Genomic DNA, 72089 nt, shown 5'->3' on the forward strand with positions numbered 1-72089 from the left:
AAACCTTTTCTCTAGTAGCCAGATTGGAAGGAGTTTGTATGCTTCTTGTATATGCAACATTCAAGGAATTCAAAGTATATCAAATGGATGTAAAGTCTGCATTCCTGAATGGAATACTAGAAGAGGAGGTGTATATAGAGCAACCAGATGGGTTTTCCCTATCAGAAGACAATGACATGGTGTATAGGCTACATAAGGCCTTGTATGGACTAAAGCAGACACCTAGAGCATGGTATGAATGCTTACACTCCCATCTTGTGAAGATTAGATTTAAGAGAACAAGTGAGGATAGTAATATCTACCTAAAGTTAGAAGGAGATCAGATTTTGATTTGTGAGGTATTTGTTAATGACATAATCTTTGGAGGAGATGACAAGATGAGTCATGATTTTGCAGATGAGATTAAAAAGGAGTTTGAGATGTCACTTATAGGGGAGATTAAGTTCTTCATTAGACTACAGATTCAACAAATGAAAGATGGAATCTTTATCACTCAGTCCAAATATGTCAAAGAGGTGTTGAAGACCTTTGGCATGGAAGACAACAAATTGGTTGGTACACTGATGGTGACCGGTTGTAAATTATCCAAAGAGGATGACTTAGGGTTAGTAAATGAGAAGGAATACCGATCAATGATTGGTAAATTACACTATGTAGTACATAGCAGACCAGACATTGCACATGCAATGGGCATTGCTGCATGGTTCTGGAAAAGCCCAAGAGAATCCCACTTGGTAGCAGTCAAGCGGATTCTGAGATATTGGAAGGGAACTATCGACTATGAATTATGGTATCCATACAGTAATGATTTCAACCTAAAAGTGTTTACAAATGTTGACTGGGCTGGTAATGTGGATGACCGGAAGAGCACAAATAGTGGTGCATTCTTTCTTGGTAGAAGACTAGTCTCATGGATGAGTAAGAAATAGAGCTGTATCTCTCAGTCTACAACAAAAGTGGAGTATGTTGGAGCATTTATGAACTGCACCCACACAATTTGGATGAAGCATGTATTCAATGGATTCAAAGTTCCTGAAACTGAACCGGTAAGTATATTTTGTGACAACACAAGTGCAATTAACATCTCCAAGAATCCGGTTTTACATTCTAGAACCAAGCACTTTGAGCTTAAATATCATTTCTTAAAGGAAAAGGTTCAAAACAAAGAAGTTGTACTGGAACATGTTTCCAGTAAGGAGCAGTTAGTAGACATATTCACCAAGCCTCTACTGAAGGCTACCTTTACCTATTTGAGAGGTGAATTAGGGGTGCTGCCCCTTCAAGAGGTGAACTAAAGGTGTGTGCTCCACATCAGTCAATACTTACATTGATATATTTTTCTTAGGATTGGTGTGTTGAAGGATGCTACTCCTTCGGGGGAGCAACATAGTTGAATATATATGCTTATGCCTTCACTTTTGCATTGTTGTCAAAGGGGGAGAAAATGTGAAGCGGAGAAGATATCTACAATATTGGGGGAGAAGATGTGAAGCTCAGAGATATCTTTGTATATTGTCATCAATGCCAAAGGGGGAGATTGCTGGCATATGTGCAGAGTATGTTGACATGATGATATTGTATGTTGTCATTGATGTCAATATGATGAAGAGTGAACTGGTATATTGAAGTAAGCACTTGCAAGAGAATCAGTATATGTACAAAAGTGAAGTGGTATGGTTGTCCAAGTGAACTGGTATGATGAAATATGAACCAGTATATGTAACAAAGTAAAGCGGTATGTTTGTCCAAGTGAACCGGTATGTTGAAATGTGAACCAGTATATGAAATTTTTTGTATCAAGGTTTTATATGGTATGACTACCGATTGGTAGTCTTAGCTTCAGGGTTTCTGGTTGAAATTTTCTATGCCTATGTGATTCAATTGATGACATTGTGTGTTGTGCTAGCATTGTAATGAAGAATAGATTGTGTTGCCACATCAGCCCTGTGCACGTCAAGGATCTTGCATGAAGGAGATTGATCCTATCTACTTCGGGAATGTGTAAAGTCTCTGTAAATGGTGGATAATGCATGATGGGTTATCAGCCTCCAAGATGCGGTGAAGAACAAATGATGGAGAATGTCTTGAGATCTGTTCAAGACCATTGTATTCAAAGCAAAGTGTTCAATGGTCAGGATTGAACCGACTGAATTGTTCAACCTAAATGTTTAGGGTTTAGGGTTTATGCTACCGACCTATCTGTTTCCTATAAAGTCAATGTTGTTTTTCATGTTGAAGTTGTTGGCAAATGTTGTGTGTGTATCTAAGTGCAAAGACACATGATTCTTGGCAGACTAGATATGAGAATTGATACCTGCAGAGTGTGAGTGCAGAAGGAAGAAACTGAAGCAGATCTGCATTGGCATTGAGTGTTGTTACCAGATCATTGTAATACCTGTTGACCTCTAACCACTTCAACAATTGGAAAATCCCTTAATAGGGTAGCTTTAACTGGCTTGCTATAAATCCTTTAACAGGGTGACTCAAAATCGTTGAGCTCTAAAAATCCTCTAACAAGGTAACCTTTAACCGGGTATGTTAGCTATCTCTTAACCAAGTGATCCTTAGTAGGATCAGTTCCTAACAAAACCTATTGTAAAGTCTTTAACCGGACTAGGCTCCTAACATAGCGGACTTCAAAAGGGTTCAAAGAATAGCTTGTGGGTATTCATCCCCACCGTGGTTTTTCCCAGTTGGGTTTCCACGTGAAAAATATGTGTGTTATGTGCGATGCTTTTAATATGATGCTTTTTTATTGTCTGTTAAGCAGTAAAGCATGTTGAATCAGTAAGTCTTTACATTTCAGTTGAATATTTACTAGTGTATGCATATAGGGGAAGTGGAAATAAGATGTTAGATTGTGTGAAAAGCTAAGTTACCGGTTTATGTCTTTCACTGTGCTAAACTGGTAGTAATCTGGTTTAGACAGATGTTATTGCTTTCCAGTAAAAGTGCAGGGTTGTCCGTCTAACCGGTTCAAGCAAAAGTGTTTTTCTCAGTACTGACTCCCCCCCCCCTTCTCAGTACCGGTTTGGTACTAACTGTTCATCATTGATTCATCAAATTCACTATTTACTGTTGCAACACTGTTAATTCTGCTCATGAAGGAAATGTAACCTGGTTTTCTTCCTTCACAGTGCAAAACAGCTTCATAACAACATAATAAACCTTCAACTAGGAATATTGACAATTAAAACTCATTAGAAATTGACTGAGACCATTAACTTGCTTGCTTCTAACCGAGTTTCCACCATGCACTCGCCTAGAGCTAGGTCCCATTCATCTTTTTCACCACGAATGACAACAAAAACTTAAAATATAATATGTACAAAGGTCTAACTTGGTCTCCAAGGTTCATTTTTGCTTGGTTACCCAAGGAGACCAAGTGTTTCAACCCATTTTTGTCAAAACCCAGTTCTGGGTAGTGAATTGGCAAAACTAAAAGATTTTATTTGATAAACCAAAACACAATAAAAATCCTAACACAAAGAATGAAAAACCTTCATACAACCATGACACAAACTCCAATGAAAGTACAGTATGAAAATAGTGCTCTGTACTAACTATTACAATAGATTAAGCTTAAAAAGCATGAAAATAGTCATATTTCATTAACTTCCTCTTGCTACTACCAAGACAACCCATTTACAATGTTTTAAGTGTCCTTATATAGGCACACTCAAACCATTCCAACCATTATGGCATCCATAACTACCTTGTAGAGTGATTTTGCAACTTTTCTCACTTTTTGTCAAAATGTTGCTTGACAACATTAGCAATTTTTGACTCTTAGTGCATTTTTGTCCTACAAGACAAATATATTCCACCTAACCATTTGAGATGGTGCAAAACCAATAAATACACCTACTCCAATTACTTTCTAGGATTTTTACAAGGTTTTAAACACATTTTCACTATAATGCCATTTTTGGCTTACAAGGCACTATGAGCCAAAACTAGAAAGAAAACTTGAGAAAAATTATCTAAACAACTCTAAGATAAACCTAAACCATAATGAAACCTAAACCACAAACTTGGACTCTTACAATAGTCCTTTATTCAATTCATGATCCCAAACAAACCAAAATTGTGAAGGTGCTCCTGCACTAGTCAACCTCCGCATATAGAATTTCCAGATGAGTCAATCATGCACCTTACTAAACAATCATGAAAGATGTTCTTTGATGGGTCTTTCACTCAACATGGTTCTGGTGCTGGAATACTTTTTATTACTCCTCAAAAATATTCAATTCTGAAAGCTTACAAGATTCCCTTTCCTTGTACAAACAACATTGCAGAATATGAAGCTTTGGTAAATGGGATCAAGTTGGCCATCGAGTGGAAGATTGTTGAATTACACATCTATGAAGATTATCAACTCATCATCAACCAAATAAATGACCTATATTAGACAAGAGATGAGAAACTGATGCCTTATAAGAGAATGGTGTATGATCTCAAGAAATACTTTACCTTTGTATCATTTTAGCAAATCCTCAAAACAACAAATAGAGCAGCGGATGTAATGGTCACTTTGGCATCTATACCACAGCTACAGGAGTCTAATTTTTGGTTTGAATTCCTGGTGGAAGAGTTACATTATCCTACCTATGATTCCCCCAAGTCCTAGATGGTCTGTTCTATTATTGGACATGACTCATCTCATAATAGCCACATTTACTCTTACCTGTGTGAGCAAGTTGTCCTTGCTAATCTTTCTCGAAATGAAAAAAGGAACCTAATCTGAAATGTGTCACGGTATGTCATCATTGCTAACGACCTATTCAAGCAAGGTTTAGATAATACTTTGCTTAGATGTCTAGAAACTGAGGAGTTCCAACATGCATTATCCGAGGTTCATGAAGGTGTTTGTGGATCCCATTTGAACGGTCTAAATTTAGCACGAAAACTACTAAGGGATGGCTACTACTGGCCAGACATGGAGAAAGAAGCTATAAAATTTGCTAAAACCTATGAAAAGTGCCAACTACATGGGCACCTTATCCATGCTCCAGTAAGGGATCTCATACCCTTTGTGACACACTAGCCCTTCCAATAGTGGGCGTTTGATCTAATTGGCCAAATATACCTGTATCATCTAACAGACACAAATTTATTATCGCTGCCACTGAGTACTTCACTAAGTGGGTAGAAGCGATTACTCTCATCAAAGCAACCAGCAAACAAGTAGCTCTATTTATTCTTAATTATATCATCTATAGGTATGGTATACCTTCATCCATTATAACTGAAAATGGAGGACGGTTCAAGAACAAATGTCTAGACGAACTCTATGAGAAATTCAAAATAAAACAACACCGGTCATCAGTATATTACCCTTAAGGTAATGGGCAAGCAGAGGCACAAAAAAAAAACCTATTGACTATCTTGCACAGAACAATGAACAAATCTGGGAAGGATTGGCATCTGCAGCTCAATCCTGCATTGTGGGCTTATAGAACAAGTATCAAAACACCTACTAGGGCTACACCTTTTTCTCTGGTGTATGGGTCCGAAGCAGTATTACCTATTGAGGTGGAAATACCATCTCTAAGAGTTTCTTTGCAAGGTCTTGTTACTGATGAAGAATATAGAATATCTAGATTACAAGAGCTCGAATTGTTGGATGAGCATCGACAAGTGGCGTTTGATCATCTCAAAGTGTATCAAAAGAGAATGTCTAGAGGATATAACAAGAAGGTTTGACCCTGAGAATTTCAGGTTGGTGACCTAGTTCTAAGAGAAAATCCTAAAAATACATAGTTTTGAGATAACAAAGGGAAGTTCGAACCCAACTGGCTAGGTCCCTATGTCATTACTGCAACTTTTGGCTCTGGTGCCTATCAACTCTCAACATCGAAAGGAGAACAACTCTGCGAACCGACCAACACCATCCATCTGAAGAAATTATTCACTTAAATATTCTCTGCTCCAGCAGCCTATACAACTAAAAAGGCTCGAAAAAAATCCATAAAAATCAGAAAAAGTTCTGAAAAAATCCTAAAAATAAAAAAAAGTCCTAAAGAAATCATAAAAATCAGAAAAAGTCCTGAAGAAATTCAAAAAAACAAAAACAAAAGAAAGAGCAAAAAAAAAAAAGGAAAAAGAGAGAAAATGCCTTGGTGAAAACCTAGTAAACAGGCACCTTGGTAAAAAAAATAAAACATGAATCTTTGCCAAGCAGGTGAAAACCTAGTAAATAGGTGCCTCTTATACTCAAGTGCTCCATCTATCAACACAATGTTGGCATTCCTACTTTCTTGCATATTTGTTTTCGCTTGTGCATATTTCAGTCACTTTTGTGACATCCTGATTCGTTGGAACCCTCATGGCTTGAAACCGATCAATGTCCTAGTCTTAGGTAATTGACAAGAGCACATTACATGTCCTAAGTAGTATCAACCAAGTCAACCTTACGTCAGTGAAACCTGGTCGTCCACTCTGAGTTAGTCTCTTGTCTCCTGACTACTAAAGAGTTTTTATCACTAAGTAAACAAGCAAAAACATTACTGAAAACAATCACTAAACTCTTTGAGATATGCATGGAAATTTTCTTTGTGTGCTATCTTTTATATTGTTTTTCGATTATTATCCCTCTGAGTAACTCGAGGATGTCTATTGTGACTAAGAGGAATAAGGATTGGGGGCATAATATTTTCTTTGTTTTTTGCTTGTAGGAATGATCCCAATGATCTGGATGTTAGGTCCCGGAGATAACTGAGAGGGGGGGGTGAATCAGTTGTCTAATAAATTCAAATCAAAAACCATTTAACCAACTTAATGCTTAATACTGGTAAACTAGTTAAGTATGTCGGTAGACAGTGTTAATAGTAAATTGCTATATCGGTAAAGATTAATGCATGAAACACAAACATAAAGTCATCCACAACACATAACACCAATATTTGTACATGGAAACCCTATAAGGGGAAAAACCATGGTGGGAAACCTTACCCACAATCAGATGATACTACTGTAGATAGTAAGTGTACATAAATGGGGTCTGCACATGCAAAAAGGCCAACAGCCTAGAGCTCATTGCTCAATCACAAAATGGGAGTCACACTGACTACAGTTGGATGGTTAAATCCAATAAGAATGTACTGTGCAAAATAACATCTTCATATGCTGGATTAAGTACCGGTGTAATGTTGATATGCTTCTACAAAAACCTAGCTTCACCTTCAAATGATGTCTTTGTGTATACCTTTTCTTAATCTCGCATATAACTTCTCACAATCCTTTTTCTCACATTCCTCATTCGATCTTACAAATAAGATCTTACATTTATACCATAACCTAAGACCAATTTTAATAGGTCAACTCTACAAGATATTACAATAAAAACATTTTACAAACAATATAATATCCGATGCAATAACCAATTGAACATGTTAGCTGAATGCATTTACAACAACAATAAATCATCTCCATAGCGTGCCATGCTGATCTGGAAAACATAAATCTGCCGGTGTAACCCTAGGTAACCCTGGACCTATTTGTCGATAAAAGAAAATATGTAAATATGAATATACCAATGATTAATTATTCAAAACAAAGTGTCCACATGATGTCTTCGACATTGCCAAGTGTCTTCCATATCATTCCAAGTGTTGGTGATCATTATATCCTGCCAGTGAACATTATATCCTATCGGTGAACCATATACCAGTAACTATGCAATAGTTACTTGCTTGCCGATGAATGCTGCTAGATCTCCAAAGTGCTAGTGTTTTAGTAGGTGTTGACATAAATGATAAAACCATACCAAAATACCAACAATCTCCCCCTTTGGCATTGATGGCAACACAAGATGGAAAAACCATCAAAGTGCCAAAACAAAAATGCCAAATACCAAAAACCAACAATCTCTCCTAAACAACAATCTCTCCCCCTGGGAGCAACATGTGTTTATCCAAGGATTTACAGTACCAATCTCTCTTTAAAAGATAATGTGTTTTTCCATAGATATCTCTCCCCCTTTGACATCAAATGCCAAAGTTATAATAAAACCAAGTTCATATACAAAATACCAATCAATTCAATATACCAACTACTCCCCCTAAGAAGTAGTGTCCTCATCAAAGACCGGAGTAAAGGATTTGTCTTTCAATTCTGCCAATTGATGACAATCATCAACTATCTAAGTCTCTACCGGTGAAAGTATGACTCCAAGGTGATCTTTGAGATATTCAAAGGTCTCTTTAGGCAAAGGTTTTGTGAAAATATCTACAAAGTGTTCTTTAGTATTCACATAAACCAGTTTTATCTCTTTTTCTTCAACTTTTTCCCTTAGAAAATTCAGTTTGATAGAAACATGTTTTGTTTTAGAATGTAATACCGGATTCTTAGATATATCAATTGCTGTAGTGTTATCACAATATATAGTAATAGGTTCCTTGCATTTTACCTTTATGTCATTCAACATTTGCTTAAGCCATAGTACCTGTGTACAGTTAGTTGTTGCTGCAACATATTCTGATTCTGCTGTTGATAAAGATGTACAACTCTGTTTCTTACTCAACCAAGAAACTAATCTCTTTCCAAGAAAGAATGCTCCTCTAGTGGTGCTTTTCCTATCATCCACATCTCTTGCCCAATTTGCATCTGTGTATGCACATAGATCAAAATTTTCATCTCTAGGATACCATAATCCAAGATTTGCAGTGCCTTGTAAGTACCAAAAAATCCTTTTTACTGTTGATTCATGATTTTTCTTAGGATTACTTTGAAATCTTGGAACAATACATACTGCATTCATAATATCAGGCTTGGTTTGTGTCAAATACAGTAAACCTCCTATCATAGATTTGTATCTAGTTGGATTAACAGCTGTAGATTCATCCCTTTGAGATAATTTGTCATTTGTAGTCATAGGTGTGCTTACCGGTTTATAGTTCTCCATCCCAAATTTCTTTAGTAACTCTTTCAGGTACTTGGATTGACTCAAAAATATACCTTTGTCAGTCTGTGAAATCTGCAATCCTAAAAAGAATTTTATTTCTCCAATCATAGACATTTCAAATTCTTGTTGCATTTCAATAGAAAATTCTTTACATAATCCATCTTCTCCTCCAAAGATTATATCATCAACGAATACTTCTATAATCAAGATGTCATCATTAGTTATTTTGTAATATAAATTGCTGTCTGCATTTCCTTTAGTAAAACCAATCTTTAAAAGATACTTATCCAACCTTGCATACCAAGCTCTTGGGGCTTGTTTCAATCCATACAGAGCTTTTCTTAACCTACAAACCATATCATTGTCATCTGTCAAAGAAAATCCATCAGGTTTTTCAATATAGACTTCCTCTTCAAGATCTCCATTCAAGAATGCACATTTAATATCCATTTGATCAACTTTGTAGTTCTTGTGAGCTGCAAAGGCCAAGAATAATTTGACTGCCTCAATTCTAGCTACTGGTGCGAACGTTTCATTGTAATCCACTCCTTTTTGAGAATATCCCTTACACACTAGTCTTGCTTTATTTCTGACAACCTTACCATCTTCATTAAGTTTGTTTCTAAATACCCATTTGGTTCCAATTACATTTTATCTTTAGGTTGGGGAACTAATGTCCAAGTATTATTTTTCTCAATTTGTTCTAATTCTTCTTCCATAGCTTTAATCCAAAATTTATCTTCACATGCCTCATTAACAGATGATGGTTCAATTTGAGAAATAAGACATACCTCTTCATTTGCCAATCTTTCTCTTGTCATAACTCCTTTAAATTTATTTCCAATTATCTAATCTTCAGAATGATTCAATCTTACATAATAGGGTGTCTTAGTTTGTTGTTGTTCTTCAATTATTGTGGAATCCTCTTATGGTACCAGGGTAACTGGATCTTCATTCTGTACCAGTGGATTTAGTGTAGGTTCATTTGTCACAACTTCTGTTGCCGATTCAGAGTCTATATACCTTGAAGTTCCTTTGAATTGTTCATTAATCTTTACATTTGTACTCTCAACAATTTTTTGCAATCTCTTGTTAAAACATCTATATGCCTTGCTTTTAGATGAATAACCAAGAAATATTCCTTCATCACTTCTAGGATCAAATTTGCCAATATACTCATCTCTTCTAATATAACATTTACTTCCAAAAATTCTGAAATACTTAAGAGTAGGAGTATTACCAAACCATAGTTCATGAGGGGTCTTACCAGTTTCACCTTTGATGTGAACTTTGTTGAATGTATAGATGGCTGTGCTGACTGCTTCTCTTCGATACACATGTGGTAAATTTTCTTTAGATAACATACTTCTTGCTACATCCAAGATAGTTCTATTTTTCCTTTCAACAACTCCATTCTGCTGTGGTGTCCGAGGTGTGAATAGCTATCTTCTGATTCCATTCACTTCACAGAATGTATTAAAGTCCTTAGATGTGAATTCTCCTCCTTTATCTGATCTTAAACATTTGATTTTCTTACTATTTTCATTTTCAACCATTGTTTTGAACAGTTTGAACTTTCCAAGTGTTTCTGATTTTTCTCTGAGAAAAGTAACCCAACACATTCTAGAATAATCATCAATAATTAGCATGAAATATCTATCACCTTGTAAGATTTTAGTTCTAGCTAGACCACATAAATCAGTGTGAATCAAATCAAGAGCATTATTGGATTTTTCTAGAATACTTTTGAAACTAGTTCTAACTTGTTTTCCAAATTGACATTCCTTACAAATTGTATTATGAGGTTTCACAATTTTAGGTAGATCTCTAACTACCTTAGAAGTACTGATCTTCACCATGCAATCAAAGTTTACATGACATAGTCTCTTATGCCATAACCAACTTTCATCTATATGTGCAATCAAGCATGCCTTTTCACTGTTATTCAAATGAAAGATATTACCTCTAGTCTTAAATTGTAACTGAAATCCCTTCTCAACCAATTGACCAACACTTAAAAGATTATGCTTTAATCCTTTAACATAGTAGACATTGTCAGTGTTATGCTTACCATCAAGAGATCTTGTACCCTTACCTTTGATTGAACAGGCTTTGTCATCTCCAAATCTTACTAAACCTCCATTGTATTCTTGAAAGTTCAAGAATTTACCTTTGTCTCCTATCATATGATGTGAGCATCCTGAGTCAATGATCCATTCATCCTTTACTTCAACTTTAGCTGCTAGGGCTTGTTCTACTAGTTGAGCAGTAGGTGCCGGTTGATCTTCTGTTATAGCAACAAAAACCCATCCATTGTCTGCTGGATCCTCATCAGAATAATTAGTCACACCTTCATCAGCAATGTAACAAGATTTGTCTTTGTTCTTCTTAAATTTGTATCTCTGATATTGAGGATTAGGCTTGTATGTTCTTCTATCTTCTTCTCTTAGTCTAGCATGTCTATCAGGGCATCTTGAAGCCATATAACCAATCTTATTGTAGTTAAAACATTTAAAGGGTTCTTTACCTTCATACTTACTTCCAACTGGACCTTTTGGCATTTTCCTTGCAAATAGTGCTTCAAGTTCTTCAAGCTCTTCATTATCCTTCCTAGTTTCTTCAAGTTCTCTTACATAAAAGGCTTTCCAATCTGATTTGTCAAATGATGGAGCAGATGATGTTGATGCTTTAAAGGCCAAATCTGTCTTTATAGTAGCAACAAGACCAAATTCCTCAATTTCAGAAGCTGAAAGTTTTCCAATCAATGTATCCCTAGTTACTGATGTATTAGGCATTGTTCTCAACTCATTTATAGTAGTAACCTTCCTTTTATATGCTGGTGGCAAACCTCTTAAGATTTTTGAAACAATTTCATCCTCACTCAAGGTTCCTCCACAACATTTTATACGCAAAACAATTTCATTTACTCTTTCCATAAAAGCAGAAATCCTTTCATCTTCTTCCATTTTCAAATGTTCATACCTGACTTGGAAGCTTTCAAGTTTTACAATCTTGACTATGGAATCTCCTTCATTCAGTGTTTCCAAATGATCCCAAATAGCTTTAGCAGTAGGCCTATCTGATAATCCCATGATTTGTTGATCTAATAAAGTACTCAAAAGTGCTTCTCTTGCTTTGCAATCATTCTCCTCATGTTTAGCTAAGGTAGTTGGAGTAGTCTGACCAACTACAGCAGCAGTGTAGCCATTCTTTGTAACTTCCTAGATGTCTTTACCAATACAATTCAGATGTGTCTCCATCCTGATCTTCTATATCCCATAGTTGGTTCCATCAAGTTTAGGACTGTCCTTCCTGAAATAATTAGTAGTCATTGGATCTCCTCAAGTTGTTAAACTTCTGCAAAAGAGGACTAAGCTTTGATACCAATTGTTAGGTCCCGGAGACAACTAAGAGGGGGGGGTAAATTAGTTGTCTAATAAATTCAAATCAAAAACCATTTAACCAACTTAATGCTTAATACTGGTAAACTAGTTAAGTATGCCAGTAGACAATGTTAATAGTAAATTGCTATACTGGTAATGATTAATGCATGAAACACAAACATAAAGTCATCCACAACATATAACACCAATATTTGTACGTGGAAACCCTGTAAGGGGAAAAACCATGGTGGGAAACCTTACCCACAATCAGATGATACTACTGCAGATAGTAAGTGTACATAAATGGGGTCTGCAGATGCAGAAAGACCAACAGCCTAGAGCTCACTACTCAATCACAAAATGGGAGTCACACTGACTATAGTTGGATGGTTAAATCCAATAAGAATGTACTGCACAAAATAACATCTTCATATGCTGGATTCAATATCGGTGTAATGCTGATGTACTTCTACAAAAACCTAGCTTCACCTTCAAATGATGTCTTCATGTATACCTCTGCTTAATCTCGCATATACCTTCTCACAATCCTTTTTCTCACATTCCTCATTCGATCTTACAAATAAGATCTTACATTTATACCATAACCTAAGACCAATTTTAATAGGTCAGCTCTACAAGATATTACAATAAAAACATTTTACAAACAATATAATATCCGATGCAATAACCAATTGAACATGTCAGCTTAATGCATTTACAACAATAATAAATCATCTCCATAGCATGCCATGCTGATCTGGAAAAGATAAACCTGCCGGTATAACCCTAGGTAACCCTGGACCTATTTGTCGGTAAAAGCAAATAGGTAAATATGAATATACCAATGATTAATTCTTCAAAACAAAGTGTCCACATGATGGACTGCAATAGTTACTTGCTTGCTGGTGAATGCTGCTAGATCTCCAAAGTGCTAGTGTTTTAGTAGGTGTTGACATCAATGACAAAACCATACCAAAATACCAACACTGGAAACATCTAAATTTGTTGGGTGTCTATGATAAGAGCCTTCACATCAAGGTGAAATTGCCTCACATACCTCGACTTCGTTTATTTGAATGCCACAGGGAGGTTCCCATCATTTCTTTGTCTGTTTTGAGGGAATTTTTTTATTGTATAGTCTAGGTCCATGCATAACCTATCCAAGGATATGAACGAAAAAAAGGGTCATTATGGACAAGATAATTAATATTGCACATGAAAAGCAAGGAACTCTAATTTGCTTGTTGTGGTTGTAAAACACTCAATGATGAAAATTAAACTTTTCAAATCCAGTGACTAGGTTTAGGTCGCATTTTGCATCTCATTTTGCATTTCATTCTGCATCTCGTGAATTTAGAGTGATTTCGGTATGGTAACAATGATTTCCTTATTTTCTGCATGAGTGCTAGAAGCTTCATCATTTCTTAGCTAAGTGGTCTCTTTTTATCATTTCTCCGATTGAGTACTTATGTTTTGAGATTTTAGCTAGATACATAAGCATCTTATATAGATTCATACATGTCACTTTCATTATTTGCATTCATCTTATTGCATCAAAAAATGAAAAATTTTCATTACTCATTACTCATTCACATTCATTTATTTACATATGAAAAAGAAACAAAAATAGACATCCATAATCATTTGCATTACATACATTCATACTAAATCAGAAATGCATACATGTAGAATAAAGCATATAGAAAGCATCTTAAAAATTGAATCAACACAAGTATAATGAAGTCAAATTGGATCTTGTATATATATCGTATCAAGTCTAAGAGTACAAAATGATGTCCAATGACATGTACAAACTCCCATCGGAGCAAGAATCCTATGGCTACAAAAAATGGGTGTATCTACAAAAAATATCCGAGCTACCAAAATAATATCTAGCTTTGGGCCTCTCCCTCATCGCCTGGTGGAGGAGGTGGAGCTTGATGACCGGGATCCTGACGAGGTGCCTGAGCTCCCTCTGAACATGCCATATACTGCGAGTAGGGTATAACCTGTTGCGCAACTCGAACTGCGACACTATATCACTAGTACATTTGGAGTTGATTTTCGACGGTCGTTTGTCAGATTTGCGACTAATTTTCATCGGAGTACCGACAAAATCAACCGTCGAAAACTTAGCGTTGGATTGGTTGACAATGCCATGCCCATCGGAAATACAACAATCCAATGGACTTTGTCGATGGTCAAATAAGTCATCGGAATCAGTAGATTTCATCACAAAGCTGATGGTGATTTGGAACTTCGCACCGACGGTGATGCTGTTTATCTGACACTTGTGTCGTGGGTCCATTCGGAGACATCGACGACCATCCGGCTATGAAGTGTCATTGTACGTACAACATCCTTGTCGGATGTTTGTGTGGTTTGTGTCAAAAGTGCGACAACTCCAAAAAATTTCATCAATGAGAACGTTGTATGTTTGTCGATTATATCGTCGGTTGAAAGCTTGGTATTCGTCGTAATTCTGACGATGATAATTTTTATCAAAAAATAATAATTATTATCCAGTCATTGATATGTACAGTGAATGATATTCTATCCCCACCACCTACTAGTAGGGGCATAGGTTTGAGGCTAATATGAGGTGCATGGTTTCAAGCTAATATGATCAGGTGCACCATTGTTGAGATGGTCCAACTCCCTAGTCTCAATCTATGACTAAGCTCATGCCATATCTAAATCAAAAACATCTCAAATACATCGTCGGTGGAAAGCTGCAAAATGCCATTTTCATACATAAGCAAGACATACACAATTGGGCACAATCACCAAGAGAACAGTAAAAAGTGTGTTTGAGATCACTGTCCTAATTGTGGTGTGGTCACGAAGAGATCACCATAAATTTGTCAACCTCTTTGTGACCACACCACAATTAGGACAATGATCTCAAACACACTTTGTTCTCTTGGTGATTGTGCCCAATTGTGTATGTCTTACTTATGTATGAAAATGGCATTTTGCATCTTTCCACCGATGATGTATTTGAGATGTCTTTGATTTAGATATGGCATGAGCTTAGTTGTAGAGTGAGACTAGGGAGTTGGACCATCTCAACCATGGTGCGCCTGCATATGTATATAGTTTTGTGTATTCATTAAAGATTTTCATTTAATTTTGAGCATTTTGGTTAGCAAATCAGGGGTGCACTTTACATTCTTGTTGTTATCCAATTCACTTACTTTAGCTCTATTTCTTTCTTTAGATTTGGGGTCTAGAGCTCCTCCCTAAGCAGAGATTGTTGGTTTTGTCTCCCCTGCTTTGGTTGGAGAGTTTCTTGCTATCTTTGGTAGTTAGACCACATAGTTCAGCTTTTCTTAGATTCATTAAGCTTTTTATTTGTTGTGTAGTGTCTTTCTTGATATGCTTGATTAGGATAGTGTTTAATCTTTGATTTGCTAACCCTAATGGCTAACATTTGTTTCTTGTGATTCTCTTTGTGTGTGTAGCAATCAAATAGGTTTCTCTAACTATCCTTGTTTTTGCAGAGCATCATATACATATACATATTATGTATATATCTATATATCTACATATACATATATGACCAAATCCTATATATCATTTGGTTTGATTTTATTATTGGTTGTTTTCACATATGATATTATTATAATACCTAATGTTATGTCCCTATTTATTTTTGTTATCCAATTTTCATTTATATGTCAATTGCATTTAATAGGGTTTTTTTTATTGTTAGCATCTTCATGCTTTGAGTCTAAATTTTAATATGCTGAAGCTTATTCCAGTCTTTTCTAAGGTCCTAGGTCCTTGTTGTTTTGGAAATCTCATTAAAAGGCTCCAAAAGGTTTCAAATGTACCTTATAAATGAAAAGAAGGGCCATATTCTTATGATTATATTGTAAAACCTTTAGAAAAGAAGTACATTCATGTGACTTCATGAAAGAAATATTTTTTTCCAAAAGAAAATACTTTGGAGGGAAGGTCATTCAATTCTTCAAATGCATGTTCTACATGTGACCAATGATTAACTTGAGTCTAAAGGAGTCAAAATCGGGTTTGACATAGCTGGGCTTGGGTTTTGATGCAAATACCCTATTAGGGAGAGGGACTAGTAGTTGTGAGGGGTAACTTTGTCAACATGTAGCCATCATGTGGAATATCATAAGACCTCCAATTTTTCTAGAAATGTAAAATAGACATTTAACTATCTAAAAATTAAGGTTTGAAGGCATGACTTTGTTACCAATTTTTTGACTTCAAGAGATAAAAAATAGAATTATTATATACCTCATGTCTTATCATGAATTTAGGAAAGTTTAGAGAAAGGATTTATTGAATACCTTGAAGGTGTCTATAAGGTTGAGCTTATTTAAAAGGATGAGATTTCACAATGCAAGGTTTGGAGGGAAAATAATTCACTTAAAAAGGCATTTTAATTCAAAAGATGTAAAGACAAATAAAATTCTTTATTTATTTACAAAAGTTTTCTAAAGGCCTCCTTCCATGTGGTTACCAAGAAAATCAATTTCATGCATAGCTTGGAGGGAAATAGAAAGCTAAAAGTATAAGATTTCATGTGATTTTAGGGTTTGCATTCTGTTTCAAATGAAAAGAACCATTTATAGCCAGTTTTAAGAAGTTATGCTAGGGTTATGTTGGGTCTCAAATCAACAGATTGGATAGGTTCTAAGGAAATGCCAACTCCTATGATCAAACCCTCCAATTGACTTGGCCAACTTATAGAGTGAACCTATTTGGTTACTAACTCTCTCACTTTAGGCTCTGTAGGACCTAGGTGGGTATACCTACTCACTAGTTGTTCCTTCAACTAATGCTTTTTATAGAAGATTTAGTGTCTTGATCTAACTTCCCCCTATCTCAGAATGGCATCAGTTCCTAGAATGGAGATATAGTAGATGAGTTCAAGATTGTTGTTGTAGAAGCTATTCGATCTTGATGCTTGAAATTTATATATACACTATTGCTAATTTACCCTAGAATTCCTACTCAACTACTCCTATTATTCTTTATGTGAAAGTATGAATTGATGGGTTGTGTTTTATCGATGACCAATGCCTTTCTTTGTTGTTTGGGCTATAGAGTCTTTATATTTCTTTAGGACTTATTGTGTAAACTTATGAGACAATTTTTAAACCCACCCCCTCTCGATGAGTCTGTCAATTACTGTTTCTTATGAGCTCTACTTCGATGTCTTTATTGTAAATTGCTTGAATGAATTTAACTCTAACCTTAAGAGACCATCCAAGGAAGAAATACGAGGAACAATTACAATTCGCAAGTAAATATTTTATTCAAATCTACAATATGAAACACAAAGTTTTACAAGAGGAGCACAAGTAACCTTATATCCTTTAGATAATATCACAAGCAACTACCTGCAAAAAAATGCAGTAATCCGCAACACATATGTAAAGGAAAAACAATTGATTATATTATATATATTCACCAAAATAGTACAGTGGTAAGCCTGAGGTTTTTAATCTACTCCTTTCCTTTAAATTTGCTCCATATTACAAAAGCTCCCTCCTTTATATGAGAGTATACATGATCACCAAGCGTCGTGGCTTTTCAACATATAACCGTCAACTAACACTTTTGTTTCAAACATTACTTCGACTAGGTATTTTCTCCCTTCAACAAAATGTTGTATTCAGTCACTGTGGATGTCTCCTCATCGATACCTATCTGATATCCATCGGGTTTTTATGTCGAAGAAACCTTGGGCTTCGGTGACCTCCTTTATTTTTCCACCAAAATACCTCTTCCATCGATATCACTATGCCCCATCGATAATGGATCTATTGTCTCACCAAAGTCTTTCTTTATCCTCTCTTGTCGTCTTCCACCAATAAAGTTATATCAGTGAAACAACGCATATCGAAGACATGCCTTTTATCCTCCTCGAAACTTATTTCCTCATCAATATATATTTGATGTCCATCGAGTTTCATGTCGAAGAAACCTTGGGCTTCGGTAACTTCCTTTATCCTTCCATCAAAACACTTTTTCTATCGAGATCACTACACTCCTTCGATGAATGGGTCTATTGTTTCATCGAGGCCATCTTTCTTTTGATGATTTGCTTCCACTATCATCTTTCATCGATGAGCTCATTAGTAATCTTCCTTGATAAAGTTGCATCGATAAAACCACACATATCGGTAACATGCCTTTTAGCGATGTAGCTTCCTACTGTTTGATTTATATCATTCTTTCAATAAGAATGCTTCTTTTGGTAAGTTTCCTTCATGTTGCGCTGATGGTCTTATTTCCTCGAAAGCCTTTTCCCGTCGATGAAAACTGTCTCTGCTTTCTTCGATATCCTCTTTCAGTGGAATCATTTCTTTCGATGAGTCCCTTTTAGAGTTCATTAGTGTTACCTTTCCTTCGATACCCTTTTTATATCGATGAGACATCGTTGGGTCTCATCGATACTATTTGAATTTTGGATATTTTGATAGAATGCTATTAGGCTTGTTCGATAACTTATGGGTTATTACGGTATCAATGAAAATGATGATTTCTTCCAAAGATAGATGGCTTCTATGATTTAATCTCTCAAATCAAGATATTTTACTTAATTCAGACTTGATGCTCAACAGGTTCCACAAGCTACACCTTCAGTTTATGTCCTAGTACATCACCACAAGGAGGAAGGTTTATAAGAAAAGGACTGCATGCAACAGTTAAAGGGTTACTTCAAAGTTTGAATGAGAGGTTTGCCTCTTTGATGAAGGAGTTTCATAAAAATATGAAGAGAATCTGTAAGGACATTTACAAAGCACCTCATGCCAACACCATGCAAACCACATGCAGAGTTTAGGCGTGATAGAAGTTAGCATCAAAGCTTTTGGAGAGAAATTGTCATAGTCATAACAGTAGATATCCACATTTGGAGGTAGGGTTTTCAAAACCCTATTTTAGAATTTTTAGTATCTTATTGTTTAAATCATGCATTGGATATGCCTACAGTAATGATTTAAGAAAAAGTTGGGTTAAAGGAGAAATCTGATTATCTATAAAAAATAATATAGTTTCAGCATTGTGTTATGACAACATCTATAAGTTTGTCAATGCTTTCTTGCTCACCATAAGGGTTCCACATATTATTTAAAAGGGTTGATTGTCTTGCTAGATTTTCTTTTTCCTTGAAGTGAGAAGATCCCTAGGTCTCTTTTGTTCCCTAGGATAGCTTAGAAAGTACAGTCATGCAAAAGTCATTTAGTGAAATCATCGAGAGTTTTTAATCCCAAAACAAATCTCAATCATAAATAGAAAAGGTGCAATAGTAGGATTGACACAAACCAAATAAAGATCAAGTATGGGAAGCAGCGAGCAAGGTATTTTACATATAGGGTAATAAAAGTAATGAATAGTGGCCCAAAATTATTCAAAAGGTCAAGAAATAGAGCAAGCTTGAGAGTCAAATTCAAAAGACAAAGACATCATATGATCATTGAGTAGTGATCTGAAATGCAAATTATAGCAAGGTATTTTGACTATAAGATAGAAACCATCCTAGGAATCTCCAATATATCAAAAGTTGAGAAAGTAGCAAGCTTACTGTACAAAGACAGTGATCATAATAAAGTTGCAGTCAAGTTCAAAGCATTGATTTGTGGGAACAAAGGGTTTCATATGGGGATAGAGAAGTCTCATGAAATATCATGATAGTTATAATCATAATCTAAAGAGTAGTCAAATCTTCAAGATAGATTGGTGATAGTGCAGTCATTCATTAATTGTTTTGGACATTTCAAGCTATGTTTTCCTAATAGATGGTCAAGTATAGAACAACAACACTCAGAAAATACAGTCTAGAGAGATTGCAGCCTACAGTAAAGCTAGTAGGTAGTCATACCTAGTACCATATAAAATGACAGTAATCAAGTCTACTGAGTGAAAAAGAGCAAGGTATAAGTTTCTAAAAGGTCTTTTCAAACCTTAACAACAAATAACACGTTATTGTTGCAGCATTGTCAAAACTTGACAAGAACAACACCTTATAACCTCAACAGGCATAGCAGTCGTAGGGCAACTCATGCCAAATGTGCAACTCAGTGCAATAAATAATCTTAGTTTGTAGCCCTATAGCATCATAATGCAGTCCTTGACCAAGTATGCATACAAGAAACATCTAGTTCTATTAAGGCACAAGCATCAAAGTCAGAGGTTATGACAACTAGTCAAAACAATCAAGTACAAAAAGGTTAGTCTCAGTCACTAGAACACAATTTGCAACATGCATTAGGAGTTTTCCTCCTTACAAATAGTGCAACATTAAAAAGGTATTATCAAAGCTACAACCACAATTCAAATAGGAAGCTTACAAAGATAGGACAAAGCTAGGTACAATCATAAGTCAAGGCAAATACATGGTTGAAACACAATCCAAAATAGTGAAGAAGTGCAACAAATGACATGAGAAGTCTAAAGAAGTATTATAGCAATCATGAGTCAAGGATTAATGAAGAGATTTTTTGCATCCATGATACAATCCTTAAAAGCATCCATGATACAATCTCAAACACACTTTTTACCATTCTCTTGGTGATTGTGCCCAATTGTGTATGTCTTGCTTATGTATGAAAATGGCATTTTGCAGCTTTCCACTGATGATGTTTTTGAGATGTCTTTGATTTAGATATGGCATGAGCTTAGTCGTAGAGTGAGACTAGGGAGTTGGACCATCTCAACCATGGTGCGCCTGCATATGTATATAGTTTTGTGTATTCATTAAAGATTTTCATTTAATTTTAATCAACTAAAGAGAAATATTCATGACTTACAAGTAATAAAAAAACTTACAAGGATGAGGCATATTCATTACTTACAAGTAATAAAAAAACTTACAAGGATGAGGCATATTCATAACTTTTGCAGTCCTACCTTGGATATCAACACTAGAAGCAACTCATATTGTTCGTGTACATACAAGACAATATGAGAGTTCACTATACCCAACAACTTGTGGTGTTGTTATTCGTGTTGGATCTGTTGGACCCTGCAACTAAGATTCAATATACATTATTCAATAAGATTAACTGTGCAACATAATGAAATATTGAAAAGTGTGTTATCTTGTTGAGTTTTTTTTGGTTTTGAGAATAATTTAATATTCTCTACTTAACAAGGCCAACCACGTGAAGGTGGAAGCTCATTTGGCCCCTCCCCCCCCCTAACATCACTCTAAATTCCTCGTTAACATCTTATAACATTCATTCATTCATTCTTTCTACCATTAATAAAATATAGCATTCATTCATTAATATCACATAACGCTCATTAACACATAACATTGATTAACATTAATTAACATGCAACATTCATCAATATTAATTAACACATATCATCCATAACCATTAATTAGCACATAATTACATTCACTAACATATAAAAATTAGTCATTATCAAATAAATTAGATTACAATCATTTCTTTCTTTGTTTTTCTTTGAAGCTATGAAAAGACTAAGTGGAACATCGGTTTCTTCATCATTTCCCCCCTCTGTAGATGTTCTGCCAACTGCTCATGATCTCGATGTATGCCTAGTCCTATACTAAGGACGAGGACACTAAAGCGAAGGGGGGTCCTCTGCAATAACAAAGAAATGGGTTAAATTCAAAAAAAATAAATTATTGTTACAAGTATTTCATTAATTTAGAGAACATAATTGTTGTGCTCTTTACCTGATGGGGCCACATCATTTTGTGTAGCCTCAACGTCAACATGTTGAACACCCTCTAGATAATCTAGAGTTGAAATACTAAAGGTTACATTAATGCTGAACACCAATTACAATTATATTTGTTTAAAGCAATAACAATGGTCCTCTTTACCTGAGTGGGGAACATCATGTTCTTGATGTTGTGTACCCAGATCATGCTCCACTTGCTCACCACCGACTATAGCGAATAATGGGAATATAGCAAAGAACCTTGTGAGGAACCCTTTTTGTTATTTGATCTGTTTGATATCTACTGATATGACATTCAGAGCATTTAGTTTGAAATTCATGTTGTTTGTAATATATAATATGATCATTGGGACAAGCATCTATTGCTTGATACTCCATTCCAATATCTTTCATAACGGCAGATAATTCTCAGTATGAGCGAGATAGAATTTTGATGGTGGTAACAAAAACTCACCTATCAATCTACAACAAAAAAATATAATTTGTTATAATAAAGAATATTAATGGTACAAAACGATTCAAAATTTATTGTGACATATATGACATACCTTAACATACATGACATTGTTATGTTGGATAAACCATTCATAACCTTCAAGTTCACCAACAACAATACATCGGAGAGAAGAGTTGCTGCAAGCCTTCGTAAAGGGCCTCAGATGCCTTCTCAAGTAGAGGGACATCATGAACAACATCAAGGTCATCTTCATCATCATGATCAGCTGTGTGAGTACTAAATTAGTCATAGATCAATGTATTTGTACCATCATCTTCAATTGTGTTTTCTGGCTCATGATCGTCATCTTCCATGGGATCATTATCTTCAGCTTCGATATTCACACCTCCATGTTTGTCCACTTTGAAAACCATATTCTTAGGGTTGTGTTGATCCATACCATGTGCTCTAAGGTGCTCAACCTATATAAAATTGATAAACATAAATAAACCATGATCATGATCTCATCATCATGTGATTTATTATGTATATAAATTGTCAAAATGATATAATGAAAAACTTACCAATGGATGATAATCATGTCCACCTTCAATGTGACCATGTAGCCTACAATGTTTCTTCGTTGTTTTGATTAGAAGTCTTCTAGTCTTTAAACCCTTATAAATTTTGCATGGACAATAACATTTTCCATCACCTTTTCTTTTCAAGTTAGACCACAATCTAGCAATTGTCTCCTTATTTTGTTGTTCGTTGATATTGTCTGACATGGTCTTTCTTCACAGGCAAGAAAATAGAAATTATCATCATTGAACAAAGTATATTATTGAATTTAGATTTCTAGTTTGCTTATGGTACATCACACAACATGGAAAATAAGAAATACTCAATAAATAACAGGATTCATTGATCTAGTATTATCACAATCTGCACTTGGCCTTCAATATTTTCTCCTCCTAACACTGTTTATCCATTACCTATCAAGTACAGAACTCTAAAACATGTGGCTATTAAAATACATAAGACATCATTATAGCATCTTATAATCATCTGTTATAAAACCAAAGCACTTGGGAGTGATTCTTTTATTTGTCATAGTCCAGGAAAACAGTGTCTACTGGAGCCTTGAGTAACTGACTAGAAAGATTTTTAATTCCTTTTCTTTTTCCTTCTGATATTTTCACTGTCACTTCCATCCTCTGAGTTAGATGCCCTCGCCCTTTTTTTTCTTCTCATTTTTTCATACTCATTGTCATGCTTTGAATTATTTTTCTTTCTTGGTGACTCCTTACTGCTCTCACTGTCAGTTTCACTCTCAAAATCTGAGTCTGATGTATTAGAATCTGACGAACCTAATGAACTAGAAGAATCATCATTAGAGGTAGATTCATCTAACTCAAGAATAGACTTTTTCTGCTGCATTACAAGCCTTGGCATATTCTTCAAATACTCACGTAAACTCTTGGTGATACCACCAAGACCAATAGAAGTAAAGAAATTGATAGAAAATCGTGAATTTTTGGGATTGTCCTTTGGAGAAATTGAATCAAAAGACTCTTGCATTGTTGGATCGTTCAACGTTTCATTAAGAAACAATATACCAAGCTGCTTTGCCAGCTCCTACAAGAGAATCTTTATAAAAATACGAGAAGAGGAAGTAGTATCTTCCTCTGTCAGATGCATATAAGAAAGACAATTCCATGGAAGTGCATCTATGCCAAGTAAGTGGGCAAAAAACTTTGCAACATTACGCAATTTATTTGTTTCCAGTCCATGTATCATAGAATACTATTGTACAAAACACTTATCAAAAAATTCCTCATAAAATTTATTGATCATACAGAATCTTTGCCCAAGAAGACCATAATAATGAACGTATGTTCTCTCTTGACCAGGTTCAAGCTTGATCTTTAGTAGCTTATGACCAGCTTCCTCAAAATCAACACTTGACATGATTGTCAAATAAATTGTATGTCTTAAATTGACCAAGTTTGTCTCTGTCTCATCCTGTATTCTTAGTGCTTCCTCACCTTCCTCTTCATCATCATCATTGTCATCATCATCATCTAAATCATCACCTGAATCATTCTCCCCTTCTGCTTCATCTGAAGAAGCATCTCCAAGGATATCTTTCTTTAGTTTTTTATAGGTTGCCTCATGCTCTAAGAAATCAGGATTTGGCTTGAAAACATCCAAACCAGCTTCTTGATCAAGTTCATCTTCTAGGAAAACTTCATGTGTTAACTGATCTAGACGCACAACTTGATGACCCTCAAACTTAGCTTTGCGAATTGAAAAAAGGCCTTCAATTAAAAACTGTACTCGTTTGTCAATTTCCCCCTCATGGAGAATACCTCTAAATCTTTCAAAAATCCCATAGAGACCTTTGGGTGAAAGGTCTTGCAACAAAGTACCACATTCTTTCACAAACCCAATAGCAACCTCTACATTGTCCTCTATGGGATTCTCTAGTAAAAGGGTGAGAAGTTCCAAGGCAATGATCTCATGTGCAACTTGTTGATTCACTAAATGAGCTATGAATTTGGCTGCTGCTATCAACATGTGCTTGTCATTGCGTTTGTATGCCCTCTTAAGTTGCAAAATAATTCTTCGCAAAAGCAGATTGCCAACTTCAGGAAATTTTGTATTTACCACAACAACCAACACAACAAAAACATCTATAAATCCAGGGGATTCCATTTGATATTTCATACAAGACCTACAAAATAGACCCCTCCCATAGATGAGATTCTCTAAAAACAACTCTAGAATGATGTTCTTGATGTTAGATGCATTTACCTTGTTTACTAACCCATTGATACTCTTCTGAAGGGCATCCCATGTCATGCACTAGTATTCCACACTACTCTTGTCTTCCACATCTTTCATCATTTGAGCCAGTTTAAATGGGGGAATGTAAAAACCCCCACTTCTTCCAACATCCTTTTGAGCTCCTCTTACAACACCTTCGCCATTCCCATTCTGAGATGGAGTAGACACAACACCAGAAGTTTTCACTTCCACTGCCTCTCTATCCCTCTTGTTTCTAGAAGCCCCTTTACCACTTAATTTGTGCTTATTTCTATACATAAACTCATCAGGAAGCATGAGTTTTTGCATATAAGCTTGCCAAAATATTTTACAGTTATTTTTCATAAGGATTCCCTCAGGAGCTGGCAGATCCTGCTTCCATACTTTAATTCTATTTTCTCAAAGGACAATCTTAAAAATCCATGCATTGCAAACAACCTTTTACACCTTTGTTGGTTGTGGTGGCATCACAAAGAGTTTACATTAATAAATGAAGAACATGCCAATGCTTTTAATGCAGAAGTAGAAGTCTATCTCTTATTCAATATCTCTAGTGAAACCCCCATGATCTTTTGTTGGAGTAGAATTTGTTATATTCTAGAAAGGGTCTTGTCCTTTGTTGATGGGATATTCATCTACCTCAAGAAATAACTGTTCTTTTCTCCAACAAGAAGTGGAACTAAATGAAGATCTAGCACCATGAAATGAATCCTCAAAAGGATTACTATAGTTAGTTTTGGTAGATAATGATATGGGTAAAATACTAATGTGGCTTTAGGAAACATTATGTACTAGCTTAGTATACTCTAACAACTTTGGTGCGACATGCTACATCCAATTAAGTCTCCATCGGTATCTCTATTGTGTTTATGGATTGGGATTCAATGTACTCTTTTTATACACATATTTTACTTTCAACTGAGGAGGTTTGTATGTACTTACTTGTCTTTCGATTGTATCCCTATTTCAAGAATTTCTTCTATCAACAAATCATTTGTTGTAAGTTGTACAAGTGGAATCTTGAACATGCCTTTCATGCTAGCCTTGTTGATACGTTCAACACCATCTTGTGCAACAAATCTTTAGAACTCCACTATTTCATTGAAGAGTGAGTAGTAGGGACAATCTAGGACACTTACAAAGGTTTTGCATGAGAGATAAATAGACCTAAATATTATGGCTTAATAATGATCAATAGGTAAACAGATAAGAAACTCTCAATATCAAAATGACTTTCTCAATTGCCTTTACTAGAAATGGATAGATCTGCTAATAATGGCTTTATGACTGTATGTCAACTTTAGACTCAATCCAAGAAGAGCTAGAACTAATATGCGATATCTAGATTTATGATGTCTATAATATAACAATCCCGTAATTATGTTTCCACGCATGTATACCACAACACAAACATCATGCTAGTGTTCAACCATAGCAATTGATATCCTAATTATAGAATGTGAAATATGCAAATAACTATGAATAAAGATTAAGAAAAACAAACAAAGATGCTTATTGCAAACATAAATGACTAATGGACAAGAATTGAATTCATTGTAGATAGTTTTGAATATCAAATTCACTTATTTGTGTGCATTTAGTAACTCATGTACTTGTGGCCAACCATTTATCTCTTTCATAAATTAAAAACTTATTAATAACATTAAATGGCTGAGTAATTATGTTTTAGTTGAAATTAAAAATAAAATATTTTATTTCAGGACAGCTCACACTATTCCCTATCATATTTTAGACTCTCAGTTTTGTTAGTAGTGGTTTGATGTCTTTGGAGCTAATCATTGCATTTCTTTAGTTACATTTGCCAATGTACTCCTAGCTTGTGCCAAAATGGGAGCTTTGGAACAAGGTATGGACATCCATCAAAGCATAAAAGATAGAGGAATTTTGTCAGATGTAGTTGCAACTGCTCTGTTAGCATGTATGCAAAATGTGGAAGCATAGACAAGGCATGAGAACTGTTTGACGGATTGCCTCAAATAAATGTGGTTTCCTGGACTACAATGATTGTTGGATATGCACAAAATGGATTTGTTGAGAAGGCTTTAGAAACTTTCAAGCAAATGCAATCAGCAGGTGTAAAGCCAAATTCCATGACCATTGCTACTATCCTCCTTGCCTATGCCAAAATGGGAGATTTGGAATAGGGTATGGACATTCATTGAAGCATAAAGGATAGAGGAATTTTGTTAGATGTTGTAGTTGCAACTGCCCTGGTAGACATGTATGCAAAATGTGGAAGCATAGACAAGGCACGTGAACTGTTTGATATAATGCCTGAAAGAAATGTTGTCTCATGGATTGCAACGATTGCTGGATATGTATAAAATGGATTTGTCGAAAAGGATTTAGGCACTTTCAAGCAAATGAAATTGGAAGGCATAAAGCCAAATTCCACAACCTTTGCCAGCATCCTCCCTGCCTGTGCAAAAATGGGAGCTTTGGAACAGGGTATGGATATCCATCAAAGCATAACGAATAGAGGAATTTTGTTAGGTGTTGTACTTGCAAATGCCCTACTTGACATGAATGCAAAATGTAGAAACATGGACAAGGCTCGTGAATTGTTTGATACGATGCCACAAAGAGATGTGATCTCATGTGAACAATCAACACATGCATTTATGGGAGGAAGGGATTGCTGCTACAAAATTGAACGCTCACTCCTCAATCATAGTTCTATGGTTTTACGAGATTAAACTAGGGCAATTAACAACCACATGTATATTTTTGGCAACATGAAATTAAAAACTAGGGCAATTTGAATCTACCTCCTGTGCGGGATTGCAAGCAATGCCACAAATGCCTTCGACGTGGGTTTGATTTTCTTGGGGGTTGAAGTCACCATGAATGCCTACGCAGGATTGCAATGCACAAATGAATTCCCCTCTTCTTTTTTTAAGTAATGGCCATTGTCGTCGGAATTACGATGAACTCGAGCACTTTTTTGAAAAAAGAAAATCCTCATTGCTAATGCCTTCTTCGTCGAAACCAAATGAAAAATTACCGTCGGAATTATGACAAATGCAGGCATTTTAAAAAAAATAAAAAAATTTGGCCACAATATACCTTCTCCGTCAGAAACCTCAGTCAAAAATCTAGTACAAATGTATTAGTGTATGCTGCAAAATAGTAGGCTGCCCTACTAGTCTGGTGAAGGACCTCCTATCACAAGGGCTCTATCTATGCTCTCATCTCTGAGATCTAGCAATCGCACTCAACCCTAAGATCGGCAAGCTGTCATTCTCGCTCCGCCAGCTAAGTTTGAGCCATTGTCAACTGTAACTGCAGCTCCGCTAAACATGCCCTCATCGACCGTCCAACTTCCATCCCCTTCTCTCTCACAGGCTCTCCACCCCATCTCCACCTCCAACTCCACCCTGCTCATCTCTCTGCTAATGGACCTATCTCAGAACTGCTCGCTCCTCCTCAGCTCCTCCCAATCTCACACCTATCCCCCCAAGTGATCCACCCTCACCCCTCTGTTGTCCCACATCAGCTGGAACCTTGCTACTACTAGCACTAGGATCACCACCTGTCCACCTCGGAGCCTTAGCTCTCTGTCCCTGTCTCTGACCCTACCTCTTACCCTGTCCTTGTCCCTACGCGGGGGCATGATCCTCAACCTCCTCAATGCGAGGAGCCTTCTCAACTAGATCCGTCAAATGAGGGAATGGATGCTACTGAAAATAATCTCTATACTGGGGCAATACCCCCGCATCTGCAATATCACTTAGGTAATCCCATCCTAGTCTCTGGAGACCAGTCAACTCCTACATGGCCAAGGCATAGGACAACCTTGGGGACCATCCCTTCCTCTCCTCATCAGCATATCGGGCATATGTTGTAAACTCTTGTGATACCCCCTCAGGCCGGCCATACTGCCTCATCACCCATGATACTACAAATCGCTCCACTATCATCTGTGATCTGCCAATAAGAGGGTGAGTAACAAAAAGGTCCCTGCGTACCAGCCTCTAGTCATCCCATGGCTCTAAGCCCCTATAAGGCCTCCATACCACGGCTATCAGGTCATCCAACTACCACCGCCAAAAATCTATCTTGCCCAGATGGGGTTGTGTAGCATAACCGAAATACCTATATACAACTGACTGCCCAGGCTCTCTGCTATCGTCAACAATAGGTCGACAAACTGGGAGGTGCTCCCAAGCCCAAACTTGTAAGATCAACACACTAGCGGCCATGCTCCTTCCATCCTTGTAGACTATCTCATGCATCTCGTAATACATATGGGCCAAAATGCAAGAACCCTAGCCAAGCCTTTGGGGGGTCTCCATCAATCTCTCCAGCATCTGGCCCCATCCACACTAAAATCCTTGTTGACCTCTATCTGGCATCAAGAAAGAGCCGATAAAACCTGCTAGGATGCAAGACAAAGGAAACTCATCACTGTACCTGCTCATCATGATATCCCAAATGATGGAACGTGTCAGGATATAAGGATCCCTAAAGACATGTCTCACTTCCTGTAAACCGGGAAGGTGTCCTGAATCATAATCCACCTTATCCCCAACATAAGGGATACAGAGGATCCTATATACATCCTCGAGAGTGATAGTCATCTCCCCAACTGGTAAGTGAAAGGTGTTATCCTCATAATGGAATCTCTCTACCAATGTTGTGAGCATACCGTGATTCACACGGATATCAGGTAATCTCAACAAATGTGTCAAGCCGCACAAGTCAATATGAGCCTGCTCAACCTCTGATAGCTGCCGAACTAAAGCCATGGTAGTGGATAAACACACCTGAAGAGAACATGAGGTAATCAAACCTGCAAAATCAAACAATGGAGTATCAGAATACGTTCCAACTAAGCCTACAAGAGGAGTAAAACATCACGCACATCCAACTACGCCAATTGCAAAATCAAAATTTCAAGTTTAGACCTTAAAAAATGCTCACTATTTTCCAAATGACACAACATAGAAGATCAAAAACTTGTATGAGTTAGGATTGAGCCCCGTACGACAAAAGACTCCTAAACAACAAAATATTGGACCCCAGAGGACAAAATGGTCTTTCAAGAAGGTTGTCGTACGACAAAAGGGTGGCCCTAGAATGACAAATCTAATGGTCTGAAATGACAAAATAAAATTTAGCAATTTGTCGTATGAGACAGGGATCATGTCTCGCATGACAAAACGAGAAAACCTGACTCAACATGCCAAAAAACTTGAAAAATCAACAAAAAAATTCAAATTTGGAATGAATAACAGGCTTAAGATAGATCACTTACTGGTGGCTCATAGTGTCATGGTCGATTATGTCATCTCTGGTGCTCGAATCGATGCTCACGAGTAGGGACCACCATTTTTCTCACAGAAAGCTTTTTGGATTTTCAAACTTTGGAGGGTTAAAATGAATTGAAAATGACCCTTTTGACCCATATATAGCCAAAAACCTATTTTTTCAACTTGCTCTGATGGTCATGAAAATTGTACACTTATCTAATTTGCCCGTTCTGACTCCATTTTCAGGATCGAAATCAATATTTGAGGTCATTTTGCTAGTAAATTTCACAAATTTTGGACCACTTAGCGCTTTTCCTCAAAGGCTCATTCTCAAATCAACTTTGCGCTCAATTTCTTATCAATCAACGCAAAATTTTCAAAAAATTCCCTTGAATCAATTTGTTCTCAAAACAACTTATCATCACTCAAAAATTGCCTATAATCATGTACCCTCGCTATTTTTCGATTTCGCTCCCGAGGGGGCATACTCGTGACCTTATGACCTCACATTCTTTAATGTCGATAAAATTTTCAAATCTTCATCGAAAGTCAAGCAAGAAATCTTTTTCAACTAAAGAAAATCAATCAAATAAGACCTCATCGCTAGGGGCATCTCAACTTCATCGCTTTATATCAAGTTGAGATTTCTTGATCATCTGAATCAAATCAATCTCTAGGGGCATATCAGTTTCATTGCTTCAAATCAAGTTGATATTTATCTTCATCTGAATCAATCTCTTAATGTTAATCAGTTTCATCGCTTTTCATCAAGCTGACTATTCATTTAAACTAAATCAAGGATTTAAAGAGTTTCTTTGATCATGTTCAATCTAAGCAGGTGTTCAGTTTCATCACTTTGGATTAAGCTGGACAGTTTATCTTCACTCATCGTGTCTTGATCAATCAAGTTCAAGATTGATTTTTATCATCACTCACTGTATCTAAGTTCAATCAAGTTCTAGATCAGTAAGATCCACTTCTTGATCAATCAAGTTCAAGTTCGGTATCTTTTGATTTCTATCGTTCCTAAGTTCAATCAAGTTCGGGAATGGTATCACTTTAATCAAACTTCATTTAGCTTTGTTGCTTCAAAACAAGCTAAACACCTTGCTTTCATCTAGTTCGTGATCAATCAAGTTCAGAACTGGTATCTCCTAGACATCAAATTCTCTTTGAACCAACGCGTTGCTCACACATTAATTCAAAGAGGGGCAAATGTAATACCCTAAAAATGGTCATCTAAACCATGGGCCCCTAATCTCGACAACATCACCAAGGTCCTAACCAAAGGCAATTAAATAAATCTTGAGCACACAATTAATTCTTTAAATGTCATATGGCAAATCAATCACTCAATATTAATTAAATATTTATTTAATTAATTGATAATTCCAAGTAAATCATTTTTAAATAATTATCTTCTTTATTTTAATTGAATATCCTAGCATATTTAATTAATTAAATCAATTTGCCATTAATCTTAAAAAAAGGAAATAAATAAAAAAAGGAATTAATTGACTAAAAAAGAATTAAAATTTGAGAAAAGAAATCAATTGGAGATAATCTTGAAAAACAAATTAAAAATTGATAAATAATCTTAGAGAAAGCAATTAAAACAATTAAATATTAAAATTGAATGAAATAGCGAATAAATCAGTTTTTTCTGGTTTTATCTTAATTTTAGTTCAATTTCTTTTAAAATTGAGAAAAGCATCCAATCACATCAATTCACCTGGATTGTGCTTCCTCTTGGAAAATCTTGACCTTTCATCATCATTTGATCTCATCTGTTGGTTTCTTTCTGAATTTTCTATAAATTCAGGCTCTCATCTCTCATTCAAAAAATCCTGGAAAATCCTGGAGAATATATTGTTATCATGTTGTTTTTGCTCTGAGTTCAATAATATTTGTGCATTGATATTTTGCATATTAGTTATTGCATACATATTTAGATCATTTATCTCATTTATTTCTTAAATCATGTTAGATTAAATCTTGCATCTATCTAGCTTAATATCATGCTCATATAGATTTAAAAATCCTTCGTTTAGGTGTTGTCTAGTCACTGGATAGCTTAGCAATCTGAGAGCAATCTAAACTCGCATCTACTAGAAGGCAATGGGTCGATTTTTTATGGTTTTATTATTCATGTTTATATCTGTCTAACCATGCATGTAATGACTTAATTGAAGTGTTGTGTATTATAGATACAGGTCCACTTTTCACACACACATTTGCCAGTAAGGAAGTAATTCAACTTCTCACCATCAACTGAGGATAAATTGGCATGTTTTCAATATGTTGCCATACCCCCAAGGAATTTTCTTCAGTTAGATGAAGAACCTCTTGTCGGTGGAGTGATACTGTGTTTTGTAGGTGGAGTATTCCCATCAACATTCTGATCTGACTTTCTAATCCATTGCTTTGAGAATTCTTGCTTTACCTCTTCAACTTTTTCTTTACCTTTCAAGCTGGGTCCTTTGTTGTTTGCTGGTGATGTCTTACTTCTACAAAATTTTGCAATATGTCCAATCTTGTTGCAAGCATAGCAAGTTACATTATTTTTCTGAATAGCTTTCCCATAGCCTATGTCAGTATGTGTTTTGCATTGATTAGATAAGTGTCCAAATCTTTCACAAACATAACATCTTACATTCATTCTACAATTTTTTGAATTATGACCAACTTTGTTGCATTTAGAACATTGACCGGTGGGTGTATTAGTGTTATGATAATTTCTAGATCTACACTGATTTTCTCTATGACCATACTTGTTATAGTTAAAGAATTTCCCATTAAATTTGTAAGCATTAGGTTGTTTTACCAGTTTGCTGTGATCATGATTGTTTGCAGTACTAGAGCTTTCACCAACTTCAAATCCCAGGCCATTTGTATCACCATTAGGTTTTTGATTCTTCAGTATGTCATCAAGTTCTTCTGAACTTTTCTTGAATTTCTCCTTGTGTTGATTTGCATTAGCCAATTCATTTTCCAAGAAATCTTTCCGTCTCATGAGTTCAGTTTTGTCATTTTGTGTATGCATCAAATCTATCTTCAACATATCATTCTCATGACTGAGTCTTGTGTTTTCATTTCCAGCATCATGTAGTCTTCTAACCAAGTCATCTTCATTCTTCTTTCGATTTTTAGTCTCTTTACAAAATCTCATAGTTATATCTTGCATCTCATTCTTCATTGTACTGTTTTCTTGTCTCAGATTGTTTACCAGATCATTAAGAGTTTCCTTTTCATCATCATCATTATGTATCTTTTCACAAAGTTCTCTTCTTTTGTTTCTTGCAATAGTGAGATTCTCTGGAAGTCCTTGAATGATATCTTGTGCAGCCTTCATATCATCTTCAAGTTTGATATTCTTCACTTTTTCTACATCATAGTTTGAAAGAGTTGTTTCCAATCGCTTTCTCAAGTTTTCCATCTCTACCGGTGTCAGAATATTCCTCAAGTTGTTAGGCTTTTAAAAATAGAGGACCAGGCACTGATACCAATTGTTAGGATTCCCAAAAATACTGAGAGGGGGGGTGAATCAACATCTGACCGGTTAATGAATTTTCTGAGCTTATTATATGAAAAGAATTCCAAAACTGTGTACCGGTAAACCAAAATTAATGTAGCAAATAAGAACAATAAGAACAACATGAAAGACACACCATAACACAATATCTTAACGAGGAAACCTAGTGTGGGAAAAACCTCGGTGGGATTCGTGACCCACATTATTCGCTTACTGGCCAATAAGAGAATACTACCTGTTACAATAGGGGCCTACACATGCAGGAAGGCCAAGTGCCTAGAGCTCACTGCTTAGTTACAAAAGAAGTCTCACTGACTTACAAAATGGATTATACAAATCCAATGTCATGTACTACTTTAGATCAGCATCGTCTATGCCAGGTTCAGTACCAGTTTAAGCTTTGTAATAATCATAAACCCTTCTCCAAAATATGCCTTACAATTCACACATTAGGTCTGCAATAATCTAACTATACACACTTCCTAAATGATCTACAAGATCTCATACTTATATGAGTCTTATTACAATCTGCCATGTCAGCTTACAAAAAGATTTTACAATTAAATGCAAAATATAATGAAACAAAATTTCTGTCCGCCATGGTGCCGGTAATCAATCTTTTTGGTGCCGGTGAACTGTATGCCGATGTAGAGTCTGTTGGTGCCGGTGCCTGCTGGTATCATATGATTGTAAGGTTGCCATCAATGAAAATACCTTCAATCACCTACAATTTGTCGTTGGAGTGTGCATTTGCCAACATGAAGTATGCTGCAAATATGTTCTTGAGATATATTTGAGAGATATGTTGTCATTTATGTCAACATATTTCTCGGTCTGTGACAATAATACACTAAAGTTTAGTGAGTTAGTTTGTTCAGCATGATGAAGATTAGAGTTTGCAGATTAAAGGGTTTGTAGAGGATTGTCTTTAGTTGATTTAGTTCAAGTTTTAGAGGTTGACATGAAGATTTGATTGAGTTATGGGTATCTGAGTTGTGGTTGGTTTTTTAGTTGTTCAATGGTGATAAAGTATCAATATTTTGATCTATGAATTTGGAGGGTATGTTTTGGAATGTTGGTATGTATCCTCAATTCAAGTGGTTCATAGTTTAGAGGTCCACAAGTGATTTTTCAAGGATGATAGTCATTGCAGTTAGTGTTTCTAAGGTTTGGTATGAAGATACTAGTGATTCTAGTAATTTGTGTTGATGTGGATGTTGCTATGGTAATTCATGATGCTTGTGGATGTTTTTGGATCGTGTGCCTTTTGTGTTGGTGGTCCGCATAGATCATTGAGATTGTAATTGATGTTTTTCTTCGGTATGTTAGTGTTCTTCATGTTCTTGGCCGACGGGATGCTTGTAGCATGTTGCAGATGATCAAGGCATAATTCCTGGTGGTGTAACATGTTCAAGGTGAAAGATTTGGGTCTATTCTATATCTTGACCAAAATTTTTTGGTCTGCATGATATATTGTGTTGAGTGTGGTTGTCTTTTTGTATTTAGGTGATGAATGTTGAGACGATCTTATTGATTTCTCCAAGGTTGATGTCATGTATAAATAATTGTAATATATTTGTAAATGAGCATGGTAGAAATTGTGAGTGAGTGAATGAGTATGTATGTGTGCTGAATGTATACATCTTTTGAAGGAAGTGAAGAAGTGTGAAGAAGAAATTTTTTTTGTGCTTCAATGGGTTGAGAGATATTTGAGAGATGTGTTGTCATTGATGTCAACATATTTATCTGTCTGTGACAATGATGCACTAAAGTTCCATGAGTTAGTTTGTTCAACATGATGAAGATTAGAGTTTGCAGATTAAAGGGTTTGTATAGGATTGCCTTTAGTTGATTTAGTTCAAGTTTTAGAGGTTGACATGAAGATTTGATTGAGTTATGGGCATCTGAGTTGTGGCTGGATTTTTAGTTGTTCAATGGTGACAAAGTGTCAGTATTTTGATCTGCATTGCTGCGCATTGTAATATCTTGATCTGTGGAATTGGAGGGTATGTTTTGGAATGTTGGTGTGTATCTTCAATTCAAGTGGTTCATAGTTTAGAGGTCCACAAGTGATTTTTCAAGGATGATAATCATTGCAATTAGTGTTTCTAAGGCTTGGTATGAAGATGCTAGTGATTGTAGTGATTTGTGTTGGTGTGGATGTTGATATGGTAATTCATGATGCTTGTGGATGTTTTTGGATCGTGTCACTTTTGTGTTGGTGGTCTGCATAAATTGTTGAGCTTGTAATTGATGTTTTTCTTTGTTATGTTAGTGTTCTTTATGTTCTTGGTCAATGGGATGCTTGTAGCATGTTGCAGATGATCAAGACATAATTCTTGGTGGTATAACATGTTCGAGGTGAAAGATTTGGGTCTATGCTATGTCTTGACTGAAATTTCTTGGTTTGCATGACATATTGTGTTGAGTGTGGTTGTATTTTTGTATTTAGGTGATGAGTGTTGAGATGACCTTGTTGATTTCTCCAAGGTTGATGTCATGTATAAATAATTGTAATATCTTTGTAAATGAGCATGGTCGAAATTGTGAGTGAGTGGATGAGTATGTATGTGTGTTGAATGTATACATCTTTTGAAGGAAGAGAAGTGTAAAGAAGAAATTTGTTTTGTGCTTCAATGGGACTAAACTAGGCATTAAGGAGATGTTATTTCTTAGTTCATGATTTCTATATGTGATCTGAGATAGTTTGTATAGGTAGTGAGTCTTTCCTGAGAAGTAAGCCTTTTTTGTTTTGAGCAGTGACCTCTAGGCAGTGTGCCTAAATGCATGTGCATTCCCCATTGTAATACTTTTAATAGAGTATATCTATTTTGTGGGTTCATCCCCACCATGGTTTTTCCCTTGACCGGGTTTTCCATGTAAAAAATATTTGTGATATGTGTGTTTATGATGTGTTGCTGATTTATGCTTTCATGTTTAATTATCGGATCTAAGAATAAGTTTAAATTGTGTGTTTTTCAGACAATTAATTCAACCCCCCCTTCTTAGTTGTTTGCCCTATTTCATCAATTGGTATCAAAGCAGGTTCCTTCGAAGAAGCTTAACTGCTATAGGTGATCCAGGATGGTGACTTACTAGAAGGACAGTTTGAAATTTGATGGTACCAACTACTCTCTTTGGAAGAATCGCATGGAGTGTCATCTGAGATGCATTTGTGAACCTTATTGGGATAGTACTAAAGACAAGTATACTATTCTTGCAAATGGACCTTCAATTCTAGATGAGATCAAAACTATTAAATATAATATTAGGGCTAAGGAAGCATTGTTGAGTGCTCTAACTAATTCTAAGATGACAAATGTTATGTAATTCAACATTTCTCATGAGATCTGGAAGAGGTTGGAAACCTTGTAATAAGGAGATAGTTATGTGAAGATTGGTAAGTTGTAGAGCCTAAAAGGAAAGTATGAGATGTTGAGGATGGGCGAAGATGAGAACATCACTTCTTTCATGCAAAAGGTGAATGAACTTGTGTGCAATATTAGAAGTGTCGGTGGAAAGTTGGATGAATCAGAGATTGTTGCTAAAGTGCTCAGATCTTTACTTGCATCCTACAAACATAAAGTTTTGGCTATTGAGGAGATCAGAACTATGACAGATGTAACCAGGGACATGTTGATTGGTAAGCTTTCAGCCATTGAGTTGAGCGAGTTTGGTGATTTTCTTTCTAAGGTAGAATCTACATTCAAAGATACTATTTCTAGAAAGGATAAGAAGAGATAAGATCCAAGAGAAATTTCTCCAAGGTGGATGTCCAGATATAAGAAGGAGAGGAAGAAAATTGAAGAAGAAGAGTGATAAATTGAGGAGCTTGAAGCCCTTATTGCCAAGATATTACACAAATGAGCCTATAAGTATGAAGGAAAATTGCCTCTTAAATGTGTTTCTTGCAATAGGATAGGTCATTTTTCCTCAAGGAGTCTGGAAAGAGTTCCTAAGAAACCTTACAAGCCTAGATATTAGAAGAGATGTTATTATGCTACCAATGAAGGTGTGTCAGATGATGAATTTGATAAAGGAGGTACAAGTGATAATGAATGGGTGTTTATTGCTATCAAGGAAGATGATCCAATACCTACTGACTCTACTAGCTACATGAATGTGGAAAGAGCTTTGGCTGCACAAGTTGAAGAGAGATATGAATGGGTGATTGACAATAGATGCTCTCACCATATGACAAGTGATAAGAGTAAGTTTGTGAGTTTGGAAAAGTATGAAGGTGGAGTTGTAAAGTATGGTGATGATAAAGCTGGTATAATCCATGATAGAGGATCCATTTCTTTTGTTGGTAAGAACAACATTGATGATGTCTTGTATGTGGAAGGACTAAAGAATAAGCTTTTGAGTGTTGGACAAATGGTTGACAAGAGATATGATCTTCAATTCAAGAATGGCAAGTGTAGAATCTTGGGTAGCTCCAAAATTGAGATTGCATCAGGTACAAAGACTAAAGGTAATATATTTCACTTAAATAGTGCTAGTAAAAGACACTTGATTGCTTAGGTTGATAAAAAATTAGTTGAGGCATAAAAGATTGTGTCTTGTAAATTTTGATAACATTGTTAAAATAAGTTTTACTCAGGCTATGGGAGATCTTCCTATTAGAACCAAGAACACTAAGAGGGGTGGATGAATCAGTGTTCTGCCAGATATAATATTTTTAACCTTATTAACAAATCCATTATTAATCGGTATGCATAAAAGAAAGTAACAACAAGTAATATTAATGCAACCAAATGAATCAACACCATAACACAAATATTTATACGTGGAAAACCTCAAGGAGGAAAAACCACAGTGGGATTGGAGACCCACAATATCTATCCACTGGCCAACTGAATAAATATTACAAGAGGGGCTTGCACATGCAAGAAGGCACACTGCCTAGAGCACACTGCTCATCACAAAAAGAGCCTCACTGACTAGAAATCCAAGGTATTGGATTACAAACAAAAACTGAACTCAGAATGTGCATTTGCTATGTTGGATGAGTTCTGATTTAAGCACTATTTGTACCGATTATACTGTAACCTCCCTTACCAATAACTTAGATCGCTTCCCAAAGCTCTAGACAAATAATCAAGATCGATTACAAATCTTTGCATTCACATTCTATTGATCAAGATATCACTCACATACCATCATATAACCTATCACATCTCTTATCTATCATATCCACAAAATGACCTAACATGGACTGACTTATATACCCATTTACATGAATAAACAAATATGTCTTATGTTGACTTACAACCATATTTCAAATGATAAGACACATGTTGGCCCAAATAAAATATAAACATGAAATAATATGACCGTTGTCGCTTCCATGCTTGCCAGATCAATCACCTATGTCAGCCTTAGAATACCAGTTCCAAGTTTGTTAGTTACATGCCTGTCAGTTTCCTAAATGTCAGTTACCTTAACTGCCAGATCTCCCATGAAGTGTGTTGCCATCAATGACAACACCTATAACTCGGATGAGTGTGAATTTCCAACACTTCCTAGGTTGATGAAACCTACTAACCCTATGTGCAAGGAATGTCAGTTAGGGAAACAAACAAGAGTTACTTTGAAAAGAAGCATTTTTCAAATGAATTATTAGATCTTGTGCATACTGATTTGTGTGGTCCTTCTAGAGTTAGAATCTTGTAAGGAGACATATATTTCATGTTGTTGATTGATGATTATTTTAGAATGATGTGGGTTACCTTCTTGTGTGAAAATTATGAAGCTCTAGAGAAATTAAAGATTTTTAAGGCTATGATTGAGACTAAGACAGGTTTGAAGTTGAAATGTCTGAGATTTGATAGAGGTGGTGAATTCAATTCTGGTGAGTTTAATGCATTTTGTGAAGGACATTGGATAAGAAGAGATTTGTTTTCTCCGAGAACCCCTCAACAAAATGGAGTTGTGGAAAGAAAGAACAAAAGCATTCAATAAACTGCCAGGACAATGATGTTGGAAGGAAATGTTCTACATGTCTATTGGAGAGAAGCTATTAGTACTACTGTTTACACTCTTAATTGGGTGCATATCATAAGTGATACCAGTAAGACTCCTTAGGAATTATGGTTTGGTCATGCTCCTATTGTTAAATATTTCATAATTTTTAAAAGTAAATGTTACATCAAGAAGGATGAAGATCTAGTAAAGTTTGATGCTAGATGTAATGAAGGAATATTTCTTGGTTATTCTACCAAAAGAAAGGCCTACCGATGTTATAATAAGAAACCGAGGGAGATAGTTGAGAGTGAAAATATCAGGGTTGATGAAAGAAATGATAGTACAAACAAATGGAGGCAACCTCAAACTCAAAATCAAGTTTATATCATTCTGGTGAATCCAGTGACTCAAGGAGAAGGAACTAGCATAAGTGATAAAGAAAGAAAACAAGAGACTAAAATTCAAGAAAATCCCAAGACTTCCAAGTATGTAAGATTGAATCATTTTGAAAATCACATCATAGGAGATAGGAATAAAGGTGTTCAAACAAGAAGGATAATTGTTGAAGATCAAGTTGAGTATTATCTCATTTCAAAGATTGAACCTAAGGATGTGAATGAAGCATGTAAAGATGAACATTGGGTAAAAGCAATGGAAGAAGAGTTCATGTAGATTGAAAATAATAATACATGGATTCTTGTTCCCAAACCTAAGAAAAAAAATGTAATTGGAACCAAATGGGTCTTCTGAAACAAATTGAATGAGAAAGTTGAAGTTGTTAGAAACAAAGAAAGACTTGTTTATAAAGGATATTTACAAATGGAAGGAATTTATTTTGAAGAAACTTTTACCCATGTGGCAAAAGTTGAAACTATAAGATTGTTTCTTGCTTTTGCTGCTTACATAGAGCAATCAGATGGATTTTACTTGTCTGATTAAGGAGATATGGTTTATCGATTGATGAAAGATTTGTATGGGTTGGAGAAAGCCCCGAGAGCATGGTATGCTAGATTGGATAAGTATTTGTTGAAGCTTGGATTTAACAAAGGTACTGCTAATAGTAATCTATATTTCAAAATTGATCATGATAACATTCTAACTATTGAAGTTTTTGTTGATGACATTATCTTTGGAGGGAATGATAGTTTGTGCAAAGAGTTTGCTAATGAAATGCATAATGAATTTGAAATGTCTATGATTGGAGAGATGAAATTATTTTTTGATTTACAAATCACACAATCAGAAAAAGGAATCTTCATATCTCAATCCAAGTATGTAAAAGAGTTATTGAAGAAGTTTGGTTTGGGAATCAAAGCTAGTTGGAACTACTATGGTGACTAGATGTAAGTTGACTAAAGATGATGATTCTCCTAAGACAAATCAAACTAGATACATATCTATGATTGGTATATTTCTCTATTTGATTTAGACCAGATATGATATCATGAATGTCATTTGTCTTGTTGTTAAATTTCAAGTTGATCCTAAGGAATCTCTTGTTGTAGCTGTATACGGTGAAAAATGACGATGATAAACTTATTCTAAAACCACAAAGATCCAACCACAATGAAAAACCTAGTTCTACAACCAAACATCCACCATACACCAATAGAGATACCTAAGAACATGCATATCCACAAAATCAAACAATATTACCTTTCACATGCCAAGTAGGGTTTCAATCTCCATTGTCTCATATCTCCATTGATCTTGTTTGATATATTTTCTCTTAGATTTTATGTGTTCACAAGAGCTCGACAAAGGATGGATTGTGGTTGAAGTAGCTAGATTGCAAGAAGGCTTGATTACATAAGCATTGATTAGGGTTGATAATGAAGGAAATATCCTCTAATATAGAAGACACTTTAGAAAAATGGAGGGATAAGATTAAAGGGTGAAATAAATAAATGGTCGGCTAGGATTAAAGGGTTGGTAGAAGAAATAATAAAATAGTGAAAGGAGTAGGGAAGAGAGGATTAAGAGATAAGTGGCATGTGTCATAGAAGAAAAGACTAATGAATTAATTAAATAAATAAAGATTTATTTAGTTAATAGAAGAAGTGGGGCCAATTAAATAAATAAAAGTATTTATTTAATTTAGGAGAAAGATAATTTAAATAAATAAAAAATATTTATTTAAATGAGAAAAGGGCTAGAAGAGGCTAAATGAATTAATTAAATAAAATAAATATTAATTCAATTAATACAAGACTTAAGATAAAATAATTAAATAAATAGAGAATATTTATTTAATTAAAAAGGAGAATTTTAGGTGTCTATATTTTGCCCCTCTTTGAGACAATGTAGCCTATTGTGTTGGCTCAAAGAAGATAAACTGATACAAAGTTTCCTCAAGATGGGAATGATATTCCCCCTCAAGAGATTGGATGAAAAAATGTGCAAACAATCTCTCGATAAGAGAGAAAGGCTAGAAATACTAACAAGGAAGGGAATGACTCGAGAAGAAAAGACTAACGTGAGAGAATAGGGCAAAGTAGCGTATATGTACATGCCACACAGAAAAACATCCTCATTTGCATCCACAACATCTAGAAGATCATTTTGGAATCCAAGAACACTGAGAGGGGGGGGGTGAATCAGTGTTCTGTCGGTAAGATAAATTTTAACCTCATTAACAAAGTGTTTGAGTAACTAGTAACCATAAAAGAATATGACAACACGTATAAATAATTACACCACAAGAACATACACCATAACATAGAGATTTATACGTGGAAAACTTCAAAGAGGAAAAACCACAGTGGGATTGGTGACCCACAATATATATCCACTGGTCAAATGAATAAATATTATAATAGGGGCCTACACATGCAGGAAGGCCAATAGCCTAGAGCACACTGCTCATCACAAAAGGAGCCTCACTGACTACAAACACCAAATACTGGTTTACAAACAAAATTATGAACTCAGAGAATGCATTTGCTATGTTGGATGAGTTTCGATTCAAGAACTATCTATACTGGTTTCCATTGTGTCCTCCTTTATTGATAACTTGCTCTACAACCCAAACCTTTAAACCAATAACCAAGACCAACTACAAAATATTATATTTGGATATAGTCGATCAATATTGTTCGCACAATATCACTATATCTCACATCATATGCATATCTCTAAATATCATATACAAAATATCTTAACCAGACTGACTTAAATACCCTTCCCAAACATAAATATAAATGCCTTATGTCAACTTACAATGATATTACAATTTATTTAAATGTCAGCCTAGACAAAAATAAATACATTAAACTTCATGACTGATGCCGCCGATTGCTACCGTGTAGACCTGTCTAATCAATCTTCTATGTTGGCCTCATATACCGGTTCCTATTTTGCCGATTTCCCTGTGTGTCAGTTGTCGAATCATGAATATTAGTATGTATCGGTTGAATATCCAACCCAAAATGATATGTGTTTCCATCAATGACAACACAACTAAACAAGATGAGTGTCAATTGCCAACAATCTCTCACTTTTACATTGATGGCAACACTCATGTGAAAAATGAATTGCTAAAGTGTTGTCCCAGTTCCTCCCAAAGCTGACCCTACTCCCCCTGAGCTATACATTACTTCTTATGTCCCTTGACATTTTCACAACAAACACTGCCTCTTTGACATCAATGAAAAAGACGGTGCAAAAGAATGAAATCAAAATGTGTTTACCGAATCTAGATGTACTTGAATATATCTGGGCAAGCACCCTTCAAAAATCCTAAGTATCCCAACTAGTTTTCAAAGTTCCCAAAATAGATACAAACCCATTAAGAATGTATGCATATAGTTATTCTTCTATTAGATCCGTCAGCGTAGGTTTATTCATCAGTTCTAGACTTTCTTGCTTATGAAGTAATAAAGAGTTCATCTGGGGACTTACAAATCCTCTCAATTCTCTAGCTCATTGGATTAATTTGTCCATATCTTTCTCCAAGGTTGATATCTCAGATTATATAACCAAAATTTGACCATCAATGGCACTGGTCAATGACTGAGTACCATCAAAATTGTTAGTCAAATGTTCCAATTGGGCCTTTTTTGCTTTTGTTTTCACCTCCAAGTCAACTATAAGTTTGTTGGTGTTAGTACAAGACCTATGTATACAACTACAATGATTAAGAGCCTCATCAATCTTTGTAAGTTTCTCTATCATCTTGACCTTGTCTGATATGATCATATTATCACAGGTGACTTTCCTAGCTACATTGTATCTCTCTATCAATTGTCGATTTGATATTTGTTGAAGAGTTTGAAACTCTTTTGCAATATGTTTAATTAAACTCTTAAGCTTACCAGAGGGGCTGGCTACTAGACTAGTGTATCCTGGAACTAGCTGCTGCAAAATCAGAATGGTCTGCTCAAAAACTTGCTTGTCTTATGATCCTTCCTTCCTCAACTTCTGAGCTGCAACAAAAATTAATTCAAAACTGGTTTATCTACAAATAATTTTACCCATGCCTCGTGGGTCTGTGAGATTTTTCCATGATCAAGAGCTCAATGAAAAGTAAAATAAAGACAAAATATAGGATAAGAATAAACTGTATTCTCATCAAAAGATAAATGATCAATTGTTCCATTTTCATACAATTTAGATGAGCCTACTTATATAGGCAAGGCTTATGGATATGTGAGCACACTGTTGGTATTTTGGTATAGTTTTGTCATTGATGTCAATACCTAGTAAAACACTAGCACTTTGGAGATCCAGTAGCATTCATTGGCAAGCAAGTAACTATTGCATAGTTACTGGTATATAGTTCACTGACAGGATATAATGATCATTGACATTTGAAATGATATGGAAGACACTTGGTAATATTGAAGACATCATGTGGACATCTTATCTTAATGAATAAATCATTGGTATATTCATATTTGCATATTTTCTTTTACCAGCAAATAGGTCCAAGGTTACCTAGGGTTACACCGATAGGTTTATCTTTTCCAGATCAGTATGGCATGCTATGGAAATGATTAATTATTGTTGTAAATGCATTAAGCTAACATGTTCAATCGGTTATTGCATCGGATATTATATTATTTGTAAAATGTTTTATTGTAATATCTTGTAGAGATGACCTACAAAAATTGGTCTTAGGTTATGGTATACATGTAAGATCTTATTTGTAAGATCAAGTGTGGAATGCGAAAAAGAATTGTGTGAAGATATATGCAAGATTAAGCAGTGCAATACACGCAGACATCATTTGAAGGTGAAGTTAGGTTTTTGTGAAAGCATATCAGCATTACACTAGTACTGAATCTAGCATATGAAGATGCTATTTTGTGCAGTACATTGTTATTGGATTTAACCATCCAACTGTAGTCAGTGTGACTCCCATTTTGTGATTGAGCAGTGAGCTCTAGGTTGTTGGCCTTTTTGCATGTGCAGACCCCATTTATGTACACTTACTATCTGCAGTAGTATCATCTGAATGTGGGTAAGCTTTCCCACCGTGGTTTTTCCCCTTACAGGGTTTCCACATATAAATATTGGTGTCATGTGTTGTGGATGACCTTGTGTTTATGTTTCATGCATTAATCTTTACCGGTATAGAAATTAACTGTTAAAACTGTCTACCGGCATACTTAACTAGTTTACCGGTATTAAGCATTAAGTTGGTTAAGTTGTTTTTGGTTTGAATTTAATAGATGACGGATTGACCCCCCCCCCCCCCTCTCAGTTGTCTCTGGGACCTAACAATTGCTATCAGAGCCTAGTCCTCTTTTGCAGATGTTTAACAACTTGAGGAGATCCAATGTATACTAATTATTTCAGAAAGGAGAGTCCTAAACTTGATGGAACCAACTATGGCATATGGAAGATCAGAATGGAGACACATCTAAATTGCATTGGTAAAGACGTCTGGGAAGTTACAAAGAAAGGTTACACTACTATTGTACCTGGTTAGCCCAGTCCAACTACCTTGGCTAAAGATGAGGAAAATGATTGCAAAGCAAGAGAAGCACTTTTGAGTGCATTATTAGACCAACAAATCATGGGATTATCAGATAGGTCTACTGCTAAAGCTATTTGGGATCATTTGAAAACACTGAATGAAGGAGATTCCACAGTCAAAATTGCAAAACTTGAAAGCTTCCGGGTCAGGTATGAACATCTGAAAATGGAAGAAGATGAAAGGATTTCTTCTTTTATGGAAAGAGTAAATGAAATTGGGTATTAAATGTTGTGGAGGAACCTTAAGTGAGGATGAAATTGTTTAAAAAATCTTAAGAGGATTGCCACCGACATATAAAATGAAGGTTACTGCTAGAAATGAGTTAAGAACAATTCCTAATACATTAGTAACTAGGGATACAGTGATTGGAAAACTTTCAGCTTTTGAAATTGAAGAATTTGGTCTTGTTGCTACTATAAAGACAGATTTAGCCTTTAAAGCATCAACATCATCTGCTCCATCATTTGACAAATCTGATTGGAAAGCCTTTTATGCAAGAGAACTTGAAGCACTATTTGCAAGGAAAATGCCTAAAGGTCCAATTGGAAGTAAGTATGAAGTTAAAGAACCCTTTAAATTTTTTAACTGCAATAAGATTGATCATATGGCTTTGAGATGCCCTGATAGACATGCTAGACTAAGAGAAGAAGCTAGAAGGACATACAAGCCTAATCCTGAATATCAGAGATACATATTTAAGAAGAACACAGACAAATCTTGTTACATTTTTGATGAAGGTGTAACTGATGAATCTGATGAAGAGCCGATAGACAATGGATGGGTTTTTGTCGCTATAACAGAAGATTAACCGACACCTACTATTCAACCGGTAGAAAAACCCCTAGTAGCTAAAGTTGAAGTAAAAGATGAATGGATCATTGACTCAGGATGCTCACATCATATGACAAGAGACAAAGGTAAATTCTTGAACTTTCAAGAATACAATGGAGGTTTAGTAAGATTTGGAGATGACAAAGCCTATTCAATCAAAGGTAAGGGTACAATATCTCTTGATGGTAAGCATAACACTGACAATGTTTACTATGTTGAAGGATTAAAGCATAATCTTTTAAGTGTTGGTCAATTAGTTGAGAAAGTATTTTAGTTACAATTTAAAAATGGAAAATACAAAATCATGAATACAACTGGTTTGGAAATTGCAATCGGTAATCAAACTAGAGGTAATATCATTCATTTGAATAACAGTGAAAAGACATGCTTGATTGCACATATAGATGAAAGTTGGTTATGGCATAAGAGACTCTGTCATGTAAAATTTGATTGCATGGTAAAGATCAGTACTACTAAGGCAATTAGAGATCTACCTAAAATTATCAAACCTCAGAATACAATATGTAAGGAATGTCAATTTGGAAAACAAGTTAGAGCTAGTTTCAAAAGTATTCCAGAAAAATTAAATAATGCTCTTGATTTGATTCACACAGATTTATGTGGTCCAAATAGAACTAAAAGCTTACAAGGTGATAGATATTTCATGCTAATCATTGATGACTATTCTAGAATGTGTTGGGTTACTTTTCTCAAAGAAAAATCAGAAGCACTTGGAAAGTTCAAACTATTCAAAGCAATGGTTGAAAATGAAACCGGTAAAAAAATCAAATGCTTAAGATTAGATCAAGGAGAAGAATTCACATCTAAGGACTTTAATACATTCTATGAGGTGAATGGAATCAGAAGACATCTATCAGTACCTCAGACACCACATCAGAATGGAGTTGTTGAAAGGAAAAACATAACTATCTTGGATGCAACAAGAAGTATGTTATCAAAAGAAAATTTACCACATGTTTATTGCAGAGAAGCAGTCAGCACAGCAGTCTATAATTTCAACAAATTTCACATCAAAAGTGAAACCAGTAAGACCCCTCATGAACTATGGTTTGGTAATACTCCTACTCTTAAATATTTCAGAATTTTTGGAAGTAAATGTTATATTAGAAGAGATGAGTATATTGGAAAATTTGATCCTAGAAGTGATGAAGGAATATTTCTTGGTTATTCATTTAAGAGCAAGGCATATAGATGTTTTAACAAGAGATTGCAGAAAATTGTTGAGAGTACAAATGTAAAAATTGATGAACAATTCAGAGGAACTTCAAGGTATGTAGATTCTGAACCGGCAACAGAAATTGTGACAAATGAACCTACACCAAATCCATCGGTATAGAATGAAGATCTAGTTACCTCAGTACCATCTGAGGATTCCACAATAATTGAAGAACAACAACAAACAAAGACACCCCGATATGTAAGATTCAATCATTCTGAAGATCAGATAATTGGAAATAAATTTAAAGGAGTTATGACAAGAGGAAGATTGGCAAATGAAGAGGTATGTCTTATTTCTCAAATAGAACCATCATCTATTAATGAGGAATGTGAAGATAAATTTTGGATTAAAGCTATGGAAGAAGAATTAGAAAAAATTGAGAAAAATAACACTTGGACATTAGTTCCCCGGCCTAAAGATAAAAATATAATTGGAACCAAATGGGTATTCAGAAACAAACTTAATGAAGATAGTAAGGTTGTCAGAAATAAAGAAAGACTAGTATGTAAGGGATATTCTCAGAAAGAAGGAGTTGATTACAATTAAACCTTTGCACCGGTAGCTAGAATTGAGGTAGTCAGATTATTCTTGGCTTTTGCAGCACACAAGAACTACAAAGTTTATCAAATGGATATTAAATGTGAATTTCTGAATGGAGATCTTGAAGAGGACGTATGCATTGAACAACCTGATGGATTTTCTTTGATAGATGACAATGATATGGTTTGCAGGTTAAGGAAAGCTCTGTATGGATTAAAACAAGCTCCAAGAGCTTGGTATGCAAGATTGGATAAGTATCTTCTAAAGATTGGTTTTGCTAAAGGAAATGTAGACAACAATTTATATTATAAAATAACTAATGATGACATCTTGATTAGAGAAGTATTCATTGATGATATAATCTTTGGAGGAGAAGATGGATTATGTAAAGAATTTTCTATTAAAATGCAGCAAAAATTTGAAATGTCTATGATTTGAGAAATAAAATTCTTTTTAGAATTGCAGATTTCACAGACTGGTAAAGGTATATTCTTGAATCAATCCAAATACTTGAAAGAGTTACTAAAGAAATTTGGGATGGAGAACTCTAAACTGGTAAGCACACCTATGACTACAAATGACAAATTATCTGAAAGGGATGAATCTACACTTGTTAATCAAACTAGATACAAATCTATGATAGGAGGTCTATTGTATTTAACACAAACTAGACCTGATATTATGAATGCAGTATGTATTGTTTCTAGATTTCAAAGTAATCCTAGAGAAAATCATGAATCAACAGTAAAAAGGATTTTCCGGTATTTACAAAGCACTATAAATCTTGGATTATGGTATCCTAGAGATGAAAACTTTGAATTATGTGCATACACAGATGCAAATTGGGCAGGAGATGTGGATGATAGAAAAAGCACCACCGGCGGAGCATTCTTTCTTGGAAATAGACTAGTTTCTTGGCTGAGTAATAAATAGAGTTGTACATCTTTATCAACAACAGAATTAGAATATGTTGCAGCAGCAACTAACTATACGCAGGTACTATGGCTTAAGCAAATGTTGAAAGACATAAAGGTAAAATGAAAGGAACCTATTATCATATATTGTGATAACACTGTAGCAATTGATATATCTAAGAATCCAATACTACATTCTAAAACAGAATATGTTTCTATCAAACTGAATTTTCTAAGGGAAAAAGTTGAAGAAAAGGAGATAAAACTAGTTTATGTGAATACTAAAGAATAGCTTGCAGATATTTTCACAAAACCTTTGCCTAAGGAGACTTTTGAATATCTCAGAGATCAATTTGGAGTCATACCACCATCGGTAGAGACTTATATAGTTGATGATTGTCATCAACTGGCAAAATTAAAAGACAAATCGTTTACTCCAATCTTTTATGAGGAAGCTACTTCTCAGGGGGAGTAGTTGGTATACTGAATTGATTGGTATTTTGTATATGAACTTGATTTTATTATAACTTTGGTATTTGATGTCAAAGGGGGAGAGATATATGGAAAAACACATTATATTTTGGAGAGATTGGTATGGAAACTTTGGATAACACAAGTTGCTCCCAGGGGAGAGATTGTTGTTTAGGAGAGACTATTACTCTTTGTATTCTGGTTATGATCTTTTTGGAGATTGTTGGTTTTTGGCATTTCTGTTTTGGCACTTTGATGGTTTTTCCATCTTGTGTTGCCATCAATGCCAAAGGGGGAGATTGTTGGTATTTTGGTATAGTTTTGTCATTGATGTCAACACCTACTAAAACACTAGCACTTTGGAGATTCAACAGCATTCACCGACAAGCAACTATTGCACAGTTACTGGTATATGGTTCACTGACAGGATATAATGATCACCGACATTTGAAATGATATGGAGGACACTTGGTAATATCAAAGACATCGTGTGGACATCTTATCTTAATGAATAAATCATTGGTATATTCATATTTGCATATTTGCTTTTACTGGCAAATAGGTCCAGGGTTACCTAGGGTTACACTGGCAGTTTATCTTTTCCAGATCAGTATGGCATGCTATGGAAATGATTAATTATTGTTGTAAATGCGTTAAGCCGACATGTTCAATCGGTTATTGCATCGGATATTATATTATTTGTAAAATGTTTTATTGTAATATCTTGTAGAGCTGACCTACGAAAATTGGTCTTAGGTTATGGTATACAGGTAAGATCTTATTTGTAAGATCAAGTGTGGAATGCGAAAAATAATTGTGTGAAGATATATGCAAGATTAAGCAGTGCAATACGTGGAGACATCATTTGAAGGTGAAGTTAGGTTTTCGTGAAAGCATATCAGCATTACACCGGTACTGAATCTAGCATATGAAGATGCTATTTTGTGCAGTACATTCTTATTGGATTTAACCATCCAACTGTAGTCAGTGTGACTCCCATTTTGTGATTGAGCAGTGAGCTCTAGGTTGTTGGCCTTTTTGCATGTGCAGACCCCATTTATGTACACTTACTATCTGCAGTAGTATCATCTTATTGTGGGTAAGGTTTCCCACCATGGTTTTTCCCCTTACAGGGTTTCCACGTACAAATATTGGTGTCATGTGTTGTGGATGATCTTGTGTTTATGTTTCATGCATTAATCTTTACCAGTATAGCAATTAACTGTTAAAACTATCTACTAGCATACTTAACTGGTTTACCGGTATTAAGCATTAAGTTGGTTAAGTTGTTTTTGGTTTGAATTTAATAGACAACTGATTCACTCCCCCCCCCCCCCCCCCCCGCTCTCAGTTGTCTCCGGGACCTAACACACACAAACATGACATGTGGCTCAATAAGAAACTAGGGTAGGTAGGAAATAGGTGTGGGTAGGTAGGAGAAACAATATAATAGTCCACACGAGGTGGATCACCCACTGAATGTGGAGTGTAAAAACAAGATCAACACCATAAAAAGTGGAAAATTCTCCTACACACACTATCCCAATGTGGCATAAACACCCAAGTGTCTCATACCCAAACTACTATGAAATGCATTTCCTAAGTAAACTTAAGTAAGTGTAATAATATCCAAGATCAATAATTATTTACATCAACACCCCCCCTTAAGTGCAACTTAGGGAAATGCACTTAAGTCTACAATGCAACTAAGCAATGCAAGATGGGTCCTGGCTACTAGACCATTTTAGGTACCCATGTACAAATGCATGAAAACCAATGCAATGAAATCTCTCACAAAGTGGAGATAGAGAGAAAACCCCAATGGGAAAAAACCCTCCCCCAAAAGAGAGATGAAAACTAGATACAAAGAACTCTCATAGAAGTATGTGAAGGACAAAACCCCATGTGAGGAAAAAGTCCCCCCCATATGAGAGAAGAGAAGCTAGGAAGCCCCCCCCCAATGTGGAATCTGTACCAATGATAGAAGCTCGATGTATGAAGAAACTGCTCCATGAACGTCGAACAACATTCCTCCCCTTGGGAAGAAACAAAACTAAAGGTGTATCCACGAAGTCTCCCCAATCATGAAGGGAAGATGTATGAAAAAAACTCATGATGAAAGGAATCTTTGAAAACTACTCAAGTGTCCCCATGTCGATGCTGAAAGACACCCCCTCCAAAGGTGGTAAACTGTACCACACTGCTGAAAAAGGCACTCCAAGATCTAGTGGAGATGGATGTAGAACATGTCCCAAAGACTCACATGTCTCCTCAAAAAAAAAAGAGACCTCCCTCAACTATTGTACATAAGTATCCACAATCATGTCAACCTCGAAAGAATGATGATGTAGAGAATGAACAAGGGGGTTAGAGTGTTCCCTCGCAACAATCGAAGAAGGATCACCTTCATCAAAGAGAAGATGAATGTTATCAATGATGTCTCCCAAATCTGCAATGTAGGATTCCATAAATAAATCTACAATGTCTGTCAAGTAATCATACCATGAATCTGAAGCTGGAAGACAATGAATATCCTGCTGCACTGAATAACATGAAGGCAAAACTATTACACTATCCGCATCATCAGGTGCAATAGGTGATGTGATATCAATATGAGGAGATGAAATACAAGACTTAAGAACGGGTTCACATGTGAGATCCCCATGTTCAAGTGCCCAAAGTTCTCCTCAAAATCTGAACCATCACAAGAAGTGTGATCATCATGTGTAGAATCATCAAATGTGAAATCATCATCATCAACAAAATCTGAAAAGGAGTATAACTCAGATGCATGATCAACCACCCCAGTCGCAATGATAGCTCTAGTCTCCAAGTCTCTAATGAAAACTGACTCAAGTGTGAACTCCACAACTCTCTTAGTTGTGCCATGTGTGATTTGATAGATAGAAAGGAGATTGTTTGTCAAGTGGGGTACACACAACACATTATTGAAGGAGTTATCCCCAATGTCAATAGATCCTTTCCCAATCACATCCATGTATGTATGATTGCCCATCAATATCCGCAACATGGTGCAACACTCAAATGTAGAGAACATAGACTGCGAAGATGCCATATGATGAGAAGCCCCTGAATCTAGAAGCCATCTCTTTGAATCATGACTGATAGTAGCACATAGAGCTTTTCCTTTTCTTGTCCCAAAAGAGTGAGTCTTCCCACTTGTAGAAGCCATGAATGCTTGCCCCTTTCCTTTTGAATGTGAGGAAATGGAAGTTGATGAATCATCCTTCTTGTAGACATTAGGCAAATCAATGTTATGTTTTTTGATGATATGTGTGAGCTCATCAATCTTCTTAGAATGGCAACGACACTCTCATGACCAAACTTTTTACAATAGGCACAAGTAGGTCTCTCCCTCTTTGGTGAGTTATCCCTCTTGGAAGAGGATGAATCTCCTTGTTGTGGAGAAGATGATGCTTTGTCCTTAGGCTTTGATTGCCATTTCTTCTTGTTTGAGTTGTCCTTTCCTTGATTTCCTTTGTTCCCTTGATTTGCCACTAATGGTTGAGACTTAGAAGCCTTAAGAATGCCCATGCTTATCAACTTAGTTTGTTCCATCATCAACAGTTCAATGAAATTATCAAATGTAGGCATTGTGTAGCTTGAACCCATTGTCATCCTATGGGTTTGGAAACTAGAAACAAATGTTGCATATTCTTGTGGAAGCTTGCCTATCAAGTTGAATATCATTTGAGTATCCTTTTAATCAATGCCACAATCTTTGAGTTGTGCCCTCAACTCATTTGCCTTAGTGACATAATCTTGTATAGTATCAAAGTTCTTGGGATCTAACATGGTGAGATCACTATCAATTTGATATCCCCTAATCTTATCAACTTGACTATACAAGTCTTGAAACTTTTGCCAAGCATCCTTGATTAGAGTACACTTCTCAATATGAAAAATGAGATCCTTTGATACATACTTTCTTAAGGTACCAATTACCATGATATTTTTAGTGAGCCAATCCAAGTGACCAACTGGATCAACCTTAGGATCAGCGGGAGCAACAATAGTTCCATCAATGTAATGAGTTAGTCCTTTTTCCATAAGTTTACTCCATGCATCAATTTTCCAAGTAGCATAATTATAAGGAGTTAAGAGAGGAAACTTAGAAGAACCCATAGTAGAAAAAATTAAGGAACACAAGAGTACAAAAGCATAAGAGACACCCCCCCAAATTCACTCAATCATAGTACCCCCCCCCCCCCCCAAAAAAAAAAAAAATGATGATTTTGACACTTTATAGTGCGTGTACAATAGGTCACTTGCAAACAATGGCAAGGTGGAATTCTGATTTTATTTTACAACTGCCCCAATAGGCTAAGAACTTCAAAGCAAAAGATCAAAAAGATAGATCTATGCAATACAAATGTCAAATTGGCCAAATAAGATCATATGATGAAAGTATAATTTCTACCCACAATTGCTACAAATGGATAGCATATTCTGAGAGTAGACAAAAAATAATGCACTTTCAAAAAAAATAGAACTTGAAAAGGAGTTTGTATGAGCCCAAACGGAGACCTGGAAGTTGCAGAAACAGGGATTGGACAGATACAGTCACCAAAAAATAAGAATTATGAAACATTTGTCCATCAAAATCAGAAAATAATTCCACCATGTGAAAGTACACGAAATTATAGCCCATTTCAAAAAAAATTGCACCAAAAAAGGAGTGAAAATGAGCAAGATATGGCCATTTGAAGTTGAACTGCAAAATCAAAAAGCTCAATGAGAGAGGCCTGCAAATTTTTTGAAAAACTGATGATGTCAGCGGACTGCGGGGTTAAATTTGACAGCCATATGACCATCGCCCAAACTTCACGGCTGAATGGGTGTTGACGTGGCGATGACTGTGCAAGTGATTTGGCAGGTGATGTGGCAGCCAACTAGGCTGTTGACGTGGCGCTGACTGGGCGCTGCTGACTGGGCAGAAGGTATGAATCCCAAAAATAATTTCCAAATTTTTATTTTTATTTTTTCAAAAAAAATTTCAAACTGGAAAAATAATTTTCAGAAAAAAAAAAAAAAATTGAAAAAAAAATCCTAAAATTCCGTACCGTACCGCCCAAATTGGGCAGAAAATTTCCTCCACACCCAAAAATTCATTTTCACCAAAATAGGTCAAATTTATACTCGATTTTTATGGAAATGGCCTCCTGGACACAATGGTGAGGTTGAAAACACTCTAAGATGCCTCCAAAAAATGCAATCCCTCAGATCTGAAAATTGAAGTCTTCCACAATGTCTCCAAAAACCAATCAATGAAGCCCCAATGGCTCTGATACCATGTGAGATTTTGCCAAGATCAAGAGCTCAATGAAAGTACAATAGAGACAAAATATAGGATAAGAATAAACTGTATTCTCATCAATAGATAAATGATCAATTGTTCCATTTTCATACAATATAGATGAGCCTGCTTATATAGGCAAGGCTTATGAATATGTGAGCACACAAACATGACATGTGGCTCAATAAGAAACAAGGGTAGGTAGGAAATAGGTGTGGGTAGGTAGGAGAAAAAATATAATAGTCCACATGAGGTGGATCACCACTGAATGTGGAGTGTAACAACAAGATCAACAACATAAAAGGTGGAAATTCTCCTACACACACTATCCCAATGTGGCACAAACACTCAAGTGTCTCATACCCAAACTACTATGAAATGCATTTCCTAAGTAAACTTAAGTAAGTGTAATAATATCCAAGATGAATAATTATTTACACCAACAGGGTCTCCTTAACTATTTCATTTTCTCTACCTACCATGAGACTCGCATGTCGATGTCTACTCTGAAAAAATTGTTCTATTAGCATATTCAAGACAGTGCTACAACTCCTCATTAGTTATAGCACCACAAATAGTTAATAACTCCTGCAACTTTATATTTTGATCCTCTTCAACTGTAGATAATCTCCTAGCATCTAGATTATTGTAAAAATCTCCTGGTATTTGATTTTCAATCTCAAGTAATACCTTATATATATCTAAATATAACAAAACTGCTTCCTCAATCTCCATTTGATCCTTATCATCCATATGTTCATAATAATGTTGGATATTACTCAAAATTCAATCTTTAGTTATTGATCTATCCATTCAACAACTAAGAGAGGAGGAATGACCTTAATACTATTACCGGATTCCAGAGTTATATCTATATCTGATTTCTTCTTCTTTTCAGGAGTAGAAGTAGATTCTTTAACCGATTTCCTCTTCTCTGTTGGTTTCCTCTCCTTCAAAATTTTCTTTGGGGCTGCAGGAGGAGTGACCTTCACTTTCTATATCTTTCCTTCCATAGGCTTCTTCCTCTGTATCATGATGTATGTCTAGGGAATATTTGGAGGCACAACATCAGTATGAGAACCAGATTCAATAGGGGCAATATAAGTTTTCGGTTTCTTCCTCTGTAGTATACCCTTGTCAATCTTTGCTACCAGTGGAGTCAGAACTACTGTCGAAGATGACCCTTCTACTAGTCCAATGATCTGCTTGATTTCAGAGGACATATTATCCACAACTTCCCCAACCTTCTTGATTTATCCTTCCCTCTTCTTCTGACTGAAACCTATTTGAACTTTGGATTCCTTTTGCTTTGTTGTCCTGAAGGTTTTTTGAGTTTCATCAACTGGGGCATCAATAAGAGTCTTGGCATATAAGTCCAAGATCTCAGCATCAACCCCATAACCCATCTCAGTGATCCATATCTTCCATGGTTGCACTACTTCCATCAATGTTTCATCCTTCTTAACCATAAAGAATATTTATGTAGAGTACTTATCAATAATATGTTTAGGCACTCTCTTTTCTTCATAGCCTTTGGAAATGATTTGAAACAACCCCATAGAATGGAGTCTCTCTCCTTATCATGTCCTAAACTTCTTATAGCATCCTTTATTTTCTTTCCTACCAACATACTAAATGCCCATTGAGTTTTACCGAATCCTGGTAACTCATTCAAAAAGAAAAGCATCAAGCAAACAACAAGATTGCCATATCGGAAAACATCTTTCTTCTTACCCTTAATCTTCCCTAGGTTTAAAATAAGCTCTTCACACATCCATTGATAGAGATCATACCTATCATTTTATTTGACGATCAGATGCGCACAATAAATGCATGAACTGGAAACAAAGTTCAATCAATTTGATTGGGTTACCTCGTAACCGATGTGTTGGCATATGTGCAGAGCATGATGACATGATGATATTGTATGTTGTCATTGATGTCAATATGTTGAAGTATGAACTGGTATGTTGTGGTAAGCAAACTGGCAAGAGAACTGCTATGATGATGTAAACCAGTATTTGTGAAAAAGTGAAGCGGTATGTTGGAATGAGAACCGGTAAATGGAAGTTTTGTATCGAGGTTTCATTTGGCATGACTATCGATTGGTATTCTGAGCTTCAGGGTTTCCAGTTGATGCATTCCAAGATTGTGCGATTCAACCAATGACATCTTGTGATCAGTTAGAATTGTAATGAAGACCAGATAAGTGTTGCCACATCAGCCTTATGCGCATGAAGGATTTCCTTGAGGATCTTGCATGGAGATTTATCTTATCTACTTCGGGAATGTGCAAAGTCTCTATAAATGGTGGAGAGAACGTGATGAGTTATCAGCTTCCTAAAGTGGCAAAGAATGAACGTTGGAGAATGTCTTGAGATCTGTTCAAGACTATTGTGTTTGATGCAGTGTGATTAATGGTCAGGATTGAATCGTCTAGATTGTAAAACCTAAATGTTTAGGGTTTAGGGTTTATGCTACCGACCTATCTATTTCCTATAAGGTCGATGATTTTTTTCATTTTGATGTTGCTAGCAAATGGTGTATGTGTATCCCAGTGAGTGATATTTGATTCTTGCCAGATCGGAGAAGTGTGTTGATACTTGCAAAGTGTGATTGCAGAAGAAAAGGAGCTAAAGTGGATCCGCCTTGGCATTGAGTGTTGTTATCAGATCAGTGTATTACTTGTTGACTTCTAACCATTTCAGCAGTTGGAAAATCCCTTAACCGGGTAGCTTTACTAGGCTTTTGTGTAAATCCTTTAACAGGGTGACTCAATTCAATGAGTTCTTCAAATCCTCTTGCGAGGTAACCTTTAAACAGGGTATTTAGCCATCCCTTAATTGGGTGATCCCTAGCAGGATTGGTTCCTAGCAGAAGCTATTGTAATAGTCTTTAACCAGACTAGGATCCTAACAGAGTGGACTTCAAAAGAGTTCAAGAACAACTTGTAGGTATTCATCCCCACCGTGGTTTTTCCCAGTTGGGTTTCCACGTGAAAAATCAATGTGTCATGTGTGATGTCTTTCATGTGATGGTTTAGTGTTTTATGTGAAACTGGTAAAATATGTTTAACTACCAGCCATTATATTTTTGTTGATAGATTACACGTTTATGCATAAGGGTGAAGTGGAAATGAGATATTAGATTGTATGGAAAGCTAAGGGTTATCGGTTTATGTCTTTGACATTCCCACTGTGTTTTACAGGTAGTAATCTGTTTTAGACTGGTGTTATTGCTTGCTAGTCAAAGTTTAGTGTTTGCAGTCAAACCGGTTCAGGAAAAGTGTTTTTGCCTATACTGATTCCCCCCCCCTCTCAGTACTGGTTTGGTACTAACTGTTCATCATTTGTTCATCAATTGGTATTAGAGAATCCTCTAGGTCCTCTATGTTGTAAGCTTAACCGCTTGAGGAAAAGATCCTACTCTAATGATGAAGAGGGAAGGTCCAAAGTTCAACAAATACAACTTTAAAATATGGAAGGAAAGAATGAAGATATACATCAGAAGCATGGGTGCTCAACACTGGAGCTATGTTGAAAATGCTTATCTTATCCCTACCAGTACTCTCACTGATGATCAAAGGAGAGAGATTCAAGAGAATGGGCAAGTCATGGAAGCCCTAATCAGTAGTCTATCTAACATTGAGTTTATTGATGTTCAGGATAAAGACAACCCCAAAGAAGTATGGAATGCTCCTGAGAATATCTATGGCGGCGACGAGCATGTGCAACAAGCTAAGGAAGAGAGCCTTAGGGCAAATTTTGAAGACACATGGATGGTTGAAGGAGAGACCATTCAACAATATGGAATAAGAATCAAAATTGTTGTTGGAGACATCAAGAGTGCAGATGGTATAATAGATGATTCCACTTTCGTTAGCAAAGTCTTGAGATCCTTATTACCGGTCTATGCAATAAGGGTTGCTGCTATTCAGGAGTTGAGGTCTATAGAAAAGACAAAGGTATCCCTAGACTCCATCATTGTTAAGTTGATAGCTTATCAGCTAAATAATTATGATGGTAGTATTCAGAAGACTGAATCAACCTTTAGAGCATCTGCAGCATCATCTAGAAAGGGAAAAGAGGCTAGTACCAGTGGTGAACCAAGTCAAAGCAGAGAAATGGATGATGAGGAGATCCTAATGGAATTTGAAGCTCTTCTTGCCAAGAGACTTCCTAAGGGAATTGGTAAATACATAGGTAAGCTCCCTTTTAAATGCTTTTCTTGTAATAGGATAGGACACATTGTTGTAAACTATCCTAATGGTGATAATAAGGACAAACTGGAGAAGTTAAAGAAGTTCAAAGGAGGAAACATGATAAACTACTTTGTAGCAGTTGATGAAGGTGTCACTGATTAGGAATCAGAAGATGAAGAAAGTGAAGACATTGTGTTTGTAGCAGTTAAGGAAGATGTGTCAGACAAGAAGGCTCTTGTCTCCCGCTTTGATAATTCCAATGAGTGGATCATTGATAGTGGATGGTCTCACCATATGATTGGTGACCAGAGTAAGTTTCTATCTCTGGAAGAGTATGATGGTGGTGTGGTTCATTTTGGTAATGATGCACCATGTATGGTAAAAGGTAGAGGTTTCATCTCTCTGAATGGAAATAGCAGTGCTGATAATGTGTACTGGGTAGAAGGTCTCAAACACAACCTTTTGAGTGTTGCCCAACTGAATGATAATGGACTCACTCTGGAATTCAGAGATGGAGTGTGTAAAATAAAAGGTAAGAGTGGTGAACTGATGGCCATTGGTATGCAGACCAAAGGTAACCTATTTTAGCTGAATGCAAATATCAATACATGTCTAATGGCTAAGTTTGATGATAGTTGGATATGGCATAGGAGACTCTGCCATGTAAACTTTGATAATATTGTGAAGGCCAATAAGATTAAGGTAGTTAGAGGATTGCCTATGCTGAGCAAACCAAAGAATCCTTTGTGTAGACAGTGTCAACTAGGGAAAATGTCTTCCTCAACCTTCAAAGGTAAATCTTTCACTGCAGACAATTTACTTGATCTTGTGCATACTGATTTGTGTGGTCCTATGAACACCAGGAGTGTGCAGGGAGATAGGTATTTTATGATTCTTACTGATTATTGCTCAAGAATTATGTGGGTCACATTCTTGAAGGACAAGTCTAAAGCCTTTTGAAAGTTCAAAGCCTTCAGAACACTGGTTGAAAAAGAAAGCGGTAAGAGGATTAAGTGCTTAAGAACTAATCAAGGAGGGGAATTCACTTCTGGTTAATTCAACAAGTATTGTGAAGAGAACATCAAGAGGCAACTGTCTGCCCCTCAAACTCCACAATAGAATGGCCTAGTAGAGAGAAACAACCAAACTATAGTTGAAGCAGCCAGAACAATGTTGATCCAAGGAAAAGTTGCTCACACTTTTTGGAGAGAAGTGATGAACACTGCAGTCTACACAATGAATCGAGCACTCATCAAGAAAGGTAAGGATAAAATTGTTGGCATTTTTTATGTTTATGATGTGATTGTCATTGATGGACACACAATTGCATTGAGATCTTTTTTGTATGTATGGGTTATGCTCAACCAGCAATTGTTCCAACCAATATAATGCATTATAGTCCTTAGACTATTGGTGTTTTATAGAAAGTGTTTACCGATCTGAAGCGGTATGTAGACCCCAAGCGGTTCAAGGATCTCAAGCGGTATGAAGGACCAAAGCGGCATAACACATATTTCCAAGTCTTCAATTTTGTCAAACCGTCAATCGACATTTTGCTTGAACCGGTATTTTGTATGAACCGGTAATACTCTGTGATGAGTTACCAACCGACATTTTGTGATGAGTTACCATCCACTGGTTGTTTGATGGTACCGACACTTTAACAGTTCTTTTTGTGTTGTGTTACCAAGTATGTCTAGGTTCATTGAACCCAGGGAATTGGATTGTAATCCTATTGGACCGACATGAAATCAGATTCCTTTATAAGGACATCATATCTAGGGTTTTAGGTTGTTGTTGTGAAAAGTTAATGTTGTTGCTAGGGTTTAAGGTGGTAGAGGAGTTGAAGAGAATATGAATGTGTAGAAGACTGAAGTAATGCTAGAATGCATTAGGAATGAGTTATCAAGGATCTAATCAAGCAATCTGTGCTATTAGCTAGATCAATCACTTCTTGATTACTCACATCTTCGACAAGTCTGTAGCCCTTAACTGGGTAGGCCCAAAAGCCTTTTGTAAATCCTCTAACAAGGTGGTTCACATCTGTGGATCTAAAATCCTCTAGCAAGGTAGTCTTTAATTGGACTTATCACCTAACAGAGACTGAGATTCCTAACAAGATCTGTTCTGGTAAAGAACATTGTAAGACCTTAACCGGTCTGGTTCCTATTCTGCAGATAGTTACTTGTGAGTTCCATCTCACCGTGATTTTTCCCTTTTGGGTTTCCACGTCAAAATCTCTTGTGTTATGGTGTTTGTGCTTTTGTGGGTGAATACATTATTATCTATTTGGTTTTCATGTGTGTTAACCGGTTTGTCTACTAAACTGTTTTACCGGTTTACTGTTAGTCTTGGAAAGTGTTTAAGTGCAAAGATTTTTTGGCATACTAATTCACCCCCCCTCTTAGTATTCATCAATTGGTATTAGAGCCTACCTTTCTATAAGTTTAACCACTTGGAAAGAGATATGGGGGAATACATATTGAGGGAGCTTACTCATCAGCTCACTCAGTTTGAGCAAGCCTATGATGATCTTATGGTCAAATACAAGGCATCTCAAGCAAAAAGGAGAGAACATGCAGAAAAGCGGATGGAGCTATCTGAAAATAGTTCCTCTGATGAAGCAAACATGGAAGCCCTGATTCAGGAAGTAGAAAAGATGAATGAATTCAATCCCAACCTGAGAAAAGAGTTGGAAGGACTGACTATTCGAATGTGCCAAGAGCTTGAGAACTGAAGGAAAGCTGAAGATCTGGTCAAAGACAAGGATGATGAAATCTCCAAGCTGAAGTAAGAGATTAGTGCCCTAATTGCTCAATTCCATGCGAGCAAAGTAGAAAAGGAAGACATGCAAGTAGAACTAAACATTGCCATCTTTGAGAATGAAAACCTGATGGAAACAAATGCTGCTATTTCCAAAGAACTCTCTAAGTCGAAGGAAATACTTGCTATTTTCAACAAGAGTACTGTCAAGCTAGAGCAAAAGCTTGAATCTACCAAACCGGAAAAGAATACCAATGGACTTGGTTATTCTGGTCATAAGGAAGGTGAGACCTCTGATATAAATGTTGGAACATCAAAGAAACAACCGACATCGAAGGATAAAGGTAAGCAAAAGTTTAAACCTATTTGCTTTAACTGTCTTAAAGAAGGACATACTACAAATGTGTGTAGGAGTAAGGCTTACAACAATTTTCCTTATTTCCTAAATGATAAGCCTAGATCCTATAGATTCAATGGTAACTGTTATGCATGCAACAAGTATGGGCATAGAGCATCTGAATGCAGGTCAGTTATAAACAACATTGGTAGATATCCTCACAGGACCCAAGGAGTTGGTCCTGAACCTTTTGTGAACCGGAATCACAACCGGTTTAATACTTTCAATCATCAGTTAAGAAGCGGTGGCTATCAAGCAGCAACCGGATTGAGAGCGAACTGTATGGTCTGTCATGGTCATGGTCACACTACTGCAACATGCAGAAGGAAGAATGACAACATGAATAATGGACCTTGGAGAGCACTTGGATTGGTCTGCTATCACTACAACAAACCGGGTCACATTGCCAGATTCTGTAGATCAAGAAAGAACATATATGATGATATACCGGTCACTCCGGAAGGAAACATTGATGTTGACACTATTCAAGCGGACATGAACAAAACCTAGAAGAAGAAACCTGCGGTGTTACAAGAGGAACCAGTTTCTGCACGTAGTATGGAAATCACGGAACTGACAAACTAAGCTTCAGAAAAGCTTAGGGGGGAGAAAACGGCGAAATGTTTTGAACCCCCAGTTTACACTGGTAAGAGACCTTAACCGGTATGCGATACCTATCAATAGGCGGAAGACCAGAAATAGTAAAAGGCAAATTAGGGTTTACACCCTAATGGTGGAGCATTAATTGCGGTAAGTGAGGAATATGTTTAAAAGGATTTTTCAAATCATTTCTCACTATCAGTTTTCGAAGCGAAGGAGGTTTTCGAGTGCAGAGCAATGACAAAGCAATTTGTGCTATGATTCTGAGAATTTAAGAAACCTTGAACGAGATTAAAATTCAAATTGCAAATGGTTAAGTGAAGAACGTAAAGAGGTGATTCAGCAACCGATGGAGTGCGAGGTGTTGAAGAATCTGAAAGCCCTAAATTCACATTTTTCGAAAGGTATTTTTTGAGTTTTCAGTTTCTATCATGGCTTCTGCATCCCATACTAGATCTAGTACATCTATAGATTCAACAAGCTTTATTCAACGCAAGTCTAGATATAATGCCCTATCACAAGTTCCAGTTGGTGTGATAGTAGAAGAGAGAATCTCAGATTATATAGATTGTAAAATAGAAGACTTAGGGTCTCTAGCAATTCACTTGCAGCTAGGTTTGTTCTGTGGACAAGATAAAATGATCAAACTGGAGTATAGTATCTTGGAGAAGAAGAAACTCCACAATGTTGTTTATTTCCTGGAGGATTTCACAGATGATCACAGTAGGATCATTCTGAGTAGAGTTCATGGTGACAAGATGTACCTGGAAAGAATGCATGATATAACACCACAAGCAATTCATACCATCATCGGTTTCTGCAATACAGGGGAAGTGCCAGCCCTAAGGATGGTAAGCAAAACTGAAATGTCCAAGCTCACCGGTTCAGTGAGCAACTCAAGAGGTATGACCGTCAATTCTATCAAGGACGATTTGGTGAATATGCATGTATGGTGATTGGATACCGAACGTTCTCAGCCAGTAGAATTAACTCTGTATCTGTTGCATCAGTAAATGCCGCTTACTAGGTGATCAAGGAGGATGCATCATTTGACCTATTTACCAGTATGAAAAGGCAACTCCTATTGAATCTAAAATCAATCAAACAAGATAATGCATTGAGGTTCAAGTTTGGACAACTACTGGTTGGGCTATTCTTTTACTTCCAAGGCTATTTTCTAGGAGTAGGTGATGTCCAGTGGTTTGCTGACCAACCAATAACCAAGCAAATCAAGGAAAGCATTCAAGTAGCTGGAACCGATTACCCTGAAGTTCTGAACAAGTACTTTGATGAGTTCAAATGCAAAATGAGTCAGAGGGTGAGAATATCAGGTGATATTGTCAAGAAATATGAAGATGATATCTGTTTCAACATCAAAGTGGATCAATGCATAATGGAGGCTGTTGAGCCCAGATAGGAGGAAGTGGAGCCTATGGGCTATGAGGTAATGAATGATATGCTGGAAGGATATGCCTCTACCTTATTGCCTCACTGCTTGATCCAAAGGCTAAAAGTACCGACACCTACCTTGAAAGGATAACATCAGTTGAGGAACCCTCAGCAGAGAAAGGAAAAGAACATTCAGTGAAGAAGGCAAAAACAGTGCCTTCAGCATCAGCACCGGCTACTACAGCTAGTCCTGCAGTGACCAAGTGGTCACCGGCTAAAAAGAAACTTAAAGTAGCACCTGCTAAAGTGTTCAAGAGAAAGAGGAAGACAAGGAATACCTCTCCAGACTCAGAAGACACTGTGTCTGAGGAAAAACCAAAGAAGACACGTCAAACAAAGAAAAAGACAAAGAATGAACCGACATCAACACCGGTAAATATTGATATCTCCTCCTACAAACCTTTGACACATTGTCAAAGAACTATCAAAAAAATTAGGAGAAAAGTGTTGAATGATTTGATTGATTGTTTTGATGACTTTAATGATGATGAAAAGGAAGCAGTTGAAAAAGAAATAATTCAGTATTTATGTGTTAATGACTGGTCGCCTTCAGAAATTAGATCTGAGACACCAGATTCTTTGTATAAATCCTTAGACAATAAATGGCACATTTCCATAGAGCAGGAACAGAAAATGAGAGAAAAAAAATTTGCTGAACATTTTCTTGATGTATCAAATTTAGAACTATTCGAAGTAATGAACAAATACAAAGGCCTCTTCTTCATGAGAAGAAGAAGACTCCTTTTAATAGATGGGAAGGGTAAAGAAGTGCTCAAGAATACACACACCCTTTCTCTAGAAGCTCTAAAGATGCATAAAGTGGCTAAAGCCAACAGGAAGGCTGATCAAGAACCGGCAATAACTAAATCGGATGAAGTGTTTGTTGATGAAGGAAATCTGGTTGCTGAACCGATCGACACTATTGATATCAATGCTCTGGATGGAGAAGAAGTTGTTCAGGTTACACCATCAGAAGTTACAGGATAGGAGAAGCAGGCAGAAAAGGAAGTAAAGCTAAAGGAAACAGAGGACAAAAAGGAGGAAGCAAAGAAGCAAGAGGAGAAGAAAAAGAAAGATGAACAGGAGAAGAAGAAGAAAGATGAAGAGAAGGAGAAGAAGAAGGATGAAGTGGAGAAGAAGAAAAAGCAAGAAGATGAGGAGAAACGGAAACAGGAAGAAAAGAGAAAAGAAGAAGAAAAGAAAAGAAAAGAAGAGGAAGAAGAGAAAAAGAAACAAGAAGATGCAAGGAAGAAGAAAGAGGAAGAGGATGAGAAAAAGAGAAAGGAAGAGGAGAAGTGGAAGGAAATAGAGAAAAGGAAGAAGGAAGAGGAAGAGAAGGAAGAGGAAAAGAGAAGAGAAGTGGCAAAGAAGAAAACAGAGGAAGACAAGGCAGGAGAAGCGGCAAAAATCACGTAGATGGAGACACCTAAGGCAACCGGTAGTCAAGCCAAACTGGCTAACCTTACCATTCCTATTGACCTCCAGTCTGCAAGTGAAATGGAGCTACTACAGAGCATCAAGGTTTCTCAAGAACGCCTTGAGGTGTTAAGGAGAAAGAAGGAGGAAGATGTGATCCAAGTTGTGGTGGACACTCTTACCGGTTTGTTACCCAGTACAAACCTCCCCAGTACTGACTCATCATTGGCACAACTAAATCTCCTGTGCATAGTAGTAGATGATCAAGTGCAGAGCTTAGAAGAGGTAGCAGAGGCAAATGCTAAGAAAGAGCATCAAAAGGCTCTAAATATTGCTCTGGTGAAGAAGTTACATGGGCTCTGAATTGAACTCTAAAGAGCACAAAAGGATATAAGGGACGTGCTAGATGAGGGGAATCTTCTACTCAGTAAAATTTGCCAACCCCATTTGTTCTGTGATGATGTGCTTGCACAGAAGTAAAAGCTTCAATCTGACTTGCAGTCCTACATGAGCACATTCAAGCCACCTTATGACTCCTTTATAGCCTATGGGCAAACCGTTCACCGGTTTCACATCCAGACAGCAATAATGGAGCATGAGATCAGCACCTGGTCTCGAGATTTGCAAGAGCTACAACTGGTTCTCCTCCCATGTCTGCAAATTCTTCAGAAGTGCTATCTAAATCTAGATGCCTTAATAGTGACACAGGTGATGAGCACAATTGACGCCATGGAAGAACAGGTCTCCCAGATGCAGACAGAGAAAGAAGTGGCCACCTCCCTACTTGAGTCCTAGTCTTTATCTATGAAACAATTCTTGCAGGACTTTAAATCTATTTTTGACAAGTTTTATTCCTTATTGTCATAAACTTTTATTATTTTAATACCAAATGGAAACAGGGGTTGTTCAGCTGTACTTTGTCATTGTTGGCAAAGGGGGAGAAGTATTCTAAGAGGGAGAAGTATCTAGTATTTAAAATTTTGATGTATGCTTTGATATCTCCATGTGCAAAATAGTTATACATTGTATTGTTAATGGGATAGTGTATATGCTTAGGGGGAGCAATTTTGCTAATGGCATGATTTTATTCTAAAACACTTAGATGTCAAAATTTTATTTTCCTAAGTGTTGCCATTAATGCCAAAGGGGAAGATTGTTGGCATTTTTTATGTTTATGATGTGATTGTCATTGATGGACACACACTTGCATTGAAATCATTTTTATATGTATGAGTTATGCTCAACCAACAATTGTTCCAGCCGGTATTATACATTATAGTCCTTAGACTATTGGTGTTTTGTAGAAAGTGTTTACCGATCTGAAGTGGTATGTAGACCCCAAGCAGTTCAAGGATCTCAAGCGGTATGAAGGACCAAAGCGGCAGAACACATATTTCCCAGTCTTCAATTTTGTCAAACCAGCAATCGACATTTTGTCTGAACCGGTATTTTGTATGAACCGGTAATACTCTGTGATGAGTTACCAACCAGCATTTTGTGATGAGTTACCATCCACCAATTGTTTGATGGTGCCGACACTTTAACAGTGCTCTTTGTGTCATGTTACCAAGTATGTCCAGGTTCATTGAACCCAAGGAATTGGATTGTAATCCTATTGGACCGACATGAAATTAGATTCCTTTATAAGGACATCATGTCTAGGGTTTTAGGTTGTTGTTGTGAAAAGTTAATGTTGTTGCTAGGGTTTAAGGTGGTAGAGGATTTGAAGAGAATATGAATGTGTAGAAGACTGAAGTAATGCTGGAATGCATTAGGAATGAGTTATCAAGGATCTAATCAAGCAATCTGTGCTATTAGCTAGATCAATCACTTCTTGATTACTCACATCTTCGACAAGTTTATAGCGCTTAACTGGGTAGGCCCAAAAACCTTTTGTAAATCCTCTAACAAGGTGGTTCACATCTGTGGATCTAAAATCCTCTAGCAAGGTAGTCTTTAATCAAACTTATCTCCTAACAGAGACTGAGATTCCTAACAGGATCTGTTCTGGTTAAGAACATTGTAAGACCTTAACCGGTCTGGTTGCTATTCTACAGATAGTTACTTGTGAGTTCCATCTCATCATGGTTTTTCCCTTTTGGGTTTCTACATCAAAATATCTTGTGTTATGGTGTTTGTGCTTTTGTGGGTGAATGCATTATTAGCTATTTGGTTTGCATGTGTGTTAACCAGTTTGTCTGCTAAACTTCTTTACCGGTTTACTGTTAGTCTTGCAAAGTGTTTAAGTGCAAAGATTTTTTGGCATACTAATTCACCCCCCCCTCTTAGTATTCATCAAAAACTCCTTATGAGTATTGGACTGGTAAGACACCTATAGTAAGCTACTTTAGAGTGTTTGGTAGAAAATGTTATATCAAGAGGAGTGAATATCATAGCAAGTTTGATGCAAAATGTGACGAGGGAATATTCCTAGGGTATTCCACAAAGAGAATAGCTCTCAAATGTTTCAACAATAGGATGAAATCAGAGAATTGTTGAAAGCATCAATGTTATAGTTGATGAAACCTTTGAGAAACCTGAGGAAACCGGTAGTGAGCAAGTAGGAGATGAACCGGTATTAACCTTCTAGGAACCGGTTGCAAAAAAACCTAGCACCAGTAATAGTACTCCTACACCGGTAGATGCTGATGCTGATGAAGATGAGGATGAAGAAGAAAAGCAAGAAGAAACAACTAAGATCATTCCTAGGTATGTAAAGCTAAATCATGATCCAAAGAAGATCATAGGAGACAAGGATGTAGGAATTCTTACAAGAAGAAAGGTCAGAGAAAAATGTTGCATGATCTCTGAATTTGAGCTTAAAACATTCAAACAGGCACATAAAGATGAAGATTGGATCAAGGTAATGGAAGAGGAACAAAAGAATGGTACATGGTCTTTGGTACCCAGACCTAAGCATAAAATGTCATAGGCACCAAATGGGTTTTTAAAAATAAGTTGAATGAAGATGGCATAGTGGTAATAAACAAAGCCAGACTGGTGTGCAAAGGATACACTCAAGAAGAAGGAGACAACTATGGAGAAACCTTTTCTCCAGTAGCCAGATTGGAAGGAGTTCATATGCTTCTTGCATATGCAGCCTTCAAGGGATTCAAAGTATATCAAATGGATGTAAAATTTGCATTCCTGAATGGAATACTAGAAGAGGAGGTCTATATAGAGAAACCAGATGGGTTTGCCCTATCAGAACACAGTGACATGGTGTGTAGGATACATAAAGCCTTGTATGGACTAAAGAAGGCTCCTAGAGCATGGTATGAATGCTTCCACTCCCATCTTGTGAAGATTGGATTTGAAAGAAAAAGTGAAGATAACAATATCTACCTGAAATCAAAAGGAGATCAAATTCTGATATGTGAAGTATTTGTTGATGACATAATTTTTGGAGGAGATGACAAGATGAGTCATGATTTTGCAGATGAGATGAAGAAGGAATTTGAGATGTCACTTATAGGGGAGATTAAGTTCTTCATTGGACTACAGATTCAACAAATGAAAGATGGAATATTTATCACTCAGTCCAAGTATGTCAAAGAGGTGTTGAAGACCTTTAGCATGGAAGACAGCAAACCGGTTGGTACACTGATGGTGACCGCTTGTAAATTATCAAAATAGGATGACTCAGTGTTGGTAAATGAGAAGGAATGCTGATCAATGATTGGTAAATTGCACTATGTAGTACATATCAGACCGAACATTGCACATGCAATAAGCATTACTACACGGTTCCAGAAAATCCCAAGAGAATCCCACTTGGTAGCAGTCAAGCGGATTCTGAGATATCTGAAGGGAACTATTGATTATGGATTATGGTATCCATACAGTAATGATTTCAACCTGAAAGTGTTTACTAATGCTGATTGGGCTAGTAATGTGGACGACTGAAAAAGCACAACTGGTGGTGCATTCTTTGTTGGTGGTAGACTAGTCTGATGGATGAGTAAGAAGCAGAGTTGTATCTCTCAGTCTACAATAGAAGTGGAGTATGTCGCAGCTTTTATGAACTGCACCCAGACAATTTGGATGAAGCATGTATTAAATGGCTTCAAAGTTCCTGTATCTGAACCGGTAAGTATATTTTATGACAACATAAGTGCAATTAACATCTCCAAGAATCCAGTTTTACATGCTAGAACCAAGCACTTCAAGCTCAAGTATCATTTATTGAGGGAGAAGGTTTAGAACAAAGAATTGTACTGGATCATGTTTCTAGTAAGGAGCAGTTAGCAGACATATTCACCAATCCTCTACCAAAGGCTACCTTTACCTATTCAAGAGGTGATTTAGGGATGTTGCCCCTTCTAGAGGTGAATTAAAGGTGTGTGCTCCACATCAGTCATGTCTTACATTGATATATCTTTTTCAGGATTGGTGTGTTGAAGGATGCTACTCCATAGGGGGAGCAACATAGTGGAACACAGATGTGTATGTCTCCACTTTGGCATTGTTGTCAAAGGGGGAGAAGATGTGAAGTGGAGAAGATATTTGCAATATTGGGGAGAAGATGTGAAGCAAAAGCAAAAATATATCTTTGTATATTGCCATCAATGCCAAAGGAAAATATTGTTGGCATATGTGCAGAGCATGATGACATGATGATATTGTATGTTGTCATTGATGTCAATATGTTGAAGTATGAACCAGTATGTTGTAGTAAGCAAACTGGCAAGAGAACCGGTATGATGATGTAAACCGGTATTTGTGAAAAAGTGAAGTGGTATGTTGGAATGAGAACTGGTAAATGGAAGTTTTGTATCGGGGTTTCATTTGGCATGACTACCCGTTGGTAGTTTGAGCTTCAAGGTTTTCGGTTGATGAATTCCAAGATTGAGTGATTTAACCGATGACATCTTGTGATGAGTTAGCATTGTAATGAAGACTAGATAAGTGTTGCCATGTCAGCCTTGTGCGTGTGAAGGATTTCCTTGAGGATCTTGCATGGAGATTGATCCTATCTACCTCAAGAATGTGCGAAGTCTCTGTAAACAGTGGAGAGCGTGTGATAAGTTATTAGCTTTCTGAAGTGGCAAAGAATGAACGTTGGAGAATGCCTTGAGATCTGCTCAAGACTATTGTGTTTGATGCAGTGTGATTAACGGTCAGGATTGAACCGACTAGATTGTAAAACCTAAATGTTTAGGGTTTAGGGTTTATGCTACTAGCCTATCTATTTCCTATAAGGTCGATGATGTTTTTCATTTTGAAGTTGTTGGCAAACTTTGTATGTGTATCCCAGTGAGTGATACTTGATTCTTGCAGACCGAAGAAGTGTGTTGATACTTGCAGAGTGTGATTGTAGAAGAAAAGGAGCTAAAGTGAATCCACCTTGGCATTGAGTGTTGTTATCAGATTAGTGTATTACCTATTGACTTCTAACCATTTCAGCAGTTGGAAAATCCCTTAACCGAGTAGTTTTAATAGGATTTTGTGTAAATCCTTTAACAGGGTGACTCAATTCAACGAGTTCTTCAAATCCTCTTGCGAGGTAACCTTTAACAGGGTATTTAGCCATCCCTTAATCGGGTAATCCCTAGCAAGATCAGTGCCTAGCAGAACCTATTTCAATAGTCTTTAACCAGACTAGGCTCCTAATACAGCGGACTTCAAAAGAGTTCAAGAATAGATTGTGGGTATTCATCCCCACCATGGGTTTTCCTAGTTGGGTTTCCACGTGAAAAATCAGTGTGTCATGTGTGATGCCTTTCATGTGATGGTTTAGTGTTTTATGTCAAACTGGTAAAATATGATGAACTAGCAGTCATTATATTTTTGTTGATAGATTACCTGTTTATGCATAAGGGTGAAGTGGAAATGAGGTATTAGATTGTATGGAAAGCTAAGGGTTACCGGTTTATGTCTTTGACATTCTCGTTGTGTTTTACCAGTAGTAATCTGTTTTAGACAGGTGTTATTGCTTTCCAGTTAAAT

This window comes from Cryptomeria japonica, chromosome 2 (genome assembly GCF_030272615.1).
Source record: "Cryptomeria japonica chromosome 2, Sugi_1.0, whole genome shotgun sequence".
Classification (NCBI taxonomy): domain Eukaryota; kingdom Viridiplantae; phylum Streptophyta; class Pinopsida; order Cupressales; family Cupressaceae; genus Cryptomeria; species Cryptomeria japonica.